The sequence below is a fragment of the Lycium barbarum genome, chromosome 3 (assembly GCF_019175385.1).
Source record: "Lycium barbarum isolate Lr01 chromosome 3, ASM1917538v2, whole genome shotgun sequence".
Lineage (NCBI taxonomy): Eukaryota > Viridiplantae > Streptophyta > Magnoliopsida > Solanales > Solanaceae > Lycium > Lycium barbarum.
The window spans coordinates 43524804-43596892 of NC_083339.1; the positions used below are offsets into that span (position 1 = coordinate 43524804).

General features: G+C 41.2%; 1 long non-coding RNA gene across 1 annotated transcript; it reads right to left on the reverse strand.

Moving 5' to 3' along the window:
- Positions 1-31991: 31991 nt before the first annotated feature.
- Positions 31992-46264, reverse strand: LOC132633859 (uncharacterized). The gene is made up of 4 exons (XR_009579880.1): positions 45545-46264; positions 43839-43890; positions 42528-42631; positions 31992-32307 (listed from the first exon to the last, which is right to left on the reverse strand). It is a non-coding gene; the product is annotated as an uncharacterized LOC132633859 (long non-coding RNA).
- Positions 46265-72089: the final 25825 nt, after the last annotated feature.

The window sequence follows — 72089 nt, forward strand, 5'->3', positions numbered from 1 at the left end:
TCTACAACTTTTATGTCTCGGAGTTTTCCCAAATTCCAAACTTATAATGCCGTTTTTGCCCCTCCAAGTCAGGTTATCCGAAAACTTTTTCTTAAACATATTCGTTTGGAGGGCTTCCACTTTGATTTGGCCCCAGGGCCCTTCACGGGTTGTGTTTAACTTTACATATACGATTCATATAACTTTTCACATGTCCCAAAAAAATCTTGATGTGTGGGCCCCACCTCAGCTTACAAATAATTCGACGTTCGAAAATGCAGGATATAACACTTACATACCTTTTCGTTCGAATATATATCACTTGCACGTTCTCTTTCAACGCTTGCGTTTATACCTTCATTAAAGGTCATACTATCGTTAGAATCGATAGCTAGCATATATGACTAAAGCTAGAGAAAATCGGACAACATCTCCTCCATAACGTATCCCAACTCCCAAACGTCAATAATAAATTCACGATGCCATAACAATAGCCATTACTCATTCACATTATCCATATTTCTAGACTTACATTCAATTCATCCATAACCATGGCCATAACACACACGACGTCCATTTACATACATTGTTCATCTCATGTTCTCAACATCATTTATATCGTATTTACCTCACAATACATCAAGACCCATAACTCAATTCATACTATTTCTCAAAATGACACTATTCCATATTCATGACTCATTTTTCTATACTCTTCTACAATCCAAGTATTTCAACTCTTAACTACCTTAAACAACATAGAGATATCATGAATCTTACTTTAAATGTTGTAGGAACAATCTTTAGTTGATAATACTCCACCTTGAGCAAAACCCTAGTTTATCTCCATTTGGATCTCTTGACTTTGAATGATCTTAATGGGTTTGCTCACACTTGATTCACTTGATTTGTGTTGTTGATCCTTAATAATCCTTGAAAACTTGTGGAATATATGTAGAGAGATGTTCTAGAGAGAAGGGGTGTGATGTAGAAGTGAAATGAAATAAGCCTTGGTCCCCTTATTTAATGACTTAAAAATCTGATTTGAAGTGCACAGTGGTCATAAACATGGTTTACGGTCCGTATTCCAGTTTACGGACCGTCCTTCGTGGTCGTATTTAATCATATCAGAACCAGAAACTCAAACTGAGATGGGGTGATTTACGGACGCAGTTTACAGGCCATAAACCACTTTACGGTCCGTATTTTGGGTCGTTTTTAACCATTTGCTCATTTGGGAGAAAGTTGATGTTTTGGAAGCCAAAATACGACATGGAAGTTTACGGACCATATACCACTTTACGGTCCGTATTTCATTTTACGACCAACTGGCCAGAATGGAAACTTGCAACTTTTCACATTTCCAAAACCTATAATTATTCATTATGGAGCATAACCTCTCTCTTATTGCGATTGCCTTCGGAATCTCACTTAGGGTCGTTAAATGTTATTTCTTACTTGCTGAAACATCGTACACTCGTACTCATCACTAGTTCATTCACTTGCGTACCAACGGAAGATTTTTCGAGGTGTAACATTCTTCCCCCCTTAAGAACATTCGTCCTCGAATGTTAAAGTCTTCGGGGATTCTATAAAAATTTCGCTAGAGTTTCCCCTATAATATGGCACTACACGCCTGTCACAACAACCCATAATATTGATGCCCCACAGGGCCACAACACAATACCATACAAATTTATCCACGCACGACCCAAAAAGTATAAAAGGAAAACATACATACCTTAAAATCTTGACGTCTCATCTTGGACTTCTTCTAAGGGCTGATATAAATGAGGGTATCTGGATCGTATACTTTCTTCCGCTTCCCATGTCATTTCTTCTCGTTCAATGCTTCTCCATAAAACCTTAACTGAGGCCACTTCTTTTTTTCTAAGCCTCCGTACTTGCCTATCTATTATGGCAATGGGTATCTCTTCATAAGATAACTTTTCTGTCACATGTACATCACCTATTGGCACGATCTTAGTAGGATCTCCTACACACTTCCGAAGCATCGAGACATGGAAAACCGGATGGACTGACTCCAAATCCGGAGGTAGATCTAATTCATAGGCTACCTTGTCCACTTTTCGTACAATCTCATAAGGCCCAATGTATCGGGGACTAAGCTTCCCCTTTTTGCCAAACCTCATTACACCCTTCATAGGCGACACTTTCAAGAATACCCAGTCTTTCACATTGAACTCCAAGTCTCTTCGATGATTATCCGCATAGGACTTTTGGCAACTTTGGGCTGCTAACAACCGATCTTGTATGAGATTAACTTTCTCTACAGCTTGCTGGACCAAATCTGGCCCTATCTGTCAAGACCCAGCTAGGGGCCGCGACGGGTACCCGGAGCTAGCCACCGAGCACCACTTGGTCTACTACTCATCTTACTCATTTAAGGCCATTTTTATCATCTTGTTACACGAATTATAGGAAAAACATACTTTAAATAGAAATATAAATACTTTATATACATTTGCCTCTCGGCCATCAAAATAATATATATACATACAATAACACCTTGTGAGACCATCTAACCCACACTGCATATCTACGAGCCTCTACTGACACACTGTATACATAAACAGAACAAGACTCCGTCGTGCCCAAAATATGCATACATATATATCAAAAGAAATAATCATAAGCACCTCCGAACAATGGAGTGCTCTCAATCGGCTGACAGCTACTAAGGACTTGGATCAAGCTCACCTCTCTGTCTACCTGTGGGCATGAACACAGCGTCCAAAGAAAATGGACGTCAGTACGAATATTGTACTGAGTATGAAAGGCATAAACAATGAAGAAAGACAGTAATAATATAATGGGAACAACAATATGAAGCATCTGGATCTGAATAACAATCATAAGAGAAGTAATGCATGCTGTCTTGCTCATACTCATTATCATGTCATGTATGCATAATATATAAGCTGCCCGTCCATGTCGGAACGGTGTGATAATGAATAACATTATCCCGCGTCCAGGCCTCCCGCGTCTGGGGTACCATCTCATGCCGCCCACTAGTGGTGTCTGCCCATGCCAAAAGGGTCATGGTGTATCCGTATAGCTGCCTGCCTTGGCGGTGACTGCCCGGCCAACTAGGCCCGGTGTAATGCAATCATGACATGCTCATCATAAAATACTTATAAAAATATGCTTATCAAAATATATTTGTCATCATATATGCATAAGACTCAAGATCAACTATACTCTATCGGGGTGACATAAGGTCGTGATCCCCCGATTTCATTATAGAGCAATTATTAACATTCTGCCTCACCTTGAAGGAAATACTACATAAGGTGAGTGTGAGTGATAAATAACATTATTATCAATATGGCATCATCATACCATATCTCTTTTATCTTATATGGGCACTTATGGATATAGGCTTTTAGATTTCCGGAATACGGGAACTCATGAAGAGGAAAGGAATTCATGCTATGGGATTCATGCCATTAGAAGGAAAGGACTAGCCTCACATACCTTTGTCGTTTAGCTAAGCTATCATTCACTGGCTCCTCTTTAGCGTCCCGTCGCTACCTTCACGAAGGAATCCGTATTAACGTTAGCTAATCGACTTAAGGGAATACGTCACTATTTCTAGAGAAAATTGGGCAGCACTTCCTTTATTTATACTGCCTTTCCCATAGTCTATATCAACTCCCCAACGTTCACAATATTACACTCAACAACCATCATTTATATACGTTTATCACATTCCACCAATTCCTTCCAATTTTCCCACATTTATCCTTATAACTCATTTTTGTGTTTTCGCACATTTAATACTTGTTTCATGATATAAACATCATTTATAACGTATTCATAATTACAACACATCAACATTCATGATTCAATTCCACTATCATTCAATGGCGACACTATTCACCCATTCAAGACCCATTTCCCATGTCTTTCTACAATTCAAGCTTCTTAGTCTTCTAATACCTTAAACAACGTGATAAAGTCATGAAACTTACCTTGGATGATAGTTGAACAAGTCTTGGGCTGAAATGCTTCACTTGCACAAAACCCTAGTTCCACCTTTTATAGAAATTTCTTGACTTAAATGATCCTTGATGTGTTCCTTACACTTGGTTTTGGTGGAATGATGAAGTTGATCTTAATTCTTCACTTGGATTCTTGTATTGGAAGAGTTGGGAAGGTTCTAGAGAGATGTTGGGTCGTGGAGAGAGAGTGAAATAAATTAAAATGAGCTTGGGTCCTTATTTAAAAGTTGAAATCTGTCCCGACATCGTTATACGGTCCATTATGCGGACCGTATAAATTTTTACGGTCCGTATAATTGACCGTAAAACTGCTCCAGTGACTTCCCTTTTTTGTGTCAACTTGACGGTTCATTTTACGGGCCGTATAATTTTATACGGTCCGTATAATCTACCGTAAAACCCAGTTTTCTCAACTTCATTCTGTGACACTTCTACGGTTCATTATACGGCTGTAAAACCATTATACGGTCCGTAGAATCGACCGTATAATCCACTAGTTAACTGAATCTTATTTTTTGTCACTTCGTTAATTCTCCGATCCTTATGGAACCTTCTTAACAATTGTTCAACACTTCGATATCAATCTAAGGGACGTCATTACTCATCAAAACATCGCACACACTATGTCCTTTGTTATCCTATTCACTGTACGCTAACGGGAAAATTTCCGAGGTGTAACATTCTTCCCCCCTTTTGGAACATTCTTCCTCGAATGTTAAACACACGGGATCCTACAAAAATTTTGCCAAAGTTTCCCCTGTAATCTGGCACTTCTAACCTGTCACAACAACCCATAATATCATCGCCTCACAGGGCTACATCACAATATCAACACATCTATGGCCACACGCAACCAAAAGCATAAAAATAAAGCATACATACCTTATATCGTCGACGGTTCATCTTGAATCTCTTCCGAGGGTTGGAACAAATGGGGGTACTTGGATCTCATTTTCTCTTCCGCTTCCCAAGTCATTTCTTCCCGATTGTTGTTCCGCCATAGGACTTTGACTGATACTACCTCTTTATTCTGAAGCCTTCGCACTTGTCTATCTAAAATAGCAATAGGCACTTCTTCGTATGTTAGCTTCTCTGTCACTTGCACATCCTCCATCGGGATAATCTTCGTGGGATCTCCGATACACTTGCAGAGCATCAAAACATGAAATACTGGATGGACTGATTCAAGCTCCGAAGGCAAATTCAATTCATAGGCTACCTGACCCACCTTACTAACGATTTCATAAGGTCCGATGTATCTAGGGCTCAGCTTCCCTTTCTTGCCAAATCTCATCACCCCTTTCATTGGTGATACTTTCAGAAACACCCAATCGCCCATTTGAAATTCCAGGTCTCGTCGGCGATTGTCTGCGTAAGACTTTTGGCAGCTTTGGGCTGTTAGCAATCGATCTCGGATCACTTTAACTTTTTCCACCGCTTGTTGAATCAGTTCGGGGCCTATCAATTGTGCTTCTCCTGGTTCAAACCATCCAATTGGAGATCTACACTTCCTTCTATATAAAGCCTCGTATGGAGCCATTTGAATGCTGGAATGAAAGCTATTATTATACGCAAATTCAACAAGGGGCAAATGCTCATCCTAACTACCACCAAAATCCAGCACACATGCTCGTAGCATACCTTCCAGGGTCTGTATAGTGCGCTCGGCCTGTCCATCGGTCTGTGGATGAAATGCCGTGCTGAGCTTGACCTGAGTACCTAAACCTTCTTGAAAAGACTTCCAAAACTTGGCTGTAAACTGTGCTCCCCTGTCTGTAATAATGGCCAAAGGAATTCCATGAAGTCGCACAATTTCCTTTAAATACACCCTGGCATAATCTTTCGCTGAATATTGGTCCTAACTGGGAGGAAATGGGCGGCTTTCGTGAGTCTGTCCACGATCACCCATATAGAATCATACTTCCCTCGTGAACGGGGTAACCCCACGATAAAATCCATGTTAATTATTTCCCATTTCCACGTAGGAATTTCCATTGCTTGCAACAGGCCCCCTGGCTTTTGATGCTCGACCTTCACTTGTTGGCAATTCGAGCACTGTGCTACAAATTCTGCTATGTCTCGCTTCATGCCATCCCACAAATATATTAGCTTGAGATCATGATACATCTTGGTTGCACCTGGATGAATAGAATACCGGGAATAATGGCCTTCCTCTAATATTCGACGGCGCAATTCTGCCACATTCGGCACACATAATCTGCTACGGTACCTAAGAACCCCATCCAAAGCAACTTCAAATAAGGACTTCTCTTTTCCATGAGATGTGTCTTTGTAATGACGCAGTTGAGGGTCTTCATATTGTCGGTCTTTCACTTCTGTGTTCAGAGAGGAAACCGTGGGATCAGCAATGCTAATCCCTGTATCACCCGAATCCATCACACGTACTCCAAGATTAGCTAGTTGGTGGAGCTCACGAGCCATCTCTTTCTTTTCCGGGGGAACTTCACTTAAGCTACCCATTGATCGGCGGCTAAGCGCGTCGGCTACTATATTTGCCTTTCCGGGGTGGTATAAAATATTCACATCATAATCTTTTAACAATTCTAACCACCGCCTCTGCCGCAGGTTCAACTCCTTTTGCTTGAAAATGTATTGAAGACTTTTGTGATCTGTATAAATATCAACGTGCACACCATACAAATAATGTCTCCACATTTTTAAGGCATGAATAACCGCGGCCAATTCAAGATCATGAGTTGGATAATTCTTTTCATGTTTCCGCAATTGTCTCGAAGCATATGCAATAACCTTACCATGCTGCATCAATACGCATCCTAATCCGACACCGGAAGCGTCACAATATACCACATAACCATCTGACCCTTTTGGAAGTGTTAAAACTGGAGCTGAGGTCAGTCTGTTTTTCAACTCTTGGAAACTACGCTCACAAGCATTACTCCACTGGAACTTAGCCGACTTTTGAGTTAGTCTCGTCAATGGAGCTGAAATAGATGAAAATCCCTCTACAAATCTTCTATAGTAGCCTGCCAGTCCAAGAAAACTACGAACTTCCGTGGGTGTTGTAGGCCTTGGCCAAGTCTTCACCGCTTCAATTTTCTGTGTATCGACTCGAATGCCATCATCTGAAATAACATGGCCCAGAAATGTTACCGAGTTTAGCCTAAACTCCCACTTTGAAAATTTCGCATATAATTCTCGAGCTCGAAGAATGCCAAGAACGATCCTTAGATGATTTGCGTGTTCTGGTTCTTTGCGAGAATACACCAAAACATCATCAATAAACACTATCACGAAGAGATCCAAAAATGGCCTAAACACGTTATTCATTAAATTCATGAACACCGCCGGGGCATTAGTCAACCCAAACGACATTACTCGGAATTCATAGTGTCCATATCTTGTTCTGAAGGCTGTTTTGGGAATATCCGCTTCTCTAACTCTCACTTGATGATAACCCGACCTTAGATCTATTTTGGAAAACCATTTGGCACCCTGCAGTTGATCGAATAAGTCATCAATCCTTGGAAGAGGATATATCTTCTTCACCGTCACTTTGTTCAACTACCTATAGTCAATACACATTCGTAGCGACCCGTCTTTCTTTCTCACGAACAAGACCGGTGCTCCCCACGGTGATGAACTGGGCCTAATGAAACCCTTCTCGAGCAAGTCTTTCAACCGTGCCTTCAGCTCTTTCAATTCTGCCGGAGCCATTCGATAAGGAGGAATAGAAATAGGCTTGGTGTCCGGCAACACATCGATGGCAAAATCAATCTCTCTTTCTGGAGGAAGACCTGGAAGTTCGTATGGAAACACATCTGGGAATTCATTCACTACCGGAACTGATTGAAAAGTTGGTGGCCTTGCCTCGGTTTCATAAACCCGAACTAAGTGATAAATATAGCCCTTGGCTATCATTTTCCTTGCCTTGAGGTAGGAAATAAACCTACCTTTCGGAGAAGCTGCATTACCCTTCCACTCAGCACGGGCTCTCCCGGAATTTGGAATCGAACCACTTTTGTTCAGCAATCGACATTAGCATAGCATGAGGCCAACCAATTCATACCCATAATTACGTCAAAATCAATCATTTCCAGTTCAATCAAATCAGCTTTTGTCTGACGATCACATATAATAACTACACAATTCTTATATACTTGTCTTGCTATTACGGGATCACCAACCAGAGTAAATACCTCGAAAGGTTTAATTGGCTCGGGTCTCACCCCAATACAATCAGCAACATACGGAGTAATATATGAGAAGGTAGAACCCGGATCGATCAGGGCATATGCATCACGGGAAAATATAGTCAATGTACCTGTAACCACATCTGGGAAGGACTCAAGATCCTGTCGCCCAGCCAAAGCATATACGCGGGGCTGAACAACACCTAAAGTAGATGCTCCCCCTCTGTCTCTACCTCTACCGGCCGAAGTCTGGGAAATCTGTGCTGTCGGACGTACCGAAGAAGAACCTCCTGCTGAACCTGTGGGCTGAGTCCCAACTCTATCTCTCGCTGACGGACAGTCTCTCATCATATGGCCAACCTGCCCGCAGGCATAACAGGCATCCCAACCCTGATGACAATGTCCGGAATGCAATCGACCGCACTGGCTACACCGCGGTACTGGAGGTCTCCGCTGACTAAAATCTCCCCTAAACTGGAAATCTGAGGCCCTCGAACTCTGGCCCTGTCCTGACTGAAAAGAACGAGCAACCCTCCTGTCTGAGAATCTGGGAGGCGCACTGGTCGCTGACTGACCTGAGTGCCTAGAATGCATCTGTCTCGGTCCCCCTCTATATTCACTGCTCGCTCCAATAGATCTAGCCCTCTTACCTTGTCTCCGATCATTATCACGATCACTTCTTTGGGGCTGTTGTCGTTTCTCAAGATTCTAAGCATGAGCCTGTATTCGGGAAATATCCATCCCGTCTTGCAAAGAGGCCGTCAAACAATCTCTAAATAAGTGTGGCCCCAAACTACTCACAAACCTGTGGACCCGGTCTCCCATATCGGCTACCATAGTTGGAGCATATCTAGCCAAAGAATTGAACTTCATACCATACTCTCGGGCACTCATGCTTCCTTGCTTTAGATTCAAGAACCTGTCCGCTCTAGCTCGGCGGACCTCGGGTGGCAAGTAGTGACGAATAAAGGCATCCACAAACTATTGCCATACCGGAGGAGGCACATTCTCTCCTCCTGACGCCATCCAATTGTTGTACCATAATACCGCCACATCGCGGAGTCTATAAGAGGCCAACTCCACGAATTCGGTCTCGGAGGCATGAATAATCTTTAAGGTCCTCAACATTTCATCAATAAAATTTTGCGGATCTTCTCTGACTTTGACCTAAAGAATTCCGGAGGATTTAAGGTCATAAAATCACGGGCTCTCATACTAGCTGAATGGTCGCTAGGACCCGCATTATGTCGTTTTGCCTGGTCGGCAACCAATTGTGTCAATAAGTGTATGGCCTCGGTCACTTGCTGACCCGAAGCGCCCGGTGGAGGGATCGGAGCTGAGGCTCCTCCTTGCTCCTCTACATCGGGTGAGGCCTTATTTTGTGATTCACCTTCCCCTACATTCATCGGAAGCTCTCGTTTTGCCCGCCTTTTCGTCGTAGTTTTTCCCTTCTGGGCGGCTGTAGCTTTTCCCTTCGGCGGCATTTTCTGAAATCACAATACACTATTAGGAAGGATAAGACCTTATACATGGCTCTACCGCATGACTTCATAAGAGGAAGAATGGTCATTTTCGTAAATGCCCTGTAGCCTCTTTTTTATTGATGTGGCGCGCAACACACCATAAACAAGACTCTACTAGACACGGCTCCTAGACACTTCCTAGGACGAACTGCTCTGATACCACTTCTGTCATGACCCAGCTAGGGGCCGCGACGGGTACCCGGAGCTAGCCACCGAGCACCGCTTGGTCTACTACTCATCTTACTCATTTAAGGCCCTTTTTATCAGCTTATGACACGAATTATAGGAAAAACATACTTTAAATAGAAATATAAATACTTTATATACATTTGCCTCTCGGCCATCAAAATAATATATATACATACAATAACACCTTGTGAGACCATCTAACCCACACTGCGTATCTACGAGCCTCTACTGACACACTGTATACATAGACGGAACAAGACTCCATCGTGCCCAAAATATGCATACATATATATCAAAAGAAATAATCATAAGCACCTCCGAACAATGGAGTGCTCTCAATCGGCTGACAGCTACTAAGGACCTGGATCAAGCTCACCTCCCTGTCTACCTGTGGGCATGAACACAGCGTCCAAAGAAAACGGACGTCAGTACGAATATTGTACTGAGTATGAGAGGCATAAACAATGAAGAAAGACAGTAATAATATAATGGGAACAGCAATATGAAGCATCTCGATCTGAATAACAATCATAAGAGAAGTAATGCATGCTGTCTTGCTCATACTCATTATCATGTCATGTATGCATAATATCTAAGCTGCCCGTCCATGTCGGAACGGTGTGATAATAAATAATATTAGCCCGCGTCCGGGGTACCATCTCATGCCGCCCACTAGTGGTGTCTGCCCATGCCAAAAGGGTCATGGTGTATCCGTATAGCTGCCCGCCTTGGTGGTGACTGCCCGGCCAACTAGGCCCGGTGTAATGCAATCATGACATGCTCATCATAAAATACTTATAACAATATGCTTTTCAAAATATACTTGTCATCATACTTGCATAAGACTCAAGATCAGCTATACTCTATCGGGGTGACGTAAGGTCGTGATCCCCCGATTTCATTATGGAGCAATTATTAACATTCTGCCGCACCTTGAAGGAAATACTACATAAGGTGAGTTTGAGCGATAAATAACATCATTATCAACATGGAATCATCATACCATATCTCTTTTATCTTATATGGGCACCTATGGATATAGGCTTTTAGCTTTCCGGAATACGGGAACTCATGAAGAGGAAAGGAATTCATGCTATGGGATTCATGCCATTAGAAAGAAAGGACTATCCTCACATACCTTTTTCATTTAGCTAAGCTATCATTCACTGGCTCCTCTTTAGCGTCACGTCGCTACCTTCACGAAGGAATCCGTATTAACGTTAGCTAATCGACTTAAGGGAATACGTCACTATTTCCAGAGAAAATTGGGCAGCACTTCCTTTATTTATACTGCCTTTCCCATAGTCTATATCAAATCCCCAACGTTCACAATATTACACTCAACAACCATCATTTATATACGTTTATCACATTCCACCAATTCCCTCCAATTTTCCCACATTTATCCTTATAACTCACTTTTGTGTTTTCGCACATTTAATACTTGTTTCATGATATAAACATCATTTATAACGTATTCATAATTACAACACATCAACATTCATGATTCAATTCCACTATCATTCAATGGCGACACTATTCACCCATTCAAGACCCATTTCCCATGTCTTTCTACAATTCAAGCTTCTTAGTCTTCTAATACCTTAAACAACGTGATAAAGTCATGAAACTTACCTTGGATGATAGTTGAACAAGTCTTGGGCTGAAATGCTTCACTTGCACAAAACCCTAGTTCCACCTTTTATAGAAATTTCTTGACTTAAATGATCCTTGATGTGTTCCATACACTTGGTTTTGGTGGATTGATGAAGTTGATCTTAATTCTTCACTTGGATTCTTGTATTGGAAGAGTTGGGAAGGTTCTAGAGAGATGTTGGGTCATGGAGAGAGAGAGTGAAATAAATTAAAATGAGCTTGGGTCCTTATTTAAAAGTTGAAATCTGTCCCGACATCATTATATGGACCGTATAAATTTGTACGGTCCGTATAATCGACCGTAAAACTGCTCCAGTGACTTGCCTTTTTTGTGTCAACTTGACGGTTCATTTTACGGGCCGTATAATCTACCGTAAAACCCAGCTTTTCTCAACTTCGTTCTGTGACACTTCTACGGTTCATTATACGGCCGTAAAACCATTATACGGTCCGTATAATCGACCGTATAATCCACCAGTTAACTGAATCTTATTTTTTGTCACTTCGTTAATTCTCTGATCCTTATGGAACCTTCTTAACAATTGTTCAACACTTCGATACCGATCTAAGGGACGTCATTACTCATCAAAACATCGCACACGCTATGTCCTTTGTTATCCTATTCACTGTACGCTAACGGGAAAATTTCCGAGGTGTAACACTATCAATTTAGCCTCTCCTGTTTCAAACCACCCGATTGGGGATCTACACTTTCGCCCATATGAAGCTTCATACGGTGCCATTTGAATGCTAGAATGATAACTGTTATTGTAAGAAAATTCTATGAGTGGCAAATGATCATCCCAAATTCCTCCAAAATCTATCATACATGCTCGTAATATATCTTCAAGAGTCTGAATAGTACGTTCAGCTTGTCCATTGGTCTATGGATGAAATGCCGTGCTAAGGCTCACTTGGGTCCCTAAACCCTCTTGGAACGACGTTGAGAAATTAGCTGTAAATTGAGTCCCTCTATTGGAGATAATAGATACTGGAACACCGTGGAGTCTCACTATCTCTTTAACATATAACTTTGCCTAATCTTTTGCCACATACGTCGTTCTGACGGGTAAGAAATGAGCTGACTTTGTGAGTCTATCCACAATTACCCATATGGAATCATACTTACGTCAAGAACGGGGTAAGCCTGAAATGAAGTCCATGTTAATCACTTCCCATTTCCAAGTTGGGATTTTGATAGCTTGCAACAATCCACCCGACTTTTGGTGCTCGATTTTCACTTGCTGGCAATTAGGACATTGAGCTACGAATTCCGCTACATCTTTCTTCATTCCATTCCACCAATATATAGAATTAAGGTCATGATACATTTTCGTCGCTCCGGGGTGGATAGAGTAGCGGGAACAATGGGCTTCCCTCATTATTTGGTGGCGTAAGTCTGCCACATCGGGAACACATAACCTGCCTCGACAGCGGAGAACTCCGTCTCCTGAAATATCAAATGATGACTCCTCTTTCTGGGGGAGTGTATCTCTGTACTGCATTAGCATGGAATCTTCGTATTGTCACTCTTTCACTTCTGCTACTAACGACGAGACTGCCGAATTCTGAATAGTAGCTCCCCTGCTACCTGAGTCCACCACTTGAACTCCTAGGCTAGATAACTGCTGGAGCTCACGGGCCATACCCCTATTTTCTGGTCGTACATCACATAAACTTCCCATCGATCTGTGGCTAAGAGCATCAGCTACAACATTCGCCTTTCGAGGGTGATACAAAATATCGACATCTTAATCCTTTAGCTATTCCAACCATCGTCGTTGCCGCAAATTCAACTCTTTCTGCTTGAAGATGTACTGGAGACTCTTATGATCTGTGTAGATATCCACATGGACACCATATAAATAATGTCTCCATATCTTTAACGCATGAACCGCTGCGGCCAATTCTAGATCATGGGTCGGATAACTCTTCTCATGTTTCCGCAATTTCCTTGAAGCATACGCAACCACTTTACCATGTTGCATCAATACACAGCCTAGCCCAAAACCTGAAGCATCACAATAATCAACATATCCTTCCAATCCCTCTGGGAGTGTCAAGACTGGGGCAGAAGTCAATCTATCCTTCAACTCTTGGAAACTACGTTCGCATGCATCTGTCCATTGAAACTTAGCTGATTTCTGGGTCAGCTTTGTGATCGGTGCAGAAAAAGAAGAGAAACCTTCAACAAATCTCCTGTGATAACCTGCTAAGCCGAGAAAGCTACGAACCTCTGTAGGAGTTGTGGGCCTTGGCCAAGTTTTCACAGCCTCAATCTTTTGACTATCCACTCGAATTCCATCAGCTGTAACAATATGCCCCAGAAATGTCACTGAGTTCAACCAAAACTCACATTTGGAAAACTTTGCAAACAACTCTCGAGTTCGAAGAACTCCAAGGACAGTGCGTAAATGATCCGCATGTTTTGCCTCGGATCTAGAATACACCAAGATATCATCAATAAATACGATCACAAATAAATCCGGGAAGAGCCTAAACACATTGTTCATCAAATCCATAAATACTGCTGGTGCATTAGTTAGCCCAAATGACATCACCCGGAACTCGAAATGACCATATCTTGTCCTGAAGGCTGTCTTAGGGATATCTTTATCCCTAACTCTCACTTGATGATACTCGGACCTCAAATCAATCTTTGAAAACCATTTGGCGCCTTGCAATTGATCAAATAAATCATCAATCCTCGGAAGAGGATATTTATTCTTAATCGTCACCTTATTCAATTGCCGATAATCAATGCACATTCTCAAGGAGTCATCTTTCTTTCGAACGAACAACACGGGCGCTCCCCACGGGGATGAACTAGGCCTAATAAAGCCTTTATCAAGCAAATCTTTCAATTGCTCCTTCAACTCCTTCAATTCTGCAGGTGCCATTCTATAAGGAGGAATAGATATAGGCTTAGTGTCTGGCAACACATCAATAGCAAAGTCAATCTCCCGCTCGGGAGGAAGGCCTGTAAGCTCTCCCGGGAACACATCCGGAAATTCATTTACTACGAGAACTGACTGAAGGGTTGGCGATTCAGCTTCCATATCTTGAACTCATACTAGGTGATAAATACATCCCCTTGTGATCATCTTCCTTGCCTTTAGATAGGAAATAAACCTACCTTTTGGTGAACCCGTATTCCCTTTCCATTCTAAAACTGGTTCTCCCGGAAGTTGGAAACGAACCATCTTCATTCTACAATCAACATTGGCATAACAAGAAGCCAACCAATCCATGCCCATAATGACATCAAAATCTACCATCTTTAGTTCATGCAAGTCAACTATAGTACGACGGTCACATATCACAACTACACAATCTCTATTTACTCGGCTAGCTATTACCGATTCACCCACGGGTGTAGACACCTCAAAAGGTTTGATCGACTCCGGATCGACTTTAAATCGACCCGCAATAAATGGAGTAACATAGGACAATGTGGATCCCGGATCAATCAAAGCATATAAATCATGAGAGAATACCGATAATATTCCTGTGACCACGTCAGGAGAAGACTCAAGATCTTGGCGTCCAGCCAAAGCAAAAATACGGTGCTGAGGACCGCTAGAAGTAGGAGCTCTCCCTCTGCCTCTACCATGGCCAACTAGCACATGTGAACCTGGCCCCATAGGGCGCATAGAAGATGAAGATCTGGCTACTGAACCTGAGGGCTGGGTCCTACCCCTACCATGAACCGAGGGGCAATCACGCATGATATGTCCTGGCCGACCACATGAATAGAAACCATCTGAACCCGATCGACATTGACCCTAATGCAACTTCCCACACTGGGAACATCGTGGCACGGGCGGCCTTGCTTGACCCGAATCACCTCTAAATTGGGACTCGGAAGAACTCGGACTCGGCGCCGCATGAGCAGATCTATCAAATCTCTGGCCTAAAAACCGTGGAGGTGCACTAGTCATAGAGTAGCCTGAATGCCCGGGAAACTGCTGCCTGTGCCCACCTCTAATCTCACTCATCGGACCCGAAGATCTGGCCCTCTTGCTATGGCCCCTATCTTGCTCACGTTCCCTTCTTTGCTGTTGCGGGCTTTCTTCTAAGTTTTGAGCATGGGCCTGAATGCGTGCAATATCCATACCGTCCTGAAGGGACGCAGTCAAGCATCTATCCATCAAATGTGGCCCTATGCCTTTCACAAATCGGTGTACCCGGTCACCCCTATCCGCTACCATGGCCGAATCATACCTAGCCAAGGAATTGAAGCAGAGACTATACTCTAGAGCACTCATCCTACCTTGCCTCAAATTTAAGAACTTATCGGCTCTAGCTCGCCGAACTTCTGGAGGCATGTAATGTTGGAGAAAAGCATCAACAAACTCTTTCCATACCGGGGGAGGTGCATTGGCTCCCCGTGAAGCCATCCAGACAATATACCATTGGATCGAGACATCTCTCAATCTATATGACGCTAACTCCACCGATTCGGTGTCCGAAGCATTCATCAATCGAAGCCTCCTCAACATACCATCAATGAAATCCTAAGGGTCCTCTTCCGGCTTTGACCCAAAGAATTCCGGAGGGTTTAAAGTAATGAAGTCACGGGCCCTTGCACTAACAGCCCTATCACCTTGCCCTGAACTTTGCCTCTGAGTCTGGGCCGCAACCAATTGAGTCAGCAAATTAATGGCCTCTTTCACATCTTGGCTCGAAGAATCCGGTGGAGGAGCTGGAGGTGCTGGAGCTGGGGCTGAGGCTCCCTCACGCTCCTCTAATATAGGCACTGAATGGGAGGACTGGGATTGAGCCGCACTCTGGGACTCACTTTCCTCTACTACCGGCCCGCTTTTCTGCCACCGTCTTGCCCTTTTGGGCAGGTGTAGCTTTTTTCTTTCTAGGCATTTCTGAAATACATAACACACGATTAAGGAACAAGAATTTCCCACATCATAGCTCTATCGCATGATTGTTATCAAGAAAAGAAGGTCATTTATTCCTAAAATGTCCACAACTTCTTGTTTATAAGTGTGGCGCGCAACACACCCATAACCAAGACTCTACTAGACACGGCTCGTAGACACACCCTAGGACTAAACTGCTCTGATACCACTTTTGTCACGACCTAACTAAGGGGCCGCGACGAGCACCCGGTGCTATCCCACCCGGGCACCCCTTGACAGACTTTTGCATAATATCTAGGTGAGCCATATATTTAAAACATACATTTCTATTCATCCATCATACTAGTCCCCTTGGACAACAAGATTATTTATATCATCATAGGCATTTATGCCACATCAGTGTACATGGGCCGACGAGGCCAACAAAATGATATACAAAATATAGGCCGACAAGGCCAGACATATCTACCCATATACACGTGACTACGAGCCTCTAAGGAAAGTATAACATAACACATAAGCGGGACAGGACCCCGCTATGCCCATACTATGTACACAAAAGAATAAGTACCCAAAGCTATGGCTCCGAATGAAATGGAGCTCCGCTATGTAATCACTGAGAATGTAGCTACGAATCAACTCTGTTTCCCTGGCCACCTGCGGGCATGACGCAGCGTTCACAAACAAAAGGACGTCAGTACAAAGAATTTACCGAGTAAGTACAGCATGATCATCATTAATATAAAAGCGTAATAGATAACATATGAAACAGCATAGGAGGGGAGACAATAGCATCGTCGCCATGGCACTTACTTGCTTTCCATAGGGGCGTTTCTTTCTTATCGCGTATCCGTATACATAGTCTTATTCATTCATATACATACTCATATTCATATCGTCTACATCTCATATACATTTCATATACATAGCCTTTGCGCAACATTTACATATACTCAGCATATTCCTACTCATATTGATGTCATATATGTATATACATATACATATAGCCTTTATATAGCGTACCCGACCATGAAGGATCGGTGTTTTATACATACTTGGCCAACCAAGGCTCAAGGTTATACCTACTTGGCCCTACCAGGGCTTTAGGGTTATTCGTACCTTCTGCAGAAGTGTGAGCGTGTTACGTAATCCTTTACATACTCTATACATATTCATATACATACATTCTACCCGACATCATAAGCTCGGGGTCTTATTATAGCCCTTCATAGGCACACATACATATAATAGCTCATAGGCATCTTTAGCATCATATTATTCTCATCATCATTACTATCATTATCACTATCATTGTCGTTATCATTACATCTATCTTATAGGCCTACTCGGCATATGAGGAGCTTAGTACAATCGTAGCATATTAAGCATCGTGAGCTTACTAGCTCGGAAGATCAAATCATTTGAAGGAATCATAGTATTATAGGAGATTTAGACGTTTGGCCAAAGAACCATGCCTTATGAAAGAAGGGTTAGCCTTACATACCTTTTCGTTCGAATATATATCACTTGCACGTTCTCTTTCAACGCTTGCGTTTATACCTTCATTAAAGGTTATACTATCGTTAGAATCGATAGCTAGCATATATGACTAAAGCTAGAGAAAATCGGACAACATCTCCTCCATAACGTATCCCAACTCCCAAACGTCAATAATAAATTCACGATGCCATAACAATAGCCATTACTCATTCACATTATCCATATTTCTAGACTTACATTCAATTCATCCATAACCATGGCCATAACACACACGACGTCCATTTACATACATTGTTCATCTCATGTTCTCAACATCATTTATATCGTATTTACCTCACAATACATCAAGACCCATAGCTCAATTCATACTATTTCTCAAAATGACACTATTCCATATTCATGACTCATTTTTCTATACTCTTCTACAATCCAAGTATTTCAACTCTTAACTACCTTAAACAACATAGAAATATCATGAATCTTACCTTAAATGTTGTAGGAACAAGCTTTAGTTGATAATACTCCACCTTGAGCAAAACCCTAGTTTATCTCCATTTGGATCTCTTGACTTTGAATTATCTTAATGGGTTTGCTCACACTTGATTCACTTGATTTGTGTTGTTGATCCTTAATAATCCTTGAAAACTTGTGGAATATATGTAGAGAGATGTTCTAGAGAGAAGGGGTGTGATGTAGAAGTGAAATGAAATAAGCCTTGGTCCCCTTATTTAATGACTTAAAAATCTGATTTGAAGTGCACAGTGGTCGTAAACATGGTTTACGGTCCGTATTCCAGTTTACGGACCGTCCTTCATGGTCGTATTTAATCATATCAGAACCAGAAACTCAAACTGAGATGGGGTGATTTACGGACGCAGTTTACGGGCCGTAAACCACTTTACGGTCCGTATTTTGGGTCGTTTTTTACCATTTGCTAATTTGGCAGAAAGTTGAAGTTTTGGAAGCCAAAATACGACATGGTAGTTTACGGACCGTATACCACTTTACGGTCCGTATTTCATTTTACGACCAACTGGCCAGAATGCAAACTTGCAACTTTTCACATTTTCAAAACCTATAATTATTCATTATGGAGCATAACCTCTCTCTTATTGCGATTTCCTTCGGAATCTCACTTAGGGTCGTCAAATGTTATTTCTTACTCGCTGAAACATCGTAAACTCATACTCATCACTAGTTCATTCACTTGCGTACCAACGGAACATTTTTCGAGGTGTAACATTCTTCCCCCCTTAAGAACATTCGTCCTCGAATGTTAAAGTCTTCGGGGATTCTATATTTCGCCAGAGTTTCCCCTATAATATGGCACTACCATCCTGTCACAACAACCCATAATATCGATGCCCCACAGGGCCACAACACAATAGCATACAAATTTAGCCACGCACGACCCAAAAGGCATAAAAGGAAAACATACATACCTTAAAATCTTGACGTCTCATCTTGGACTTCTTCCAAGGGCTGAAATAAATGAGGGTATCTGGATCGCATACTTTCTTCCGCTTCCCATGTCATTTCTTCTCGTTCACTGCTTCTCCATAAAACCTTAACTGAGGCCACTTCTTTTTTTCTAAGCCTCCGTACTTGCCTATCTATTATGGCAATGGGTATCTCTTCATAAGATAACTTTTCTGTCACATGTACATCACTTATTGGCACGATCTTAGTAGGATCTCCTACACACTTTCGAAGCATCGAGACATGGAAAACCGGATGGACTGACTCCAAATCTGGAGGTAGATCTAATTCATAGGCTACCTTGCCCACTTTTCGCACAATCTCATAAGGCCCAATGTATCGGGGACTAAGCTTCCCCTTTTTGCCAAACCTCATTACACCCTTCATAGGCGACACTTTCAAGAATACCCAGTCTTTCACGTTGAACTCCAAGTCTCTTCGACGATTATCCGGATAGGACTTTTGGCGACTTTGGACTGCTAACAACCGATCTTGTATGAGCTTAACTTTCTCTACAGCTTTCTGGACCAAATCTGGCCCTATTGTCACGACCCAACCCCGTAGGCCGTGACTAGTGCCCGACCTGGGCACCCAAACCCATCTATCAAACGTATTCAAATGTATAGCAGAAGCCGACAAGGCTATATTCCAAAAACAGATAAATTCCAGAAAAATTTCGGCAGAGTTTCCTTTTTTTTTTCGGACTAACCAGAATAACCCTGTACACAGCAAACACCAACAGAGGCCACACAGGGCTAATCAAAGCAATGCACAAACATATGCGGACCGGCCGCCTCGGCGTATGGGATCGCCCAAACAACCTATACACATAAGCATACAGACTGACCATAACCCACAGACATGTCCACAGACCTCTAAACTGACCGACAGAATCATATGATGGGACAGGGCCCCGCCGTACCCAAATAGTCAGATATGCAGAAATATATACATGGCAGAAGATATATATATACCAAAAGTGGACTCCGAATCAAAGGAGTACTCCGAAATAGCAGAAGTGGAGCCTACAGTGGTGGATCACCGGCGTCTGTACCTGCGGGCATGAAACGCAGCCCCCGAAGAAAGGGGGTCAGTACGAAAGATGTACTGAGTATGTAAAGCAAGGAGTACAAAAATATAGGCCACAACTGAAAGCAAACAGAATACAAAAGAGGGAAATGCCGAACAGTATATCAAAATGTTTATCAAAATCATATATACATAATGCAAACAGAATCATGCAAAGCTCAGGAATGTGGTCACCACTCCGACGCTGGTGCCACACACAGCATAACACCAGAAGGTTAAAATCTCCGTACATCCCCGAACACACACATATGAGCGTATCACACCACAGCCATATCACAGCATAACTCCAAACGGAACCCGGCCCTATGGCGAGACCTCGGGGAACCGTAACACAGCATACGGCTGAATCATCATAGAGCGCACGAATCATAACCGGCCCGGGACCCGTGAATGAAATCATAATACGGCACGAGCGGAGTCGTGAGCAAACAATGCAATTTGTATATCAAAATAGCCTTTCAAAACTTGATTACTTCATAAGTCAGTTTATTAACCAAAATAGTCAAATAATTAGTTGGTACGAAAGTTCATTTCACAAAATGTTTCCAAAGTGGTACGTATGGCTCAGAAGATAGTTTATTACATCATAGTGTTCCGAACATTATTTCATAGAGGACAATTTCAAAATCGAAGATTCTTTGTCGAAGCTTATCCAAAAAGAGAGCCTAGTAGGACGAATAAGGCATCTCGGGGTTAGCGGGCCCACCCCGGGTCAAGTCGAGGTGGCGAACATAATTTATGGACATTTCGGGTCTATAAGATCATACATAAAGATTTCAAAGTAATCCGATTGCATTTGCATAAGTTTCGGACGTTTGATTGCTTTCTAGCCAAAATAGGAACATTAGGCTTCAATTGAATTGAATGAATAGTAGCCATTTTCTAGATCGGATTTCGAGGAGCAGAATTGCTCCCGGGGTTCCGATATCAACCTAACATACTAAGACATGACAAAGGAAGAAGTGGGAAGCTTTACATACCTTAGAAACGTCTTATGCTCACCCCAAAATCAAATCCCGTTTCGTCCAGAATCTGCAAATGCTCAAAGTTACCTATTAGAGATTCTTAAGCTTAAAAATTCCATTAACTTCATTTCTGCCTACCGAAATTTCGGCAGCACTTCCCCTATATATCTAACACCCCCGAGACGTAGCTCGGCTCAATAAACATCAACAACAACAACCCAAACGTCACAAACAACATAAACCACAACTAAATCATTCTAACTTCAATATTCTTCTTTACTATAAAAGTTGGCAACTTTAATTCAAACTTCACAATTCCAAACTTATGTCCACATTATTGTATTCATTCAATCATTCAAGATTATTCAATCACATCCCAATTATGTTCCAACATTATACATAAATTCAAGAAGTTCGTCACTTTCCATATTCCTTTCAAAACGTCAACAATTCCGACGAACATACTAACTTGCATTATTTCATTCCGAATTCATTAACAACAACCATAAGTCATATTTAGAGCCTTAATATCATGGATATACAATGATATACACAAATATACCAAAGTTATATACTTTCCCATAATGTTCCGAAATCATTTTCCAACACCAATTCGATTCATTAAACATTCATTTACGTTATAAAGGTCACAACAACGCAACAAACAACTACACAAGATTAAATTCACATGCCTTTGCACTTCCCATAGGTCACGGCTACAACACCAAACACACACACACACACACGGCTTTGCACACATATCAAAACTACGGGATTCTCGTCTATTCTCCATCCTTAACACATTCATACAATTTCCATAACATTAGAATAGGGAAATTCATACCTTTACTTGAATTTCCGACTTGCCGCAAACGCGCTCCTTTCACCAAACTAATTGTATCCCGTCGGAGAGCGTCTTGAACTTACTACAATACAAGAAGAACAAGATTTTTGGATTAAGATCAAAGATTGGAGATTAATTTTTTTTTTCTTTCCTTGTTGCTCGGCCGAGAGCTCCTTTTGGAGGTTCTTCAATTTTTCTTTTTTTTTTCTTGAACTTTCTAGGGATATACATGGTTAAATACATGCTTAAGTGGTCACATGCAAAGCACATGACCATTAATAATGGGGCTTGGGCCTTGGCCGGCCACCCCTAATACTTGGGCCTCAATTTTTGTTAAATCTTTCTTGGCCCAATCCATTGAAGTCTCGTTTTGTAATTCCCGAAACTAATTTCCGAAATTCCAAATTTACCGTCGGCCTTCCCCAATGACTTAGCACCAATAGTTTCATAACCAACATAATCATATTATCTAGAATCAGAATATTTCCTTATAACACACAAGTCTTATTCATTTTTCTCGATTTCCAAATATGCGAAAACACGGGACATAACATTCTCCCCCCCTTAAAAACATTCGTCCCCGAATGTTAAATTAATCTTATAAGGTCTTATGATCATGGAGGGAGTGTCCCTTTTTAATAATGGCATACATAATTCATTTTTATCAATCAACACAACAAACTGAAAAGTTTAGATCACCTGTGGACGTCGGAAACAAGTAGGGGTATTTCTTTTTCATCTCGTCCTCTGCCTCCCAAGTCACCCCCTCGCGATTGTTATTGCGCCACAGGACTTTGACAGAAGGCACTTCCTTAGTGCGCAATCTCCTTACCTGTCGATCCAGAATAGTTACAGGCTGCTCATCATAAGACAACTGCTCCGTTACCTGAATGTCATCCACTGGGAATATCCTGGAAGGGTCACCGATACATTTCCGCAGCATAGACACATGAAATACCGGGTGTACGGCCTCCAAGTCGGATGGTAAGTCTAGCTCATAGGCAACCTTGCCTATCTTCCGAACGATCTGATACGACCCAATATACCGCAGGCTCAACTTACCCTTTCTACCGAATCTCATGACACCCTTCATGGGCGACACCTTCAGGAATACCCAGTCGCCAATCTGGAACTCTAACGGTCGACATCGTCTATCTGCATAAGCTTTCTGTCGACTCTGAGCAGCCAATAATCGTTCCCGAATAAGCTTTACCTTATCTACTGCTTCCTGGATCACATCTGGCCCGATTAACTTAGTCTCGCCCACGTCGAACCAACCAATAGGAGATCTGCATTTTCTGCCATAAAGGGCTTCATACGGTGCCATCTGAATGCTGGAGTGATAACTGTTATTATAGGCAAACTCAATAAGCGGCAAATGATCATCCCAGCTGCCCCTGAAATCAATAACGCAGGCCCGTAACATATCTTCCAGCGTCTGAATAGTGCGCTCGGCCTGCCCGTCGGACTGAGGATGAAAGGCTGTACTGAGGCTTACTTGAGTCCCTAATCCCTCCTGGAATGACCTCCAGAAATTTGCCGTAAACTGGGCACCTCGGTCAGTAATAATAGATACAGGGACTCCGTGAAGTCTGACTATCTCTCTGATGTACAATCTAGCGTAGTCCTCAGCCGAATAAGTAGTCCGGACTGGGAGAAAGTGGGCCGATTTCGTCAATCTGTCAACAATAACCTAAATAGAATCATACCTGCGTGGAGTGCGCGGTAACCCAACAACGAAATCCATATTAATCATCTCTCATTTCCAGGCTGGAATTTCCATCTCCTGTAATAACCCACCGGGCTTCTGGTGTTCAATTTTAACTTGCTGACAATTCGGGCACTGACTAACGAACTCGGCAATATCTTTCTTCATACCGTCCCACCAATACAAACACCTGAGATCATGATACATTTTAGTGGAACCAGGATGAACAGAATACCGTGCATTATGCGCCTCGCCCATGATTTGTCGACGTAAGCCTGCAACATCCGGGACACAGAATCTGCCTTCATATAATAATGCCCCTTCAGGTGAAATTTCAAACGGAGTCTTGTCTTTAGTAAGGGCCACATCTCTGTACTGAACCAGAATAGGATCTTCGAACTGACGCTGCTTTACTTCTGCTATAATAGATGATTCAACAACTGCACGAACAGAAATCCCAGAATCTCCAGAATCTGCCAGACGAACTCCAAGGCTGGCCAGCTGATGAATATCATGAACCAAATCTTTCTTACCAGATGGTACATCAGCCAAGTTGCCCATAGACTTGCGGCTAAGTGCATCCGCTACCACATTGGCTTTCCCCGGATGGTACAAAATATCAACGTCATAATCCTTCAGTAACTCAAGCCATCTTCTCTGCCGCAAATTCAATTCTTTCTGCTTAAAAATATACTGGAGACTCTTATCGTCCGTATAATTATCGACATGGACCCCATATAAATAATGCCACCAAATCTTCAAAGCATGAATCACCACGGCCAACTCAAGATCATGAGTGGGATAATTCTTCTCGTGCGGTCTGAGCTGCCGGGAAGCATAGGGTATGACTCGACCGTGCTGCATCAACACACAGCCTATCCCAATACCAGAGGCGTCACAATATACCATATACCCATCTGATCCCTCTGGAAGAGTCAAAACTGGTGCTGAAACTAACCTTTCTTTCAACATCTGGAAGCTGCCCTCGTAGGCATCGGTCCACAGAAATTTCGCTGCTTTCTGATTAAGCTTCGTCAGTGGTGCTGCAATAGAAGAAAAGTCCTCCACGAACCTGCGATAATATCCGGCTAATCCCAGAAAACTGCGCACCTCTGTCGGTGTAGTAGGCCTGGGCCAATTCTGTACAGCCTCAAACTTCTGCGTATCGACCCGAATACCATCTGCGCCGACAATATGGCCCAAGAATGCCACAGAAGTTAACCAGAATTCACATTTGGAGAATTTAGCATATAATTTCTGTTGACGGAGAATACCAAGTACCGTCCTCAAATGATCTGAATGCTCCTCGGCTGATCGCGAGTAAATCAGAATATCGTCAATGAACACAATAACAAACATATCCAAGAAAGGCCGAAATACCCGATTCATCAGGTCCATAAATACCGCTGGAGCATTAGTCAACCCGAAAGACATAACTCTGAATTCATAATGCCCGTACCGGGTCCTGAAAGCACTCTTCGGGATATCTGATTCTCGCACTCGCACCTGATGATAACCTGAGCGCAGATCTACCTTCGAAAAATATTTAGCACCCTGCAACTGATCAAACAAATCATCAATCCGGGGGAGGGGATATTTATTCTTAATAGTCACCTTATTTAATTGCCGGTAATCGATACACATGCGCAGTGACCCATCTTTCTTTCTCACAAATAATACCGGCGCTCCCCAGGGTGATGTGCTGGATCTAATAAAGCCCTTATCCAACAAATCTTTTAGCTGCTCCTTCAACTCCTTCAATTCAGCCGGTGCCATCCTGTACGAAGGAATAGATATAGGCTGCGTGTCTGGCAACAACTCTATAGTAAAATCAATCTCCCGCTCAGGCGGAAGGCCAAGAAGCTCGTCAGGAAATACATCTTGGAATTCATTAACGACCGGAACAGACTGAAGGGTAGGTGTCTCAGCTGCAGTATCGTGCACACGAACCAAATGATAGATATAACCCTTCTGGATCATCTTCTTAGCCTTGAGGTATGAAATAAACTTACCCCTCGGCGATGCTGTAGATCCGAACCACTCTATAACTGGTTCCCCTGGAAACTGAAAACGGACTACCTTTTTCTGGCAGTCGACATTAGCATAACAGGAAGACAACCAGTCCATACCCATAATGACATCAAACTCAAGCATGTCTAACTCTATCAAATCAGCTTTAGTGCAACGATCATAAATAGTCACAGAACAATCCCTATAGATCTGCCTCGCTATAACAAAATCCCCAACCTGCGTAGCTACCTCAAATGGCTCTATAAGCTCAGACACTATCCCAATTTTACTAGCAACGAGCGGGGAAATATATGATAAAGTAGAACCAGGGTCAATCAATGCATATACAGATCTGGAGGAAACCAGTAATGTACCTGTGACGACGTTTGGCGAAGCCTCCTGATCCTGGCGGCTGGCCAAAGCATATATGTGGTTCGAGGGACCGCTAGAACCTGAAACGCCACCGCGGCCTCGACCGCGGATCGCCGGTGTCGGCGCACCTCGCCCTGCAGGGCGTGCAATAGATGGAGCAGATGATGAACCGGCAGCTGACCCTGTCGGCTGAGCCACACTACCAGAACCGCTAGCCAACGGACAATCTCGCATAAAATGGCCCTGAACACCGCACGAAAAACAAGCTCCAGTAGCTCGATAGCACTCCCCAGGATGAGACTTCCAGCAATGAGAGCAACGGGGTCTGGGTGGTCTGGCCTGGCTGGGGCCTCTAGACACCTGTTAACCTGCCGCCCTGGAGCTCTGACCAGCCCCAGACGGTCCTGCACTATCAAACCTCCTGCCGCCAGACTGAGTACTCCGGCCGGACGGAGAAAGCTGTCTGCCTGTATGCTGCTGCTGAGGCTGTCCGCCTCGAGAATCTCCAGAATATCCCGCGGACCTAGCCCTCTTGGGCGGCCTCCTGTCCCGATCTCTGCTAGAATAATCAGACCTGTGACGGTCCTCCATACCCATCGCATAAGCCTGAAGTCGGGAAATATCCATATCCGTCTGCAATGACACTGCCATACAGCCGTCGATCAAATAACGATCCAATCCCATAACATATCTATGCATCCGATCGAATATATCTGCTACTACGGCAGGTGCATACCGGGCCAGGGAATCAAACTCCAGATTATACTCACGAACGCTCCGACCCCTCTGCTGCAGATGTAAAAATCAATCAGCCCGTGCCCGTCGCAACTCTGGGGGCAGAAAATGGCGGGTGAAAGCAGTCGTAAACTCGTCCCAAGTAGCTGGGGAAGCACCCTCGCCCCTAGATAACTCCCAGGTCTCATACCAGTGAGCAGCAACATCCCGAAGTCTATGCGAGGCCAACTCGACTGACTCGGTCTCTGAAGCCCTGACCAAGTCTAGTGAGCGCCGCATCCCCTGAATAAAATCATGGGGGTCCTCATCGGGCTTAGACCCAAAAAACTCTGGAGGGCCACACAATAAGAACTCTCGAACCCGCAGGCTGTCACGCCTGTCATCATCATCATCGTCCCTCCGCCCGCGTCTGCGAGCCTGCCCTGCTACCAATGTGGTCAGCAACTGTACAGCCTCCCTCAGGGTCCTGTCCTCCGCCCCTGGCTGAGGAGCTGGAATCTCGGGAGCGGGTACTCGGGCCTCTGGAGCTGCTGAAGGACCTGCTCCAGGCTGTACCAATGGTGGTGTAGCGGACCCCTCAGAACGAGGCACAACCTCAGGCAAATCATAGACACGATCCCGGGTAGCTCGCTGTGCCTGACTAGTCTCTCCCATCCTTGCCTTGCCCTTCTGGGCCGCCGTTGCCTTCTTCGGAGGCATCACTGCAAACACAAGAACGGGTCAGATCAGAATCATCCTAATAGCACAGCTCTATCGCACGATCTAAGATTCCAAAGAAAGTAACATCCTAAATGCCCTGTAGCCTCTTGTTTATAGATGTGGTGCACAACACATCGATAAACAAGACTCTACGAGACACGGCCTGTAGACACTCCGAGGACAAGCTGCTCTGATACCACTTTTTTCACGACCCAACCCCGTAGGCCGTGACTAGTGCCCGGCCTGGGCACCCAAACCCATCTATCAAACGTATTCAAATGTATAGCAGAAGCCGACAAGGCTATATTCCAAATACAGATAAATTCCAGAAAACTTTCGGCAGAGTTTCCTTTGTTTTTCGGACTAACCAGAATAACCCTGTACACAGCAAACACCAACAGAGGCCACACAGGGCTAATCAAAGCAATGCACAAACATATGAGGACCGGCCGCCTCAGCGTATGGGATCGCCCAAACAACCTATACACATAAGCAAACAGACTGACCATAACCCACAGACATGTCCACAGACCTCTAAACTGACCGACAGAATCATATGACGGGACAGGGCCCTGCCGTACCCAAATAGTCAGATATGCAAAAATATATACATGGCAGAAGATATATATATACCAAAAGTGGACTCCGAATCAAGGGAGTACTCCGAAATAGCAGAAGTGGAGCCTACAGTGGTGGATCACCGGCGTCTGTACCTGCGGGCATGAAACGCAGCCCCCGAAGAAATGGGGTCAGTACGAAAGATGTACTGAGTATGTAAAGCATGGAGTACAAAAATATAGGCCACAACTGAAAGCAAACAGAATACAAAAGAGGGAAATGCCGAACAGTATATCAAAATGTTTATCAAAATCATATATACATAATGCAAACAGAATCATGCAAAGCTCAGGAACGTGGTCACCACTCCGACGCTGGTGCCACACACAGCATAACACCAGAAGGTTAAAATCTCCGTACATCCCCGAACACACACATATGAGCGTATCACACCACAGCCATATCACAACATAACTCCAAACGGAACCCGGCCCTATGATGAGGCCTCGGGGAACCGTAACACAGCATACGACCGAATCATCATAGAGCGCACGAATCATAACCGGCCCGGGAACCGGTGAACGAAATCATAATAAGGCACGAGCGGAGTCGTGAGAAAACAATGCAATTTGTATATCAAAATAGCCTTTCAAAACTTGATTACTTCATAAGTCAGTTCATTAACCAAAATAGTCAAATAATTAGTTGGTACGAAAGTTCATTTCACAAAATGTTTCCAAAGTGGTACGTATGGCTCAGAACATTGTTTGTTACATCATAGTGTTCGGAACATTATTTCATAGAGGACAATTTCAAAATCGAAGATTCTTTGTCGAAGCTTATCCAAAAAGAGAGCCTAGTAGGACGAATAAGGCATCTCGGGGTTAGCGGGCCCACCCCGGGTCAAGTCGAGGTGGCGAACAAAATTTATGAACATTTCGGGTCTATAAGATCATACATAAAGATTTCAAAGTAATCCGATTGCATTTGCATAAGTTTCGGACGTTTGATTGCTTTCTAGCCAAAATAGGAACATTAGGCTTCAATTGAATTGAATGAATAGTAGCCATTTTCTAGATCGGATTTCGAGGAGCAGAATTGCTCCCGGGGTTCCGATATCAACCTAACATACTAAGACATGCCAAAGGAAGAAGTGGGAAGCTTTACATACCTTAGAAACGTCTTATGCTCACCCCAAAATCAAATCCCGTTTCGTCCAGAATCTGCAAATGGTCAAAGTTACCTATTAGAGATTCTTAAGCTTAAAAATTCCATTAACTTCATTTCTGCCTACCGAAATTTCGGCAGCACTTCCCCTATATATCTAACACCCCCGAGACTTAGCTCGGCTCAATAAACACCAACAACAACAACCCAAACGTCACAAACAACATAAACCACAACTAAATCATTCTAACTTCAATATTATTCTTTACTATAAAAGTTGGCAACTTTCATTCAAACTTCACAATTCCAAACTTATGTCCACATTATTGTATTCATTCAATCATTCAAGATTATTCAATCACATCCTAATTATGTTCCAACATTATACATAAATTCAAGAAGTTCGTCACTTTCCATATTCCTTTCAAAACGTCAACAATTCCGACGAACATACTAACTTGCATTATTTCATTCCGAATTCATTAACAACAACCATAAGTCATATTTAGAGCCTTAATATCATGGATATACAATGATATACACAAATATACCAAAGGTATATACTTTCCCATAATGTTCTGAAATCATTTTCCAACACCAATTCGATTTATTAAACATTCATTTACATTATAAAGGTCACAACAACGCAACAAACAACTACACAAGATTAAATTCACATGGCTTTGCACTTCCCATAGGTCACGACTACAACACCAAACACACACACACACACGGCTTTGCACACACATCAAAACTACGGGATTCTCGTCTATTCTCCATCCTTAACACATTCATACCAATTCCATAACATTAGAATAGGGAAATTCATACCTTTACTTGAATTTCCGACTTGCCGCAAACACGCTCCTTTCACCAAACTAATTGTATCCCGTCGGAGAGCGTCTTGAACTTACTACAATACAAGAAGAACAAGATTTTTGGATTAAGATCAAAGATTGGAGATTAAATTTTTCTTTTCTTTCCTTGTTGCTCGGCCGAGAGCTCCTTTTGGAGGTTCTTCAATTTTTCTTTTTTTTTCTTGAACTTTCTAGGGATATACATGGTTAAATACATGCTTAAGTGGTCACATGCAAAGCACATGACCATTAATAATGGGGCTTGGGCCTTGGCCGGCCACCCCTAATACTTGGGCCTCAATTTTTGTTAAATTTTTCTTGGCCCAATCCATTGAAGTCTCGTTTTGTAATTCCCGAAACTAATTTCTGAAATTCCAAATTTACCGTCGGCCTTCCCCAATGACTTAGCACCAATAGTTTCATAACCAACATAGTCATATTATCTAGAATCAGAATATTTCCTTATAACACACAAGTCTTATTCATTTTTCTCGATTTCCAAATATGCGAAAACACGGGACGTAACACCTATCAATTTAGCCTATCCTGTTTCAAACCACCCGATTGGGGATCTAGACTTTCGCCCATATAAAGCTTCATACGGTGCCATTTGAATGCTAGAATGATAACTGTTATTGTAAGAAATTTCAATGAGTGGCAAATGATCATCCTAATTTCCTCCAAAATCTATCATACATGCTCGTAACATATCTTCAAGAGTCTGAATAGTACGTTCAGCATGTCCATCGGTCTGTGGATGAAATGTCGTGCTAAGGCTCACTTGGGTCCCTAAACCCTCTTGGAACGACGACCAAAAATTAGCTATAAATTGAGTCCCTCTATCGGAGATAATAGATACTGGAACACCATGGAGTCTCACTATCTCTTTAACATATAGCTTTGCATAACCTTCTGCCACATACGTCGTTCTGACGGGTAAGACATGAGCTGACTTTGTGAGTCTATCCACAATCACCCATATGGAATCATACTTACGTCAAGAACAGGGTAAGCCTGAAATGAAGTCCATGTTAATCACTTCCCATTTCCAAGTTGGGATTTTTATATCTTGCAACAATCCACCCGGCTTTTGGTGCTCGATTTTCACTTGCTGGCAATTTGGACATTGAGCTACGAATTTCGCTACATATTTCTTCATTCCATTCCACCAATATATAGAATTAAGGTCATGATACATTTTCGTCGCTCCGGGGTGGATAGAATAGCGGGAACAATGGGCTTCCCTCATTATTTGGTGGCGTAAGTCTGCCATATCGGGAACACATAACCTGCCTCGACAGCGGAGAACTCCGTCTCCTGAAATATCAAATGATGACTCCTCTTTCTGGGGGAGTGTATCTTTGTACTGCATTAGCATGGAATCTTCGTATTGTCACTCTTTCACTTCTGCTACTGACGACGAGACTGCTGTATTCTGAATAGTAGTGTCACGACCCAACCCCGTGGGCTACGACTGGTGTCCTAACTGGACACCTGTACGTACCTACCTGACAGAGTTAGCATACTAATCAACTAATCAAATAAGACATACACAGATTCATACGGATATAGAATACATCGCGCGAAAATACATACATACACAGACTTATACATAGGCCGTTAATGCGATCATAGCAAGCCGGGTCACTTAAATCGCAGTCTCACACATACCTACCAGAACTGTGGCAATCCACAACCCACAAACATGTCTACAGGCCTCTAACAGACATAACAGAATCATATGACGGGACAGGGCCCCGCCGTACCCCAAATGACCATATGTACAGAAGATGAAAACAACAGAAGATATATACCAAAATATAAGCTCCGAATCAACAGGAGCACTCCCAAGTAGCGGAACAGGTGTCCTAAGCTGGTGGCGTATCAAAAGGAGCGTCTGTACCTACAGGCATGTAGCGCAGCCCCCGAAGAACAGGGGGTCAGTATGGAAAATGTACCGAGTATGTAAAGCGGAATTGTAACAAATAAATCATAGTCAAGAACAGGAGTACAGAATTATAACTGTCAAAACCACAGTCAGAGCCGGAGGTACAAAGATATAGGTAGCAGAATCATACTCGGAGTCGAAGATCCAGAAATAAAACAGACGGAGCTATAGTCAGAGTCCGAAGTACAAAAGGTGAATACCTTATCCGAGACCTCAGAAAAGTAATGTCAAAGCATAGATGATGCATGCCAAATCATATAACATCATATAAACACATGTATCGTATATGCAAATAGCGTGTCCCGGCCCTTTGTTAAGGGACTCGGTGGTGAAATCATGCATGTCAGAATCATGTACTGTGTATACATAACGTGTCCCGGCCCTCTACTGCGGGTCTCAGTGGATAATCATCATGTGCCATCCTGGCCGCCATCCCCGTATCATCATATCATAAACATATACAAATAACGTGTCCCGGCCCGCAAGTACGAGGGACTCGGTGAGTAATGCAGAGGAGTGCGCACGAGATCATGTCCTGGCCCGGGCTCAGTGAAAAGACATACTGTGACTAGCACGAACAGAGTGATGCAAAAACATATGCATATAAATCCAGACTCAATAGACAAACCAAACAATAAGTCATAGGATGTGCTTTTCGTAAATTGCGACGGATTATGTCAAGGCAGAACTTCTGTGATTATTCGTACACAACAAATATACCACAAAGTGTAAAGGAATAGTTAGGATGGTTTTTTTTTTTTTAACCATTAGAACATTTCAAGTAACAAATCATTTCAAAGGAGTCGGACGTTAGTCATAGTGTACATGTATGCCCTTTTTGGGGATGGCACGATTCATCATATCAAATCATGTTTCTAGAATCATAGCACGTATCAAAGTATAATACAGATTCTGCACATTTATTATTTGATAAACGGAACAAAAATCCAAAGTTTCTTTTAAGCACTGTATAGATATAAGACAAATAAAGCAATAGTAGGAGGTCTCGGAATCTGCGGGCCCACCTCGAGTCAATCGAGGTGGTGAACTCAAGTTATGAATCATAGACCTTATAGAGTCATTTATGAGAGTTTTGGAACCATTCGAGTTCAATTGGGAAGGTTTCATACACATAAGTCATTTTGACGACAATTTGTAAGGAAACTAATTCAATCTTACTGAATGAAATGAGGCCAATTTCAATCTCGGATTTTGAGAGACTGAGTCATATCTAAGGCTCGCGACCGAGCCTATTACGTTTAGAACATGCCTAAGAATGAAGGGAGAAACTTTACATACCTTAGTCGTGCCTTACGCTCGTCCAATCTCAATTCCCGTTTCGTCCAAAACTGCAAATGGTCACATTTACCAGTTACTATTCATGAGACTTAAAATTTCAATCTTAACCAATGCTTGCCTACCGAAATTTTGGCAGCACTTCCCCTATAAATGCGACACCCCGAGAATACAACTCGGCTCAGGATAGCAACAACCAACCCAACAACAATACCAACAACAACTACAAAACACAATATAGACTAATTAGTCCTCCTTCCAACATAGTACAATAACTCTCATTTCAAACATCGCATTTCCAACTCCATCTCAATATTTTCACCTTCATTATTAATCAAGGTCATTACAATACCATTCGGAAGCATATCATAACATTTCTACAATATCTACACAAGATATACACAAGATATACAAAACATACAAACTTTCCATCAAAGCCATAATTTATCCAATTCTCCTAATCTTTAACATACAAGTTCATAACACATTTCCATCTTCCAAGTTCATCAACATTAATCATAATTTGCACCTTAACCACTTCATTTTCTTAATTTCATAAGATCATACTAAAACGACATACTTTCCGACAATAACTTAACAACAAATTCTTCATGTTAGCTTAACCCATTATTCTTCCATCTACTTCACAAAGCCATAACAACACAATTAACATATCAAACAAAATCAATTCATTTTCATCTCAACTCCATACCACACGGCCAACGCCTACTTTCTCCAAGTTCCGTTAAATTCATTCAGCTTTCATTTCCAATATAAATTCCACCATAACTACAACTAGAATACAACATAAAATTCAACTCACCTTAACTACATAAAAATACACATACACGGCCACATATATACATGCATGCCCACTTTGCAACTTTCATGTTTCCATAATTTCTACTCATTTCTACATACTACAACATAGACAAACCTTCATAACATGAAAAGAACATAAGATTTTTACCTTTTTCCAACAAATTCTCCTTGCCCCCAAAGATAGTTTCTTGCCAAAACAATTGTACCACTTTGTAGAGAATCTTGAACTTGACAAGAATCCAAGAAAATTATAATCCTTGAATCAAAGTTGAAGGCTTGGAAAAAAATTTCTTTCTTTTTCTTTTCTTTCTTTCTTGGCCGTTTTTCTCCCTTGTTTTTGTTCTTGATTTTTACTTTGCTTTCTTGAATTCTCTAGATGATTCAAGGCTTCTTATATTAATTAGGCACATGATCATCACATGCCTAATTAATTCATGGGCTTGGCTAATCTATGGACCATGGCCGTCCACCTTATGTGGATTGGGCCTTCAAAATTTTTTTTTTCTTTTTGAGCCTAATTGTTGGCTAAATTTTGTAATTCATGAAACAAGTTTCCAAAATTCCAATTTTGTCCTTGGCCTTCCTCCGGATTTCCACACTAATATTTTTCCATGAACAACATCCATATATAAGTTCAAATCCACATATGGCCTTATTCCTTACATATCGTAATTATTTTGAGTTTTCCGAATATGCAAAAAAAATACGGGGTATAACAAGTAGCTCCCCTGCTACCTGAGTCCACCATTCGAACTCCTAGGCTAGCTAATTGCTGGAGTTCACGGGCCATTCCCCTCTTTTCTGGTCGTACATCACATAAACTTCCCATCGATATGCGGCTAAGAGCATCAGCTACAACATTCGCCTCTCCAGGGTGATACAAAATATCGACATCATAATCCTTTAGCATTTCTAACCATCGTCGTTGCCGCAAATTCAACTCTTTCTGCTTGAAGATGTACTGGAGACTCTTATGATCTGTGTAGATATCCACATGGACACCATATAAATAATGTCTCCATATCTTTAACGCATGAACCGCTGCGGCCAATTCTAGATCATGGGTCAGATAACTCTTCTCATGTTTCCGCAATTTCCTTGAAGCATACACAACCACTTTACCATGTTGCATCAATACACAGCCTAGCACAACACCTGAAGCATCACAATAAACAACATATCCTTCCAATCCCTCTGGGAGTGTCAAGACTGGGGCAGAAGTCAATCTATCTGTTACACCTCGGAAATTTCCCCGTGAACGTGCAGTGAAAAGTTGCAGAATTTTCACTTCGGCCCAGTGGTCGTAAAGTGGAAGACGGTAAAGTAGTTTACGGACCGTAAACTGCTGTCGTCCTCCAACCTTCCACGATTTGAATTTTCTGTCAAATGTTGAAATGGTAAAATACGACTCAGTTTACGGACCGTAAATTGAAATACGGCCCGTAAACTGTGACCGTAAACCACCATGATCCCAGCAGACCATTCTGTTTCTGATATGCTTAAATACGGCCATGAAGGACGGACCGTAAACCACTATACGGCCCGTAAACTGGGTTTACGGCCACTGTACACCCCGAATACTGTTCACAAAAATTAGATTTTTAAGCTAAGTATAAGGGACCCCAAGCTCGTTTTATTTCATTTATCATCTTTCCAATTCAAGAACTCTCTAGAACACTTCAAAGCACTTCATCCACAATAATTCAAGAGAATCCAAGGAAAACCAAGATCAATGACACATAATCCATGAATCAAAGTGTGTGAAACTCAAGAAAAGTTCATCTTCCTCAAGAAAACCAAAGGAGGTGAGCTAGGGCTTTGGTGCTAAGAAGAGAAACTCCACTCAAGACTTGTTCAACCATCATCCAAGAGGCGTGACATTGAAGGAGAATAAGCAAACGCTAAATTGCTTAAACGACAAAGGTATGTGAGGCTTAACACTTCTTTCAAAAGGCATGAATCCTTCAAGCTTTCCACAAATCCTTCTATAAGATGAAGCTTAAGAGTCCTTCTATATATTAAATCCCCTATGAGCATGATAATGCTGACAATGAGCTAGAGTCTAGAGACTCAAGAAATTGTGGCATGATGTTCCTACAATGCTAATGATGCTATTATTGTTAACACTCGTCTTACGTTTTCTTCCCTTCAAGGCGAGGCATGATACTCATAAATGTCCATAATATAATCGGGGGTTCACGACCTTACGTCACCCCGACATAGTATGGTTGTCTTAAAGCTTAATGAATGCTCTTAATGCTGTTGTATGTTATGATAATAAGATGATAAGTAATGCTAACTTGTAACACTATGGGATACATGGAACACTAAGAAATGATAACATGATGCTATGGCTTGAGCTGTATAATAATGATGTGTTATGATTGCTATTGTGATGATAAGATTTCCACCGCGCCTATATGGTCGGGCATGTCACCGCTACTGCGGGCTGCGTATTATTACACCGCGCCTATATGGTCGGGCATGTCACCGCTACTGCGGGCTGCAATGTTTACACCGAGCCGAGAGGGCCGGGCATGATCACCACTAGTGGGGGGCATATGAGGGTTACCCGGATGCGGGTAACGATACAGATTATGATGTGATGAGGCATATGATGACGTACGTGATAATGTATGGGATGTGATAACATGGGTACTATGATTGTGTAAAATGTGAAATATTATAATAATACGATTGCCTATGACATGTGTGCAGGTTATATCATTGTCCCATGACTCATGATATTTCTATTCTGTTTGTTTATTTCTTTCCTGCCTTACATACTCAGTACAATATTCGTACTGACGTCCTTTTTCTTTGGACGTTGTGTTCATGGCCACAGGTAGACAGGGAGGAGATCTTGGTCTGGATTCTTAGAGGCTGCTAGCTGACTGAAAGCCCTCCATTGTCCCGGAGGTGCCTATGATGATTATTTTGTGTACAATTGTAGATGTCATCTCTTAGAGGCTCGTAGATACTCGACGTGGGTCGTGTGGTTTTATGGCACGGTCATTATATATATATATATATATATATATATATGTATAGTATTTTGCTAGCCTAAAGGCCCGTATGTATAAAAGCATTTTGTTTCTAAATGAAAATGGATTTTATTATAAATTGAGCATGAATCGGATAAATGATTGCTAAATAAGCTTAACAAGTGATGTCACGAGCGGTGCTCGGTGATTAGCCCCGGGTACCCGTCACGGCCCCTAACCGGGTCGTGACACTATCCTTCAACTCTTGGAAACTACGTTCGCAAGCATCTGTCCATTGAAACTTAGCTGATTTCTGGGTCAACTTTGTGAGCGGTGCAGAAATAGAAGAGAAACCTTCAACAAATCTCCTGTAATAACCTGCTAAGCCCAGAAAGCTACGAACCTCTGTAGGAATTGTGGGCCTTGGCCAAGTTTTCAGGGCCTCAATCTTTTGACTATCCACTCGAATTCCATCGGCAGCAACAATATGCCCCAGAAATGTCACTGAGTTCAACCAAAACTCACATTTGGAAAACTTTGCAAACAACTCTCGAGTTCGAAGAACTCCAAGGACAGTGCGCAAATGATCCGCATGTTCTGCCTCGGATATAAAATACTCCAAGATATCATCAACAAATACGATCACAAATAAATCCAGGAAGGGCCTAAACACATTGTTCATCAAATCCATAAATACTGCCGGTGCATTAGTTAGGGCGCATAGAAGATGAATATCCGGCTACTGACCCTGAGGGCTGGGTCCTACCTCTACCATGAACCGAGGGGCAATCACGTATTATATGGCCTGGCCGACCACATGAATAGAAACAATCTGAACCCGATCGGCATTGACCCCAATGCAACTTCCCACACTTAGAACATCGTGGCACGGGCGGCCTTGCCTGACCCGAATCACCTCTAAACTGGGACTCTGAAGAACTCGGACTCGGCCCCGTACGAGCAGATCTATCAAATCTCTGGCTTGAAAATCGTGGAGGTGCACTGGTCATAGAGTAGCCTGAATGCCCGGGAAACTGCTGCCTGTGCCCACCTCTAATCTCACTCATCGGACCCGAAGATCTGGCCCTCTTGCTATGGCCCCTATTTTGCTCACGTTCCCTTCTTTGCTGTTGCAGGCTTTCTTCTAAGTTTTGAGCATGGGCCTGAATGCGTGCAATATCCATACCGTCCTGAAGGGACGCAGTCAAGCATCTATCCATCAAATGTGGCCCTATGCCTTTCACAAATCGGTGTACCCGGTCACCCCTATCCGCTACCATGGCCGAATCATACCTAGCCAAAGAATTGAAGCGGAGACTATACTCTAGAGCACTAATGCTACCTTGCCTCAAATTTAAGAACTTATTAGCTCTAGCTCGCCGAACTTCTGGAGGCATGTATTGTCGGAGAAAAGCATCAACAAACTCTTGTCATACCGGGGGAGGTGCATTGGCTCCCCATGAAGCCATCCAGACTGTATACCATTGGATCGATACATCTCTCAATCTATATGACGCTAACTCCACCGATTCGGTGTCCGAAGCATGCATCAATTGAAGCGTCCTCAACATACCATCAATGAAATCCTGAGGGTCCTCTTTCGGCTTTGACCCAAAGAATTCCGGAGGGTTTAAAGTAATGAAGTCACGGGCCCTTGCACTAACAGCCCTATCACCTTGCCCTGAACTTTGCCTCTGAGTCTGGGCCGCAACTAATTGAGTCAGCAAATTAATGGCCTCTTTCACATCTTGGCCCGAAGCATCCGGTGGAGGTGCTGGAGCTGGGGCTGAGGCTCCCTCACGCTCCTCTAATATAGGCACTGAACGGGAGGACTGGGATTGAGCCGCACTCTGGGACTCACTTTCCTCTACTACCGGTGGCGGTGCTTTTTCAGCCCGCTTTTCTGCCACCGTCTTGCCCTTTTGGGCAGCTGTAGCTTTTCTCTTTCTAGGCATTTCTGAAATACACAACACACGATTAAGGAACAAGAATTTCCCACATCATAGCCCTATCGCACGATTCTTATCAAGAAAAGAAGGTCATTTATTCCTAAAATGTCCGCAGCTTCTTGTTTATAAGTGTGGCGCGCAACATACCCATAACCAAGACTCTACTAGACACGGCTCGTAGACACACCCTAGGACTAAACTGCTCTGATACCACTTTTGTCACGACCTAACTAAGGGGCCGCGACGAGCACCCTGTGCTATCCCACCCGGGCACCCATTGACAGACTTTTGCATAATATCTAGGTGAGCCATATATTTAAAACATACATTTCTATTCATCTATCATACTAGTCTCCTTGGACAACAAGATTCTTTATATCATCATAGGCATTTATGCCACATCAGTGTACATGGGCCGACGAGGCCAACAAAATGATATACAAAATATAGGCCGACAAGGCCAGACATATCTACCCATATACACGTGACTACGAGCCTCTAAGGAAAGTATAACATAACACATAAGCGGGACAGGACCCCGCGATGCCCATACTATGTACACAAAAGAATAAGTACCCAAAGCTATGACTCCGAATGAAATGGAGCACCGCTATATAATCACTGAGCATGTAGCTACGAATCAACTCTGTCTCCCTGGCCACTTGCGGGCATGACGCAGCGTCCACAAACAAAAGGACGTCAGTATGAAGAATGTACCGAGTAAGTAAAGCATGATCATCATCAATATAAAAGCGTAATAGATAACATATGAAACAGCATAGGAGGGGAGACAATAGCATCGTCGCCATGTCACTTACTTGCTTTCCATAGGGGCGTTTCTTTCTTATCGCGTATCCGTATACATAGTCTTATTCATTCGTATTCATACTCATATTCATATCGTCTACATCTCATATACATTGCATATACATAGCCTTTGCGCAACATTTACATATACTCAGCATATTCGTACTCATATTGATGTCATATATGTATATACATATACATATAGCCTTTATATAGCGTACCCGACCATGAAGGATCGGTGTTTCATACATACTTGGCCAACCAAGGCTCAAGGTTATACCTACCTGGCCCTACCAAGGTTTCAGGGTTATCCATACCTTCTGCAGAAGTGCGAGCGCATTACGTAATCATTTACATACTCTATACATATTCATATACATACATTCTACCCGGCATCATAAGCTCGGGGTCTTATTATAGCCCTTCATAGGCACACATACATATAATAGCTCATAGGCATCTTTAGCATCATATTATTCTCATCATCATTACTATCATTATCACTATCATCGTCGTTATCATTACATCTATCTTATAGGCCTACTCGGCATATGAGGAACTTAGTACAATCGTAGCATATTAAGAATCGTGAGCTTACTAGCTCGGAAGATCAAATCATTTGAAGGAATCATAGTCTTATAGGAGATTTAGACGTTTGGCCAAAGAACCATGCCTTATGAAAGAAGGGTTAGCCTTACATACCTTTTCGTTCAAATATATATCACTTGCACGTTCTCTTTCAACGCTTGCGTTTATACCTTCATTAAAGGTCATACTATCGTTAGAATCGATAGCTAGCATATATGACTAAAGCTAGAGAAAATCGGACAGCATCTCCTCCATAACGTATCCCAACTCCAAACGTCAATAATAAATTCACGATGCCATAACAATAGCCATTACTCATTCACATTATCCATATTTCTAGACTTACATTAAATTCATCCATAACCATGGCCATAACGCACACGACGTCCATTTACATACATTGTTCATCTCATGTTCTCAACATCATTTATATCGTATTTACCTCACAATACATCAAGACCCATAGCTCAATTCATAGTATTTCTCAAAATGACACTATTCCATATTCATGACTCATTTTTCTATACTCTTCTACAATCCAAGTATTTCAACTCTTAACTACCTTAAACAACATAGAAATATCATGAATCTTACCTTAAATGTTGTAGGAACAAGCTTTAGTTCATAATACTCCACCTTGAGCAAAACCCTAGTTTATCTCCATTTGGATCTCTTGACTTTGAATGATCTTAATGGGTTTGCTCACACTTGATTCACTTGATTTGTGTTGTTGATCCTTAATAATCCTTGAAAACTTGTGGAATATATGTAGAGAGATGTTCTAGAGAGAAGGGGTGTGATGTAGAAGTGAAATGAAATAAACCTTGGTCCCCTTATTTAATGACTTAAAAATCCGATTTGAAGTGCACAGTGGTCGTAAATATGGTTTACGGTCCGTATTCCAGTTTACGGACCGTCCTTCGTGGTCGTATTTAATCATATCAGAACCAGAAACTCAAACTGAGATGGGGTGATTTACGGACGCAGTTTACGGGTCGTAAACCACTTTACGGTCCGTATTTTGGGTCATTTTAACCATTTTCTCATTTGGTAGAAAGTTGAAGTTTTGGAAGCCAAAATACGACATGGCAGTTTACGGACCGTATACCAATTTACGGTCCGTATTTAATTTTACGACCAACTGGCCAGAATGCAAACTTGCAACTTTTCACATTTCCAAAACCTATAATTATTCATTATGGAGCATAACCTCTCTCTTATTGCGATTGCCTTCGGAATCTCACTTATGGTCGTCAAATGTTATTTCTTACTCGCTGAAACATCGTACACTCGTACTCATCACTAGTTCATTTACTTGCGTACCAACGGAAGATTTTCCGAGGTGTAACATGATCACTAACCAAGTTACAAATTAATAAACATCTTGCTAGCTGGATAGACTGATTAGATTGATCCCAACTAATCTTCAAATGATGATGTAATCTTACAGTTCCTAAAGTTGACCCTTCCCTTTTCATTTTTTACCAACACTCTTAATACTTAAGAACAGACCATTTCCAGATGAAAGACTTGTGACATGGACTACACAAAACAAGTTATGGACATTATATGTTTAAGCAACAAGTTTAGACAAGAAACTAAAGCCTTGATCAAACTAGAGAAAAAAAACAGATTTCATACTCAATCTCCTTAATCATATTAGTCCTAGGATTTGCTACAAAACATAGACAATTCAACACATGTATATACAAGAAGGGCCGGGTTCTACCGCGCTCGAATATGTACCAAGAAGCTGAGGCTCTGGAACAACTGGAGCGCTGACACAGTACTGCTGATGGAGCTTCTAGGAGTCAAATCTGTCTACCTGCTGACCTGCGCGGCATGAAACGCAACGTCCACAAGAAGGGACGTTAGTATGAGTAATGTACCGAGTATGTAAGGCATGAATAATAACATTCGGACAATATAGAACAGGGATAATGACATAATAGAAATGTAGAGCATGTCGTGAGGTAGGAAAATAACTTGTACCTATAAGTGCCTTTCGGCGGATACCATGCATACTTAGCTTTCCTTTGAAAAACATTTCTTACTCATATACATGTGAGGATAGAACGTGTCATATTTCTTAGGCGTTGGCAGCCGATCCATTTAACCATAAATAATTATATATATATGTCCCGCGTCTGGGCATCCCGCGTCCAGGATGATATCAAGTCAAATACGAATACATGTACCGTGTGTATATCCCAGCGTCTATAGCGCTCTGCCCTTTTTCCCGTCTTCCCCACATACATATATATATATATATATATATATATATATATATATCATATCATAGCATGCTGGAAAGTCCAAAGAAAAGCTATAACCTTATCGGAGTGACGTCAGGTCGGTAACCTCCGATTACCTTATGGAATAACCATGGCCGCTTGTCTCACCTTGAAGGAACGATACTTATAAGATGAGACTATCAACGAAGGACAACACTAAGAAAACATAGAATAAAATTATGGACATCATAAACATCAATTCATATGCTTTGGAATCCTTAGAAAATAGGGTCATAACCAAGGAATAGAATTAACGATCAAGATCTAGTTTGATACTTTCATGCTCATATTGAATCCTTAACTTAAGGGTCTTAGTCGCGGAATCATTCTTGTCATACTCATCATAGACATATTCTCTTTCTTAACATCATCGTTATCATTATCATCATAGAAATATCCTCATTAGAATAGTCACAACACTTATCGTTTGATAAACGGAAAAATACAGAACAATCCGGGAACCATGGGCCCACCTCGGGTCAAATGAGGCGGCGTACACAATTTACGTACGTTACGTTTTATGACGTCACTTGTGAGAGTTTTAAGGTAGTCGGGTCTCATTTGTACAAGTTCTAGATAGCTAGGCAATTCTTCCCACTATTCATGAAAGGTCTAATTCAATTCTATTGAATGAAAAAGGGGAAAATTTAGGCGCAGATTCCGGAGAATAGAGTTGTCCCCGAGGCTCATATCCAACCTAGTATGTCTAAGACATGCCAAAGAAGGAAGAGTAAATCCTTACATACCTTTTTCCGCTCCTTATGCTATTCCAAATTCAAGTTGCAAATCCGCCAAAATCTACAAATTGGTCACATTTACCAAATTTTGATTAGAGCATTTAGAAGTTGAATCTTAAGATAATACTTGTCTACCGAAATTTCGGCAGCACTTCCCCTGTAAATACACCATCCCTAAAATTTCAACTTAGCCAATTTTTAATCAATCAACAATCTGGGAATTCAACCCGGCCAAACTATCAACACAATGTCAACAACCATACTAACAATTCCCATATTCAATCCAAGATACATTATAACAACTCAATCAATATACTACTTCCTTCAAAACCTTCCAACTCCAATAAAACAATAACAACTTTATAATATATATTCCAACAACACCATACTAATATCATTGTCTTCCATACATGTAAAAATATAATATTCAATTTACATAAACTTCAACCACAAGTCTCCAACTTCTACCATTTCACTAAGATTATCAAGCTTTTATTAGCAATATAGAATCCACACAACAACAACCAATATACTAAATAAAATTAACTCATTTTCCTCCACACCACACCACAACTACACGGCTACCACACACACAACACTCACGGCCAACATCATGCATACACAACTACAACCTCTCCAAAATCATTCAACTTCCATTATCAACATAGCATCCACAACAATAACAACCAAACACTAGATAAAATAATTAGAACATAATTCCCACACACACATAGGCATACACGGCCACACACCTATATTCTTGTTCTTCATGAATTTCACTCACTTTTATACACTACAACATGCACAAGCATCCATAACATCAAAAAAAGAATGAATTCTTACCTTTCTCCTCACTTCTTCAGTTGGCTAAAACTTCCAATTTGTAAGAATATGAATTTTTCTTCTTCCAAAAAAACCACTCCACCTTGCTAGGAATCCTTCAATTGATAGAAAATAATTTTTGAATTTTTTTTTCCAAGGATGTTGTTGGAGTTACTATGGTCTTGCAACTCATAAATTAATTTTTTCCAAAATTCCACATTTGCCCTTAGCCTCCGCCCATATTTCCACGAGTCATATTGCGAATATACCCTCTTTACCCCTAGCCTTTCTTAATAATTCCTCTTCTAAATTCTTCATAAGCAACTCATATGCCAAACAAAACAAAAATAAGGCCTTGCTTGTTGTCTTCCCGCGATTGTCTTGAATTATCCGATTGCACAAAAATGCGGGATATAACAGTGAGAACATGATCACAGATGTTTACTTTGATAGTTTACCAATTCATAAGCCAAAATTGAACCTGATTCCATTTTAATCTAAATATTAATTGATAAAAGCAACAAACTATTAATTAATCCTACCTTTACTCTATTCTATGTGAGTAAGGTCATTTAAGAAGGAAGGAAAAGAAAAACAAATGTTCAAGGTACCTCAAACACACCATTTCATAGTAGACATAGCACATTAGAGTCACATAAACAAACAAGCCAACAGGAAGCCCAATCACCCTACTTTCTAATGAGATTCAACACAACATTCATACTGATTCTACTACTTTTCCTCAAATAAACCATAAGTTAAACACACAACTAAATAGGGCAACCTTTAGCAATAGGAACCATCATTAGCAAGAATCAAACCACAAGCAATCTAACTAATACAAACACAACTTAGGCTAGACCAAATAAAAAAAATAATGAATCAAGGGTTACCTTTTATGTGCGCAACCAAGAAAAGAATGGATTTGGGAGCTTTTTGCTTCCAACCTCAACAACTCAGCCACGTGAAAAATAAAGCAGGAAAATATTTTAGAACTGAGAAAACCCCAACTATTTTCAGTTAAGGTAAAAAAAATTTTACTAAGAAGCTTTTGAAAATATCAAAATTTTCCAGCTTCTTCAACTTTCTATTTTTTTCTATCTCACTATTTTTTCTCCTTGTTGTCCGACCACTATTTTTGTGAGAGTGGGGTTCTATTTATAGAACCCCAAAAATTCAACCAAGACTAACAATGAACGATGTGGGACAAATCCTTTTCCAAAATCAAACACTCAGTAAATGAAGTCAACGACCCAGATCTAAAGGTATAACACACATGCGGTCAGATCTAACCCTTCTTGGGTCGATCTGAACCACCAACCATGAACTAATAGGAAATTGCAAAGAATAATAAATGTATAACCTAAAAGCAAAATAAAAGCATGAGTTCGACTGAAAAATCTGGAAAATGAGTAAAAAAACAAAGATTCATTACCGTGTTTGGGTAAAAGATCACGAAATCAGGTGGAACATTTAATGCTTTTACCATAACAAGCATGTAATAGCAATATTTGTCAGCTATGCTCAGTAACCTTGCCATTTTTGGCGGAGAGAGATGATGAAATCTCAACGTGGTGCTAGGGTTTCACCAAAGTGGAAGAGAGAGAAGCGGGGTGATTTTGCAAAAGAAATGGAAATGAAAAAAAGGGCGGTATACCCCCTCTTATCTGATATAACGAGTTGGGCCGGGTCTCAGCCTGGCCTTGGGCTGGACTCGGTCCGAATTTGAATAGTAAAAGGCCCTTAAGTGTTTACATATACACTAAGTGTATACATATATATATATATATATATATATATATATATATATATATATATATATATATATATATATGCTTGGTGTATATGTATGTATACTTGGTACGCATAAATAAATAAATAAATTAGATATCAAAATTGATGAAATTTTAATTATAGGAAAAATTAGGACGTAATCATTTTATTAAAATAGTTTAAAAAATTGACCAAATTGTTAATGGGCCAAAATTACGAACATGGCCTTAATTAATTCTAATCTGACTGATCATTTCAATTATGGCCCTTTTTGGCTTAATTAGCAAATTTTCAAATTAAATTGAACTAGTTATTTCAAATAAAACCATTAATAGGCCAAATTTTGCAAAAATGACTCCAATTTCTTTAAATCATGAACTGATTATTTTAATTGTGGCCATGACAAAATATTTATATAAAAAAGGATCAATTTGCAATAATTATCATTTAATTAATTAATTAGCCTAATTAAAACATTTATGGGCAATTATGCATAGTTTTGACAAATCATGCAATTCTATATAAAAATTAGAGATTTAAAGGATTAAATGATTAATTACTCAAATTACTCAAACTTCATGGATTAAAAGCAATAAAGTACTTGCAAAAATTTTGATTTCTTGACAATTTTAAACAATTAACTAAATGATTATCTTCTAAACAAAGACCCTTTTTCTCTTTTTTAAAAATAAATAAATTTAACTAACATCTCATAAAATATCATAAAAGTACTCATTAATTTCCAAATAAATTTATGATGCCATGAAAATCCCCTTTTATCAATTTAAGGGAGTGATATATTGAGTTGGACAATTTGTAAAAATCATTTTAATCTTTCAGGATGCCCAACTCATTTTATTTATTATCCGAGGACTCTGAGTGATTGAAAAAGATTACGTGAGGCCAAAAATTAGGTGTCAACACTCCTAAATTTGAATTTGATGCAGGCTGTGCATCCACCAAAAACTATATGAGGGACTTGGTCGTGTACCAGTTCCCTTATGCAATGCAGTACGAGAATGAACACAAGATTTTTACGTGGAAAACTCCTTGCTCAAGGGATTAAAAACCACGACCTACCCCTGTAGGATTTCAACTCAACTAACCAAGCAACTCAGGTTACAACTCTATCGTCAGCTTGGAATTAACTCCCATAATCCCTCACCCTTGACTACCCCTAGCCAAGGACCATTAATACACCTAGACTTACCCCATCCTAGTGTACCACTCAAAGGTACCCTTTGAGAATTCACCATAGTGACTAACTCTAGCCACACACTAATATAACTAAGCTGACTCTTGCCTAGTGTACCACTTAAGAGCTTGTGGAAGCAACCTTGAGAACATAGGACACCTACAAATAGCTTTTTTTTATGGAAGAGTAGGATACAGTTTAAGCAAAAAAGAACAAAGGCTCAACAACCTGAGGACCTAAAACATCTTCAGTTCTAGACTTGGTCCTTCGGGTTACTGTGGCTCTGTTGTTGAGGAACACCTTGAAAGGTCGAGACTTGCACTTTGGATAGAGCAATTTTCGGATTGTGCAAGAATGTGTCTTCTCTGATGTCTTTATATGCACACACAGAGAGAGAGAGAGAGAGAGAGTAGAGATGACCACTCATGAAATCAGGACCGTTAATCTGTCGGCCTTGATGAGGTACTGTTGTACAGTTGCATTGCACTTTTCAGCCGCTCACTTTACAGCTGTGGATTTGGACTTTTTTAGCTTTAGTGGCTAGACTTTTCTGCAGGAACTTGGTCCCTCATTTGTTCCTCGAACAAGTTTTAAGTACTAGATACACTGTCTGTAGCTCTACAACTGCATTGTTAGCTGAGCAGGCTGGAGACCTGATCCCATCTGGTCCTTCTGAATCAACATCACTGGTCTCTCCTATATGAACAATTCCTGTAGGCATCTCATCCTTCAAGGAGTATGTTAGACAAGCAGGATATGAGATATCATAAGGTTAACTAAGTTCAGACAGATGAACCTAATTGTATCTAGTTCTTTAGGGGTTTGTCATGTCATCAAAACATATCATTTCTTATCAGAATTGAATTGACATTGTTTTTATTCTACCATATCTCCAATTCAATTGATCAATCAATCAATCAATCCTATCTGTATATATAAGTTTTAGATATAGAGAGAGAGAGAGAGAGAGAGAGAGAGAGAGAGAGAGAGATTTGAGGGTTCTTCAGAAGGGCTTAATAAGTAACGGAAGTTGAAAAAACAACTAGTAGAAGCCTCTTATATAGAGGAATGACGTTACACACTAAGTGTCCCGACCCAGCTAGGGGCCGCGATGGGTACCTGGGGCTAACCACCGAGCACCGCTCACTCTGTCGCTCATTTTACTCATTTAATGCTCTTTTTATCATCTTTATACTCATAGCGGAGGAAAATCATATTTCGTATGGAAACATAAAATATTTTCATGTACATGTGGCCTTAGGCTATCAAAATAATATAGATATGTATATAGTAGTGATCTCGTGAGACCATCTAACCCACACTGCGTATCTACGAGCCTCTACTGGAGTGCTGAACATAGGGACGGGACAAGACCCCGTAGTGCCCAAAAAAAATACATATACCTGGCTATATATATACACAAAAGAATAATCATAAGCACCTCCGGGACAATGGAGGGCTCCCAATCAGCTGACAGCTACTACAGATCTGGATCGAGCTCTCCTCCCTGTCTACCTGTGGGCATGAACACAGCGTCCAAAGAAAATGGACGTCAGTACGAATATTGTACTGAGTATGAGAGGCATAAACAATGAAGTAAGACAATGATATAAAGAAGATACTCATATGGAACATCAGAATCTAACTGCCAAGTATAAGAAAACAAACCATGCTGTCTTACTCATGCTCATCATCATATCATATCATATATGCATCATGTATAAACTGCCCGTCCATATCGGATCGGTGTGATAATCATAACATGAGCCTGCGTCCAGGCCTCCCGCGTCCGGGGTAACATCTCATGCCGCCCACTAGTGGTGTCTGCCCATGCCATTTGGCCATGGTGTATCATATAGCTGCCCGCCTTGGCGGTGAATGCCCGGCCAAATAGGCGCGGTGTAATAGTAATATCATCATATGCTCATCACAATGTGCTTAGCTTATCATAATACATACATAAGGCTCAAGATCAACCATACTCTAGCGGGGTGACGTAAGGTCGTGATCCCCCGATTGCATTATGGAACAATCATTGACATCCTGCCTCACCTCGAAGGAATTAGCATATGAGGTGAGTGTAAGCGATAAATAACGTCATTAGACTTTCTATACTTTAACTCATTACCTTGTGTAGCTAACTACAGACATAGGCTCGTGGATAAGAAAGTAGTTACACTATAGGATTCATGCCATTAGAAAGAAGAGACTAGCCTCACATACCTTTCTCGTTTAAGCAATCTAGCGTTCGTTTATTCTCCTTCAATGTCACGCCTCTACCTTTAAAAGAGGATTCGTACTAACGTTAGTTAATCAACTATAAGAACGCACTACTATTTCTAGAGACAATTGGGCTGCACTTCCTTTGTTTATACTACTTTTCCCATAGTTCATATCAACTTCCAACACCCACAACAACAATTACAATATAGCAATCAACAATCATCATTCATATACAATGATGACCATGATCCACCATTTCTCTTCATTTTTCCCACATTTATGGTTTTGGGTTCGCTATCATATTTTATCATGTATCACACCTATCTCATGGTCTACATGTCATTTATAACGTATTCATACTCACAACACACTAACATTCATGATTCAATTCAACTACCATTCACTCATGGCACTATTCACTCATTTATGACCCATTTGCTATGCTTTTCTACAATTCGGGTATCTTAACCTTCCAATACCTTAAACAACATGAAATGGTCATGAAACTTACCTTAGATGATGGTTGAACAAGCTTTGAATGGATTTACTCCTCTAGCACCAAAACCCTACTTCACTCCTTTTGGGTTTTCTTGAGAAGGATGAACTTTAGTGTGATTCTCACACTTGATTTCGTGGGTCTCATGTAATTGATCACCAATCTCCCTTGAGTTCTTGTAATTGAAGAGTAGAGAGTATTCTAGGAGTTTCTAGATAGGAATATCGTGAAGATGAAATGATTTGAATGAGCTTGGGTCTCTTTTTAATGACTTAAAATCTATTCCGGAATGAACAGTGACTGAGGTGTACAGTGGTCGTAAACCCACTTTACGGGCCGTATTCTGGTTTACGGTTCGTCCTTCGCAACCGTATTTAAGCATATCAAAACCAGAAAGGCATGCTGGGGATCATGGCAATTTACGACTCAGTTTACGGGCCGTATTTCGATTTACGGTCCGTATTCCAATTCGTTTTTAACCATTTGAAGCATTTGACAGAAAGTTGAAATTTTTGAAAGGTTGGAGGACGATAGCAGTTTACGGTCCGTAAATCACTTTGCGGGCCGTGTTCCACTTTACGACCAACTGGGTCAAAGTGCAAACCTACAACTTTTCATTGTACGTTCGCGGGGAAATTTCCGAGGTGTAACACTAAGAAAGAGATGTAAGGGTCACGTGTTATCAGCATGTGTACTACGTGTACAAACTATTAAGACAACTAGAACTTCAAAAGCATGCATCATCGGGGTCCAAATGGTAGTGTTTGTGTGAAAACCGAAATTAGTATTTGTGTAATTAGTGTGTGTGTGTGTGTGTGACATATATGTGATGCACTTGCTGTCAAGTATTACATAATTTTATTATAATTTTAACTTATTAACTATTGAATTTTTATTAAGAGTTTAAAGTATGAGTTAAAATGAAATATTACAATAGATTCACTAATCCATTTATAATTAAAGTGTCAAACTTCAAATTTATTAAATATTAAATTTATATTATTTTAATTATAGGATGTAATATTGAGCGTTTATGTTCTTAAAATAGATTTTAGCTTCCATCTATAACTGAGATTGCATCGAACTTCAAACTCGTTGATTTCACCCTAAAGTTGTCCACATATTTCATTTGAGAATTTATTTAAGACTTGTTCCTATTGACCTACACTACACAAAATAAGTATCTATTAGACACTTTTTGACAATCAGCAAAAATAAAGAGAGTGTAAAACACTCGCCAATGGCATGGCAAAGTGGCCAATTAACTGCGTACATGTGGCATTTTGAGTACAAAATGATAATTAAAAGATTGTGAGAAAAAAAAAAGTAAAACAATTTAGTGAGTAAACCCTAGCCCCACATAGTCAGCCTCCATCCTCCTGTCTTCATAATGCCACTGTCCACCCACCATCGTGTCACGACCTAACTCATGGTCGAACGGGCACCCACACTAATCCTCTCTGGTGGGCGAACCCTTCCCTAAACTTATTTTATTTAAAAGGAAACATGCAGAAATTGAGATAAATACTAAAGCAGTCACGATATATAAATGTTGAAATAGAGTGCAGAATACAACAACTTAAACCCCAACGATCTAGTCAAAAACACAGTAGAAGAGCCACTAACAGAACAACAAGTCTAAGGAGTACTAATCTCAAAATACATAAATCAAATCTTTCGGTGAAATCAGAACAGGAAGATGAGTAAAGGAGGGGATCCAGAATGCAGATCTGACAAAGCTCACCGTGACATCTCATAGAGTAGGCCTCGGGGTCACTCACGATGCTGAGAGATGGATCCTGTGACAAACGCCGCACTCAAAGTGTCACGACCCAGCTAGGGGCCGCGACGGGTACCCAGAGCAATTACCGAGCACCGCTCACTCTATTGTTTGTCTTGCTCATTTAATACTCTTTTATCAATTTTACATACCAATTATAGGGAAATCATATTTAATCAAAACATAAATACTTTATATACATTTGCCTCTTGGCCATCAAAATAATATACATACATATGAGAACATCTTGTGAGACCATCTAACCCACACTGTGTATCTACGAGCCTCTACTAACATAATGAATACGTAGACGGAACAAGACTCCGTCATGCCCAAAATATGCATATATGAATGTACATCAAAAGAATAGCCTTAAGCACCTCCGAACAATGGAGTGCTATCTATCAGCTGACAGCTACTGGGGACCTGGGCCAAGCTCTCCTCCCTGCCTACCTGTGGGCATGAACACAGCGTCCGAAGAAAGGACGTCAGTACGAATATTGTACCGAGTATGAGAGGCATACATAATGAAAGGAGACATCAATAATATGGGAATAACATCAACATGAGACATCTGAATCTGACTGATAATCATAAATGAAGTAATGCATGCTGTCTTGCTCATACTCATCATCATAACCTGTATGCATCATATGCAAGCTGCCCGTCCATGTCGGAACGGTGTGATAATCAATAATATTATCCCGCGTGCAGGCCTCCCGCGTCCGGGGTACCATCTCATGCCGCCCACTAGTGGTGTCTGCCCACGCCCGTAGGTCGTGGTGTTTCCGTATCGCCGCCCGCCGAAGCGGTGTCTGCCGGGCCAACTAGGCCCGGTGTGAAATGCTCATGACATGATCAATGTAAATGCTCATAGTAATATGCTTATCATAAAATACTTATCTTATCATAATGCGTATATATGACTCGTGATCAACTTTACTCTATCGGGGTGACGTAAGGTCGTGATCCCCCGATTACATTATGGAACCATCATGGACATTCTGCCTCACCTTGAAAGGACTAGTACATAAGGTGAGTGTAGGCAAGGAATAACATCATCATCATTCTAGTATCATCATATCGTATAACTTATCTCATATAGACATTCATAAGTATAAGCTTTTAACTTCTTAGAATGTAAGAACTTACGAAAGAAATAGGGATTCAAGTTAAAAGATTCATGCCTTTAGAAAGAAGGACTAGCCTCACATACCTTGGTCGTTTAGCTAAGATATCACTCACTTGTTCTCCGTCGATATCACGTCGTTACCTTCATAAGAGAATTCGTATCAACATTAGTAACTGACTATAAGAACGTGTCGCTAATTCTAGGAGAAGTCGGACAACGCTTCCTTCGCTCATACTACTTTTCTCACGTTCTATATCAACTCCCATTATTCATAATATTATTCGCAATATCATAATCGACAATCGTCATTTACGTGCGTTTGGCGAAATCCACCATTTTCCTCCAATTTTCCCTTATTTCTACTTCTAGCTCATCCTTGCGTTTTCATGCATTTAATGCTTGTTTCATGATATAAACATCATTTATAACGTATTAGTATTCACAACACTTCAATATTCATAGTTCGATTCCACTATCATTCATTTATGTCACTATTCACTCAATAATGACCCATTTCTATGTTCTTCTACATTTCAAGTGTCTAAGCTTTCCAATACTTCAAACAATATGGAATAATCATGAAACTTACCTTGGAGGATGGTTGAACAATCCTTAAGTTGGAATACTTCAATTAGCCAAAACCCTAGTTCCACCTTCATGGGAATTTCTTGACTTAGAAGATCCTTTGATGTGTTCTTACACTTATTCTCATGAATTTGGTGTTGATAATCTTAGGTTTCCTTGGATTTTCTTGCTATTCTTAGAGTTGAAGTGTTGAAGAACACTCTAGAGTTTTCTTGAAATATTGGATGAAAAATGACGTGAAATGGGCTTAAGTTCCCTTTTAATAATTCAAAATCTGATCTTTAATGAAAACTTGTCGGGATGAACAGTGGTCGTAAACCACCATATAGGACCGTATTTTGATTTACGGTCCGTCCACTGTGGTCGTATTTAACCATTTCAAAGACAGAAAGTTTTGGCTGATGGACATGGTAGTTTACGACCTGGTTTACGGTCCGTAAACCAGTTTACGGGCCGTAAACTGGGTCGTATTTAACCATATTCAACATTTACAGAAAGTTGGGATTTTTTGACAAGCTGGAGGACGATTGCACTATACGGTCCGTAAATCACTTTACGGGCCGTATAGTGCCATATACGACCACTGGACAGAAAAATTTTCCGCGACTTTCTTATTTCCAAAAATTCATAATTAGCCATTCCCGACTTAACAAAACATCATACACTCAAACTCTTCATCATTCCACTCATCATACAAGTACGGAGAAATTTCCGAGGTGTAACATTCTTCCCCCCTTTTGGAACATTCGTCCTCGAATGTTCGACTCTCGGGGATCCTGGAAAAATTTCGCCAGAGTTTCCTTTGTAAATTGCACAGTACCTTTCCATTACAACAACCCACAATATCTTCGCCTCACAGGCCTATATCACAATATCAACACATTTATGGCCACACACGACCAAAAGCATAAAACTAAAATATACATACCTTATATCGTCGACGTCTCATTTTGAATCTCTTCTGGGGATTGGAACAAATGGGGGTATATGGATTTTATCTTCTCCTCTGCTTCCCAAGTCATTTCTTCCCGATTATTGTTCCGCCATAGAACTTTGACTGAAGCAACCTCTTTATTCCGAAGCCTTCGTACTTGTCTATCCAAAATGGCAATGGGCATTTCCTCGTAGGTTAGCTTCTCTGTTACTTGCACATCATCAACCGAAACTATTCTCTTTGGGTCTCCAATACACTTGCGGAGCATCGAAACATGGAATACTGGATGCACGGATTCGAGCTCTGAAGGCAAGTCCAATTTATAGGCTACTCGACTCGCCTTGCGAATGATTTGGTAGGGTCCGATATATCTGGGACTTAGCTTTCCCTTCTTGCCAAATCTCATCACTCCCTTCATCGGCGATACCTTCAGGAACACCCAATCGCCCACTTGAAATTCCAAATCTCGTCGGCGATTATCTGCATAAGACTTTTGGCGACTTTGAGCTGTTAACAGTCGGTCTCGAATCACTTTAACCTTTTCAACTGCTTGTTGGATCAAGTCGGGGCCTATCAATTGTACTTCTCTGATTTCAAACCATCCAATTGGAGATCTGCATTTTCTTCCATATAAGGCTTCATACGGGGCCATTTGAATGTTGGAATGATAGCTGTTATTATAGGCAAATTCAATAAGAGGCAAATGCTCATCCCAACTACCGCCAAAGTCCAATGCACATGCCCGTAGCATATCCTCTAAGGTCTGAATAGTGCGCTCGGCTTGTCCGTCAGTCTGCGGATGGAACGTCGTGCTGAGCTTAACTTGGGTACGTAGACCTTCTTGAAAGGACTTCCAGAACTTGGCTGTGAACTGTGCCCCTCTATATGTGATAATGGCCAAAGGAATACCGTGAATTCGTACAATCTCCTTGAGATACAATTTAGCATAATCCTCCGCTGAATATGTGGTTCTAACGGGGAGAAAATGAACTGCTTTCGTGAGTCTATCCACGATCACCCATATAGAATCATACTTCCGTCGCGTACGGGGTAATCCTACCACAAAATCCATGTTAATTTCTTCCCATTTCCACGTAGGAATTTCCATTGCTTGCAATAACCCTCCTGGCTTTTGATGCTTGGCCTTCACTTGCTGGCAATTCGGACACTGTGCTACAAATTCTGCTATGTCTCGCTTCATGCCAGCCCACCAGTATACCAATTTGAGATCGTGGTACATCTTGGTTGCACCTGGATGAATAGAATACCGGGAATAATGTGCTTTCTCTAAAATTCGTTGGCGCAAGTTTGCCATATTCGGTACACATAGCCGGCCTCGATATCTAAGAATACCTTCTATGGAAACTTCGAATGGAGACTCTTCCTTTTCCTGAGATAGATCTCGATAGTGGCTTAACTGAGGATCGTCATATTGCCGCTCCTTCACTTCTAGATTCAATGATGAAACTGTGGGGTCATTGACGCTAATACCTGCATCTCCTGAATCAATGGCCCATAAGCCGAGACTTGCTAACTGATGGACCTCACGAATCATTTCTCGCTTTTCCGAAGGAACTCCACATAAACTACCCATCGATCGGCGGCTAAGTGCATCTGCTACTACATTCGCCTTCCCTGGATGATATAGAATGTTCACATCATAATCCTTCAGTAATTCTAACCATCTCCTTTGCCGCAGGTTCAACTCCTTCTGTTTGAAAATATATTGAAGGCTTTTGTGATCCGTATAGATGTCCACGTGCACACCATATAAGTAGTGTCTCCATATTTTCAATGCATGAATGACCGCAGCTAGCTCAAGATCATGAGTGGGGTAATTCTGTTCATGTTTTCGCAACTATCTCGAAGCATATGCAATAACTTTCCCATTCTGCATCAATACACATCCTAATCCCACACCGGAGGCGTCACAATACACTACATAGCCATATGATCCTTCTGGAAGTGTTAGCACTGGCGCTGCGGTCAACCTGTTTTTCAGCTCTTGGAAGCTACGCTCACAGGCATCACTCCACTGGAATTTAGCCGACTTCTGGGTTAACTTTGTCAATGGGGCTGAAATAGATGAGATGCCCTCTACAAATCTTCTATAGTATCCTGCTAACCCAAGGAAACTACGAACTTCTGTAGGCGTCGTAGGTCTTGGCCAAGTCTTCACAGCTTCTATTTTCTGAGTGTCGACTCAGATACCATTATCTGAAATAACATGACCTAGAAATGCCACTGATTTTAGCCAAAACTCGCAGTTCGAAAACTTTGCATGCAATTCCCGATCTCGAAGAACGCCAAGAACAATTCTTAGATGATCTGCATGTTCTGACTCTGTGCGAGAGTACACCAAAATATCGTCGATGAACACTATCACAAAGAGATCCAAAAATGGCCTGAACACGTTATTCATTAAATTCATGAACACCGCCGGGGCATTCGTCAACCCGAACGACATTACTCGAAACTCGTAGTGACCATATCTTGTCCTGAAGGCGGTCTTGGGAATATCTGCTTCCCTAATTCTCACCTGATGATAACCCGATCTCAGATCTATCTTGGAGAACCATTTAGCACCTTGCAATTGATCGAACAAGTCTTCAATTCTAGGAAGAGGGTATTTATTCTTTATTGTCACCTTGTTCAACTGCCTGTAGTCGATGCACATTCGTAGAGATCCGTCTTTCTTCCTTACGAACAAGACTGGTGCTCCCCATGGCGAGGAACTAGGCCTTATAAACCCCTTCTAAAGTAATTCTTTTAGCTGTGCTTTTAGATCTTTCAGTTCTGCTGGAGACATTCGATATGGAGGAATAGAAATAGGATCGGTGTCTGGTAGTACATTAATAGCAAAGTCGATCTCCCTTTCTGGAGGAAGGCCTGGTAACTCGTCGGGAAACACATCTGGGAATTCATTCACTACCGGGACAGACTGGAAAGTTGGCACTTCCGCTTCCGTGTCATGAACCCGAACTAGATGACAAATATAACCCTTGGCTATCATCTTTCTCGCCTTAAGGTAGGAAATAAACCTACCCTTTGGGGAAACTGTATTACCCTTCCAATCGAGTATGGGCTCTCCCAAAAATTGGAATCGAACTACCTTTGTCCGGCAACAAACATTAGCATAGCATGATGCCAACCAGTCCATACCCATAATTACGTCAAAATCTATCATCTCAAGTTCAATTAGATCAGCCCTTGTCTGACGATCACCTATAATGACTACACAGTTCTGATATACTTGCCTCGCTATTACAGGATCACCAACCGGAGTGAATACCTCGAAAGGTTTAATTGGCTCAGGTCTTACCCCAACACAATCAGCGATATACAGAGTAATATATGAGAAGGTAGAACCTGGATCAATCAGAGCATATACGTCATGGAAAAATATAGTCAAGGTACCTGTGACAACAACTGGGGAAGACTCAAGATCCTGTCGCCCAGCTAAAGCATACACACGGGGCTGAACAGCACCTGCAGTAGATGCTCCCCCTCTACCTCTGCCCCTACCTGCTGTAGTCTGAGGAGTCTGTGCTATCGGGCGTGCTGAAGAAGAACCCGCTGCTGAACCTGTAGGCTGAGTCCCAGCTCTATCTCTCGTTGAGGGGCAATCTCTCATCATGTGACCAACTTGCCCGCAAGCATAACAAGCATCCGAACCCTGACAACACTGTCCGGAATGTAGTTTGCCACACTGGTTACACCGCGGTACTGGAGGTCTCATCTGGCTAAAGTCTCCCCTAGACTGCGAATCTGAGGCCCTCGAACTCTGCCCCTGGCCTGACTGAAAAGAACGGTCAACCCTCCTATCTGAGAATCTAGGAGGTGCACTAGTCACTGACTGACCTGAGTGCCTAGAATATGTCTGTCTTGGTCCCCCTCGGTACTCACTTCTCTCCCCCATAGACCTAGCCCTCTTACCTTGTCTTCTGTCACCCTCACGATCACTTCTCTGCTGTCGTTGTCATTCCTCGAGGTTCTGAGCATGGGCCTGTATCCGGGAAATATCCATCCCGTCTTGCAAAGAGGCTGTCAGACAATCTCTGAACAATTGTGGTCCTAAACCACTCACAAATCTATAGACTCGGTCCCCCATGTCAGCCACCATAGTCGGAGCATACCGGGCCAATGAGTTGAATTGCATACTATACTCTCGGGCACTCATGCTTCCCTGTTTCAAATTCAAGAACCTGTCCGCTCTAGCTCGGCGAACTTCAAGTTGCAAGTAATGACGAATAAAGGCATCTACAAACTCTTGCCACACGGGAGGTGGTGCATTCTCCCCTCTTGTTATCACCCAATTCTTATACCATAGTACCGCCACGTCGCGAAGTCTATATGAGGCCAACTCCACGGATTCGGTCTCAGAAGCATGCATAAGTTTCAGGGTCCGCAACATCTCATCGATAAAACCTTGTGGGTCCTCATCCGGCTTCGACCCGAAAAATTCTGGAGGGTTTAGAGTGAGGAAATCACGGGCTCTTGTACTAGCCGAACGATCACTTAGGCCCGCATTCTGTCGTTGTGCCTGAGCGGCAACCAACTGTTTCAATAAATGTATGGCCTCGGACACTTGTTGACCCGAAGCACCCGGTGGAGGAATCGCAACTGAGGCTCCTCCCTGCTCTTCTACATTGGGCGCGGCCTCACTTTGCGATTCACTTTCCTCTACATTTGCCGGAGGCTCTCTTTCCGCCTGCCTCTTTGTCATAGCTTTGCCTTTCTGGGCAGCTATTGCTTTTCCTTTCGGCGGCATTTTTCTGAAACCATAACGCACTTTTAGGAATGATATAATCCTAGGCATGGCTCTATCGCACGATCTCATGAGAAGAAGAATGGTCATTTTCCTAAATGCCCTGTAGCCTCTTGTTTATTAGCGTGGCGCGTAACACACCATAAACAAGACTCTACTAGACACGGCTCGTAGACACTTCCTAGGGCCAACTGCTCTGATACCACTTCTGTCACGACCCAACTAGGGGCCGCGACGGGTATCCGGAGCAATTACCGAGCACCGCTCACTCTATTGCTTGTCTTGCTCATTTAATACTCTTTTATCAATTTTACATACCAATTATAGGAAAATCATATTTAATCAAAACATAAATACTTTATATACATTTGCCTCTTGGCCATCAAAATAATATACATACATATGAGAACATCTTGTGAGACCATCTAACCCACACTGCGTATCTACGAGCCTCTACAAACATAATGAATACGTAGACGGAACAAGACTCCGTCATGCCCAAAATATGCATATATGAATGTACATCAAAAGAATAGCCATAAGCACCTCCGAACAATGGAGTGTTATCTATCAGCTGACAGCTACTAGGGACCTGGGCCAAGCTCTCCTCCCTGCCTACCTGTGGGCATGAACACAGCGTCCGAAGAAAGGACGTCAGTATGAATATTGTACCGAGTATGAGAGGCATACATAATGAAAGGAGACATCAATAATATGGGAATAACATCAACATGAGACATCTGAATCTGACTGATAATCATAAATGAAGTAATGCATGTTTGTCTTACTCATACTCATCATCATAACCTGTATGCATCATATGCAAGCTGCCCGTCCATGTCGGAACGGTGTGATAATCAATAATATTAGCCCGCGTGTAGGCCTCCCGCGTCCGGGGTACCATCTCATGCCACCCACTAGTGGTGTCTGCCTACGCCCGTAGGTCGTGGTGTATCCGTATCGCCGCCCGCCAAAGCGGTGTCTGCCCGGCCAACTAGGCCCGGTGTGAAATGCTCATGACATGCTCAATGTAAATGCTCATAGTAATATGCTTATCATAAAATACTTATCTTATCATAATGCGTATATATGACTCATGATCAACTTTACTCTATTGGGGTGACGTAAGGTCGTGATCCCCCGATTACATTATGGAACCATCATGGACATTCTGCCTCACCTTGAAAGGACTAGTACATAAGGTGAGTGTAGGCAAGGAATAACATCATCATCATTCTAGTGTCATCATATCGTATAACTTATCTCATATAGACATTCATAAGTATAAGCTTTTAACTTCTTAGAATGTAAGAACTTACGAAAGAAATAGGGATTCAAGTTAAAAGATTCATGCCTTTAGAAAGAAGGACTAGCCTCACATACCTTGGTCGTTTAGCTAAGATATCACTCACTTGTTCTCCGTCGATATCACGTCGTTACCTTCATAAGAGAATTCGTATCAACATTAGTAACTGACTATAAGAACGTGTCGCTAATTCTAGGAGAAGTCGGACAACGCTTCCTTCGCTCATACTAATTTTCTCACGTTCTATATCAACTCCCATTATTCATAATATTATTCGCAATATCATAATCGACAATCGTCATTTACGTGCGTTTGGCGAAATCCACCATTTTCCTCCAATTTTCCCTTATTTCTACTTCTAGCTCATCCTTGCGTTTTCATGCATTTAATGCTTGTTTCATGATATAAACATCATTTATAACGTATTAGTATTCACAACACTTCAATATTCATAGTTCGATTCCACTATCATTCATTTATGTCACTATTCACTCAATAATGACCCATTTCTATTTTCTTCTACATTTCAAGTGTCTAAGCTTTCCAATACTTCAAACAATATGGAATAATCATGAAACTTACCTTGGAGGATGGTTGAACAATCCTTAAGTTGGAATACTTCAATTAGCCAAAACCCTAGTTCCACCTTCTTGGGAATTTCTTGACTTAGAAGATCCTTTGATGTGTTCTTACACTTATTCTCATGAATTTGGTGTTGATAATCTTAGGTTTCCTTGGATTTTCTTGCTATTCTTAGAGTTGAAGTGTTGAAGAACACTCTAGAGTTTTCTTGAAATATTGGATGAAAAATGACGTGAAATGGGCTTAAGTTCCCTTTTAATAATTCAAAATCTGATCTTTAATGAAAACTTGTCGGGATGAACAGTGGTCGTAAACCACCATATAGGACCGTATTTTGATTTACGGTCCGTCCACTGTGGTCGTATTTAACCATTTCAAAGACAGAAAGTTTTGGCTGATGGACATGGTAGTTTACGACCTGGTTTACGGTCCGTAAACCAGTTTACGGGCCGTAAACTGGGTCGTATTTAACCATATTCAACATTTACAGAAAGTTGGGATTTTTTGACAAGCTGGAGGACGATTGCACTATACGGTCCGTAAATCACTTTACGGGCCGTATAGTGCCATATACGACCACTGGACAGAAAATTTTTCCGCGACTTTCTTATTTCCAAAAATTCATAATTAGCCATTCCCGACTTAACAAAACATCATACACTCAAACTCTTCATCATTCCACTCATCATACAAGTACGGAGAAATTTCCGAGGTGTAACACAAAGAAAGAGTATAACAAGGGTAGTATCAGTACACCACCAGTACTGGTAGGTATCATAGGTCGACAATAATTAGTTTACATATATAAAAGACAGAAACGAATAGGTAAGCAATCAACATATAGAAACAACAATCAAGAAATTCCACCACAATAGTAGTCACCAAGAATTCAAGCATTCAAGTCATGAGCCTAGGTAGAATCACTAAACCGCAATTATGTAAACTTAATAAAAAGATTTTCACCACAACAACAGTACAATTCAACAACCAGTACCAAGAATAAGAAATAGAAGTGCCATATGATGATATGGGATGAAATGTAATGATATGCAATGCACAGACCAACCTTTAGTACCGTACACACATGCTAAGGACAAAGTCTCATAGCCATGACCCATGGGGGACCCGTAAAGCCCATGTACCACTTGTCCCGGCAAATGACCTCGGGCAGTGATCACTCTCTCATTCCCTAAAAAAGACCTGGGGCAACGTACACTCATTTCGCTTCGGAAGCAACATCAGATCATGGACTCTGTCATCTCTCTTTACGCTCTACGGCAAAGCCCTTGGAGGCTACAACCTCTTACTTATATCATTTCAACCACAGTTTATATCATAAAAAACTTATGGAAATAAGAATGTATGCCATGCATGATATTAATCATCAATAATAAATCACATCAAAATCTCATCTGTACAAGTCACAAAGTACTCATCACAATTTCGGCCTTTTTCATTATCTTTCCTTTTTCCGATGATAAGTGAGATATCAAGAGCGAGATGATTGCAAACCCGTATCACAAAATAAGGCACATATGGTGACAATCCCACATAACAGCTGACGGAACCAGCCAAATTGGATTTCACCTCCACACCGTGCCCGAAGCCTCGTCAATTAATACTTCTACATATGCTTCCTAATCAAAGTCTAACCATAAGGTAAGCCGTAACCTACCTCAATGTCGAGCAGGCACCACGAACTATCCAACACGAGCCTTCCATTTGCAAAGAGCTTCTGAATGATCGAAGTCTAATCAGCAAATTAATCTACACTAGAAATCGAGTCTAATGATTCCCACATTACTATAATACGATTCGAATCGCAAATAACCGTTAAAAAGGAAACCCAAGCCCACAAGGATAAAAACAAAAATTCCAAGTTGTAAAAGGTCAACCCCAAGCTTAAGAAGCCCAAACACTAATTATCAACACAAACTATTCCCCATTTAGCATATTAATTGAAAACACCCAAATTAAGAGAAATTCCCTAATTTTCCATAATCAAAACCCTACAATTAAAAAGAGATTCAACTTAGCAACTGATTTCCCCAATGTTTAGATGCTTACAAATCAAGAAATCTTCCCCCAAAACTGACTAGGATTGAAAAGACATCATTAAAGCATCTTAGGGTTTTTTTACCCATCTCCCTCGACTAAAAGATGAAAACCCCCAAAGATTCCATCATAAATAAATCACAAAGGGAGCAGTAGGAGCTTACCCAAGGAAGAATTCACCCAGAAGCTCTACAAATAGCCCACACAAACACTCTCTAGGGTTAGAATTTGTGCATGGAAAGAATGGTTCGACATTGTAAAAATATAATATTTTATGTTCAGCAATTCTCGCATCCGCGGACACCAGATGTAGACTTGCTTCCGCGAAGAATGGTTCGCGTACACAGAGCCACTTGACATCTCACTTCCTCACATTTTTGGGGAAAGTCCTGCATAGAGGGCCCGCAGAGCCAACACACACCCGCAGAAGTGGGACACTAGAAACCAGCAAAATCTGTTTTTTCACAAAGTTCAACCCAAAACTCGACATCCATTCGAGACCTCCCGAATACGAACCAAATATGCAACCTAATGTAAAAAAACACTGGGAACTCACCCGTGCCCTCAAAATTTTCAACGAAGGTCATCCTGACCCGGTCAACACCCAATACCCCAAATCAAGTTTCCAACCAAAGCCCAAAATGCTCCCGAGCACCTCGGGAACTAAACTAACCATCCCACCAAGTTATAAACGCCTATCCGGACCTCATGGAATCGACAAAAAACCAAAAACGTTTGTTTATCCAAAAGTCAACTATTGGTCAAAGGTTTCCACTTAAAGCCTCTAATTTTCTCAATCTTCAACCTAGGCTCGCCAGACTACCTCGGGAACCGTTCCACCCATCCCCACAAGTCAAACACGCTCTAACAGAGCTAGGGAAAGGGTCAACATAGGTAAAAGGGTCAAAATTTCTAAACAACCAAATGAGTCGTTACATCAGATACCAATTAAATAACCTTTGTCCTCGAACGGAGAAGAAGTGAAATGATGGAAAGGTACCTAAGTCAGTAAAGAGCTCGAGATATATGGTATGCATATTAGTGTCGGTATCCCAAGTATCCTCCTCAACTGCAGGGTGCTTCCATTGCACCTTAAATGAAGCTACTTCTTTTGATCTAAACTTTCTAACCTACAGGTCCAAAATTGCTACAGGCTCCTATTCAAAGGACAAATTCTAATCAAATAATATCGTGTCCCAGTCAATGATAGAAGAGCCATTTGAATGGTATTTCTTCAATATGGACACATGGAACACCAGATGAACACCTGACAAACCTGGTGGCAAAGCCAACTCATAAGCCACCTCACTAACATGACAGAGAATCTCGAAAGGGCCAATAAACCTCGGGCTAAACTTGCCCTTCTTCCCAAATCCCATCACATCCTTCATGGGTGAAACCTTCAACAGAACTTGATCTCCAACCATGAACTCCAAATCTCGGACCTTCCAGTCCGTATATTCCTTTTGTCTACTCTGAGTTGCCAGAAGCTTTTCCTGAATCTGCTTCGCCTTATCCAACAATTCTCTCAATAGATCGGTACTCCAACGTCTCATCTCGAAAGCATCAAACCACGTAATTAGAGAATGAAATCTCCTACCATATAAAGCCATGGAGCCATGTCAATACTCTAGTGATAGTTGTTATTGTACGGTAAGCCTTCCAAAGGTAAGAAATGGTCCCAAAGACCACCAAAGACGATCACACAAGCCCGTTACATATCCTTTAACACCTTGAAAAGCGGTACTGAGATTCAACTCTATCCCCAATTCCTTCTGCAAAGTCTTCTAGAAATGGGAAGTGAACTGAGTGCCTCTGTCTAAAATGATGGAAATAGGCACACCATGCAATCTAACGATCTCTCTAAAGTAGATTCTGGGCAACTTCTCAGTATTGTAGGTAGTCTAAACTGGAATGGAGTGCGTGAACTTAGTCAACTTATCAACAATATCCCAAATGGCATCAAACTTTCCCAAAGTCTTCGGTAGACCAACCACGAAATTCATAGCTATTCTCTCCCACTTCTACTCAGGAACGGGCAACCTATGAGTCATACCACCCTGCTCTGGTGATCATACTGAATCTGCTGGCAATTCAAACATTGGGATGTCTCTCCTCATCCCACCCCACTAGTAATTCTATCTCAAGTTACGATACATCTTCGTAGCACCAGAATGAATGGTATATCTAGAACTATGAGCCTCCTTCACGTTCAACATAATCAAATCACCAACTTTAAGAACGCAAATATGCCCCTTAATCCTCAAAACACCCCTATTATCAAGAATAGGCTCTTTGGCTTCTCCCATTAGCACCTTATTCTGAATCTTGCACAATTTCACATCCTCAAATTGCTTGGCTTTAATCTGCTCCAAAAGCGAGTACCTCGTTTCCACACAAGCTAAAACCTTGCTAGGTTCTAAAATATCAAGTCTCACCATACTATTCACCAAACACTGAACCTTCATGGATAAATGACTCTCTCTCACAATCAAATGTGCCATGCTACCCATACTCACTGCCTTTCAGATCAACGTATCACTTACAACATTAGCTTTTTTCGGATGATAAAGAATGGTGATATCATAATCCTTGAGTAACTCTATCCATCTACGCTACCTCAAATTTAGATCCCTCTGTGAACACATGTTGAAGACTACGATGATCCGTGAAGACCTCACAATGGACTCCATACAAGTAATGCCTCAAAATCTTCAACGCAAATACTACCGCTGCCAACTCTAAGTCATGAGTGGGTAGTTCTTCTCATAGATCTTCAACTGCCTCAAAACATACGCGATCACCTTACCATCTTGTATCACCACACAACCTAATCCAATACGAGGAGCATCAAATAAGACGGTAATGTCCTTTCCCTCCACTGGTAAAAGCCAAAATCACGGCTAGAGTTAATAAAGCCTTGAGCCTTTGAAAGCTCTCCTCACACTGATTAAACCACTGAAAGGGCACATCCTTCTAAGTCAAACAAGTCAAATGGGAAGCAATAGATGAGAACCCCTTCATGAATAGATGGTAGTAACTCGTTAAGCCCATAAAACTTCAAATCTCGATCACCGAAATAGGGCCAGCCAATCACAAACTGCTTCAACCTTCTTGGGATCAACTATAATCCCATCCTTAGACACCACATGGCCCAGAAAGGCCACAGAATTGAGCCAGAACTCACACTTGAAAAACTTCGCATACAACTTCATTTCCTTCAACACGCCAAGCACGATCCTCAGATGTTGCTCATGATCTTCCTTATTTTGAGAGTACACCAAGATTTCATGAATAAACACGATCACAAACGAATCTAAGTAAGGCTTGAAGATTTCATTCATCAAATCCATGAACTCTATGAGGGCATTAGTAAGTACGAAAGACATCACTAAGAACTCATAATGACCATAACAGGTTCTGAAGGCTATCTTTGAAATATCATCTGCTCGAATCGTCAACTGGTGAAAGCCCGATCTCGAGTCAATTTTAGAAAAGATCGATATACCTTGAAGCTGATCAAACAAGTCATCAATGTGAGGTAGCGGTTAGTTGTTCCGAGTGGTAACCTTGTTCAATTGCCGATAATCGATACACATCCGCATACGTTTTCTTCACAAACAACACAGGAGCACCCCAAGGGGAAACACTAGGTCTGATCAGCCCTTTACTTACCAAATTTTACAGTTTCTCCTTTAGTGGACTGATGGCTACCTCGCCCAGAATGCTATCCTCCTCTACTAGGCTGCGACCCGCCTCTACCAGAAGAACCACCTGGGCTAACTGAAGGTGCTGGAGTCCTTGAGTCTGAAACCTAGAACGCTGCTGGACCCTACTCTATCTAGGTCTGGGGCAATCTCTAATAAGATATCCCAGGTCACCACATGAACAACAAGATCTGGATGTTTACTGTTGAGCCACTGTAACTGAAGAACAACTTGTCATGACCCCAATTATCGATCCTGCGGGCACCTACCCTATTATCATTAGTAGGCGAACCCTTACCCGTTAACCCATTAATCACTAGCCAATGTCAACTTCTTTAATCATTTATACTCTAATGATCAATAAATAAGTGAATGAATAAATAGTCTAACCAAGTCATAAATGATAGATAATATAAGTACGAAAGTCTAACTATTAAATTCCCAAAATTTGAAAGTCATCGTACAAGGACTCTAACTAACAATGTCTAAAGAATGAAATATCTGTCAAATATAATAATAAATAATGTCTGGAATGACAGTAGACATCTGGAAAGAAAATGTCTAGAATGACAGTAGACATCTAGAAAGAAAGATCTTCAGGCGGTATGGCATGGATAGAAGCTCACCTGATCTGGTCAATCAAACTAGCTTCAAGTTAGAGATGCGGTTTGGGTGAAATCTCTGGAACACAATCTGGACTAAAAAAGGGTGCATCAAGGTAGTATCAGTATAAACACTATGTACCGGTAAGCCTCATAGGCCGACTAAGATTAGTTCACGCATATAAGCATAAAATCAACAAGATAAATAGATAGGCACATACATAATACTCAAATCCAAGTCACAGAATATCCCATAACTAAATCACAACCTAAGATGAAGCTTCTAAACCACAAGTCTGTCCAGTCTAAATAATCTCACCTGATAATCACAAATCCAAGTTCCGACCCTAGGTAGAGTCACTAATCCACAATTTCACTTAGTCAATTATCAAATATATACCGCAACAGCTGTTTCAACAAGCCATACCAAAATAAAAAATAAGAAGTCAGGTGATGATGTAGAATAAAATGTAATGATGTGCAATGCAATGTAATGCACTGGCCAAATACTCCAAGCCTGTACACACATGCTAAATGGTAATGTTTTCCCCAAATAGTCATGACGTGCAGGGGACCCATGGTGTCCATGTACCACTCATTCCAGAACGAACCTCGGACCACGAGCTCACAACTAAGCCACATCGTCACCCCCTGTCAAATGTGCCTTAATAGATGTATATGTTCCATCTCAAAATCTCATCACAATGCCTCATAATAGAATTACAATGAATAACTCAAGAATACATATCAAAGCTAGAACAATGAAGTAAAGTCATAGTAACACAGGTCATAACAAGACTCACCAATAACTCTGTTCAACCAAAGCCTACTTATGCAGCTATCTCAATCAATCAGTGAAGGGTATATATGAACACTTTCCTTTCAACAATTCCAAACCATTTCCATAGTGTATGAAGGTATGAATGTAGAAATGGGTGTAACTATGGTAAATCGATGCACTAAAATAACGATGAAGGTACACGAAGTCATAATGCCATAAGTCATATCACGACTTAGATAAATCGACTCGACTATACGCATGATTAATTAATGAAATCAAGTGCAAATAAAAGTGCATGTCACAATGCTATAAGCCCTTCCAGAATTTTAGATAAGTCAACTCAACCATAGAATGAATCATTCAAACCATCTCAGTCAACATAAAGAGTCTATGTCCCTCTTTACTTCCAAATATAACTATTACACCTCGCAACTAAGTCCTGTATCACAATGGTGCTCCATTTTCTCGTATATCATCATTAAGACCAAGTCAAAATTCTATATCAATATACATATGGAATGAGAATGCATGCCAACTATAATATCACCATCAACCGTAATTCATACGTCAAGTTTTCATCTGCGTATTATGATAAGTTTATATTACAATTCAAGTCTAAACTCATTATCCTTCTTTTCTTCGATGGTATGTTTTACAATAAAAGAGAATTGGGTACAACACGTATCACAACACAACCATTCAGGTAGTAAGTCTATTTACAATAACAGGGTAAATAGCCACCATCAACAACAATCAAGCTAATAGAATTCCATCCCGAATCGCCACAGTATGAATACAACTACACCTTCACAATGCGTAAATAATGACGACAAGCTCACATAATCAGAAGTCAAACCAAACTAGCTAATATCCAACCAAACACCATGTTTGAAGACCTAATCATACTTTCTCGCATCAATTCTACACAACAAATATGTTTCGCTAATCAAAGTCTAACTAAAGTAAGTTGTAACCTACCTCAAATGCAGAACAGGAGCCACAAACTTCTCCACACGAGCCCTCTATTTCTGAAGCGCCTCAAAACGGTCAAAGTCTCACAATATGATGCTAAGTAAGCGATAAACCTTCTATTTAAACAAGAACAACAATTTGGGGAAGAAGACCCAATTACTTCTACCCTTTTCAGTTGGTTAATTAATCCTTAGGACCATAATCATCCTAATTCTAGTCTCAGTCATCATATTGAACCAGTTAATGGGTTTTCTAATCGATTTAACCCTCCTTACATAGTTTTTAGGCCAAAGATTTCATTTTTATAAGAACCCTAGGTTTAAATTCAATAATTTCACCATTTAATATCAAATTATCATCTTAGGAAGTGATTATATAAAATTCTATATGAATAATTACCAATAATATCAATAACCCATTCATTATTCTAGGGTTTTATAAACTTAGGTGTTCTAACCTTTCAATTCTCCATTAACAAGCTTTTAATGATGCTAGAAGTTATCAAGATTGAAGAACGAATAAAACTAATGGTGAAAAGTTTCCTTGATGAAGGAGTAGTGACCTAGCCTTAGAAAATTCACCTCAAGGGTTCTTAGGAACTGTTCATAGAGTTATGTGGTGAGTGGGGCCGAAATAAGGTATATAAATAGGGTTTCTGTTTTAATGAGGACCGCTGCACCGGTCCCCGCTTCGCTGCAGTTGACACTTGGAAGTTCGACCTTTCACTGCAGCGAGAATCCTTCCGCTGCAATAATGCCTCTTAGGCAGTTAGCACGAAAATTTTACTAACCTTTCACCCGATTTCTCACAATCAATCCGAGGTCCTAATAACACAGGCTTATCATGTAAACCAATGAAACAATATGCTACGGACTCACCCGCGGCCTCGAGATTCCCAACGGAGGTCAGAATTATTAAGTTAACCACCAAATGAACACACAACAAGTTAAAACAAAACACATAGTTAACCAAATCAAGTTTTAAGCCTTTAATTTATACTTTTTGAGTCGTTGTTAGCTCGTTCCTAGCCTCAGAAAGATACTAGTGAGGGTGAAAGGGTCAAAGTCTCTATAACGGCCGAGCAGCTAGGAACCTCGAGAAGTCTGCCTAGTACTATATCCATTCTGCCCAGAAGGGCCACCAGCTAATATCTGAAGCGCCGACTGGATGGGGTGACCAGAATAGTACTGATGAATCCAGCCTGGCTAGCCTAACTCTGGAAGTAGAACCACTAAAACTGCCAAACTCGCGGATCGTCTTGTCACTGCTCCCACTATGAGCCCGAATACTAGCAGACTCAACATTTGTAGCATGATCAATCACATCTTGAAATGAAGAACCCATAGCCACAAGCTGAAGACATGAAAGCTTCAATGGAAGTACTAATCTTGTTACAAATCTCCTCACCCTCTCTGCTTCAGTGGGAATTAGATGAACAGTATAATGGGTTAAGGAATGAAATCTGGCCTCATACTCTGCTATAGAAAAACTTCTCTGCTGTAGGTCATTCAAATCATCCCTCATGCTATCTCTTAAAGTACGGGGTACGTACTTCTCTAAGAATACCTGATAAAATCGAGTCTAAGTCAAGAGAGGTGACCCAGCTAGTCGACATTCAACATTAGAGCTCCACCACATCTTCGTATACCCACGCAACTGTAAAGAGATGTAATCAACCTCATACGACTCAACTATACCAAGCTTGTGGAGCCTCTCATGACTGTCCACAATGAACTTATATGCGTCCTCTCTCGGAGTAACAAAAAGTCTTATGGCTTTATCTTAAGGAACCTACCAAACAGATCCTGTTTCTCAACGGTCATAGTTGGACCGAAAACAAGCTTGGGAGTAAATGCAGATACTAGAATCTCATCAATACGGGGAGCCACCACAGCAGCCGGCTGCTCCCCATGGTCTGAAAGTGCTAAGAAGTTTGTCCTCTCCCTCTAGTCTGAGATCCTCCCGGAGTAGCTGGAAGTCCACCCACCTAACCATGGCGTCCTGGAGTATAGGAGTAGCAATCACCTCGGGCTGAGCCAGGACTGGTCCCAGCTCCTCCTCCACCTCATTAAAGTTTTGATTCACATTTTTATCTTTGATTTCACTTTGGGATCACCTAGGATTACTTGGAGAGGGTTTTGGGGTGTATGAAGTTTGAAAAATATGAAAAATGAAATGAAAAATGATCCCCAACAAATAAATACAACTTTAAAAAGTTGCACCGCCTCAAATCTACAAACTATAGATCAGTATACAGTCTGAATCTTTGGATGGTAGATCGACACAAAAATATCCAATCTTTCGATCTTATCTATGGCCCTGAGTGAAAAATCTACAGTACGTAGATTATTCTACGAGCCGTAGATTACACCTATCCGATCAAACATACTTTCTTCGATTAGATTAACTTCTAAACCTTCTAACACTTGCTAAACATGGCCATAAAATCTTGTAACCCTTGGGACTAACATGTTAAACCTCTTATAACCTCAAAGATAATCTTAGTCTCCGATCTTACTCCAACCAACTCACAACGAACTCAACGTA